General features: G+C 48.1%; 1 protein-coding gene across 1 annotated transcript; it reads left to right on the forward strand.

Moving 5' to 3' along the window:
• The first annotated feature begins 14,487 nt into the window (after positions 1 to 14,487).
• On the forward strand, positions 14,488 to 43,612 carry LOC144103252 (uncharacterized). Its single transcript, XM_077636022.1, has 9 exons — positions 14,488 to 14,665; positions 16,051 to 16,335; positions 18,330 to 18,649; positions 19,174 to 19,311; positions 22,505 to 22,730; positions 23,451 to 23,665; positions 24,439 to 24,574; positions 27,856 to 28,017; positions 43,223 to 43,612. The coding sequence occupies exons 1-9, from the start codon at positions 14,645 to 14,647 to the stop codon at positions 43,595 to 43,597; spliced, it is 1,878 nt and encodes a 625-aa protein (XP_077492148.1). The 5' UTR covers positions 14,488 to 14,644; the 3' UTR covers positions 43,598 to 43,612.
• Positions 43,613 to 72,089: the final 28,477 nt, after the last annotated feature.

The raw sequence follows: 72,089 nt of genomic DNA on the forward strand, positions 1-72,089 counted from the left end.
GCCCCCAGACCACTAGTGATTTGTGTTTCACAGCCTTTCCAAATCAAGAAGTGTGATCTGGCGTATTTGCTTGTCATTGCAGTGATTATATTGCCACGCTGCTGACTTTCTGCCGGCGCCACCTGGAGGTCGAACTGTGTTCCCGAGCGCGTGGCCGAACGTCTTCTTTGTCCAGAACGAGCGCGGCGGTGTTGGCAAACCTCGCCCGAGTGAACAGCTTTGTTCTCTGTATTTTCGCCGGTGACATTTTTGGTGGAGGTGCTGGGTATCATCCCATGTACGCTGACCGGGACGATAGCCCTGACGCTTCTCCCCGACGAGCAGACGCCACACCTGTCCACAAAGCGAGCCGTCGCCTGCGAGGCCTGCAACCCGAATTTGAGCCACTCACGATTCCTGCTCGGGCCATGACTTCCGCCACTGGCAGCCAGACAGGTCAGTCATTCGGCAGTGCCCCGCCGTTCGTCTTTCTTGCACCTCGGCGCCACCATCCTTCCACGGCGACCGGTTCGAGGATGTAGAAGATTGGTTGGCCGGTTTTGACCGTGTGGCCGCGTTCAACCAATGGGACGACGAGCGAAAGCTGCTGAACGTGTACTTCGCACTACAAGACTCGGCGAAAACGTGGTTCGAGAACCACGAGGCGTCCTTCTCTAACTGGGCAGCTTTTCGCCGCGAGGTGCTCGCCACGTTCAGTTCGAGCGAGCGAAAGGAGAATGCCGAACTTGCCCTTCGCTCCAGGTCACAGCAGTCCAACGAGAGCGTGGCCATGTTTATTGAGGACATGACCCGCCTCTTCAATCGGGCCGACCCAGCCATGCCCGAAGTTACAAAGGTGAGGCACCTTATGCGTGGGGTAAAGGAGCAGCTGTTCGCTGGCCTCATGCGCGACCCTCCGAGAACTGTCGCCGCCTTTGCCAAGGAAGCGACGACCATAGAACGTTCCTTGCAGGAACGGAGTGCCCAATACGGCCGTCAGGCAAATGTAGCGGCCGCTCAGTACTGCACGTCCTTGCCAGGCCCCGGGGATGAGGCGCTGCGAGCGCTTGTGCGGAGCATTGTCCGCGAAGAACTGCGACACCTCCACTTGAGTGCTCCGTCAGAAAGCGTACCTTCGACAGCCGATGTTCTCCGTGACGAAATCCGGCGAGCGGTGCAGCCACCCCCAGCACCCCTTTCGGAGCCGCACGTAATGTCCTACAGCGATGCCCTGCGCCGACCTGCCTCGGCGCCGCAAGCGTTTCGCCCCGTTGCCGAACACCCACCACCCCATCGTTACGTGCGTCCCATCGAGCAGCAGCAGGACCCGTGCCGCCCTCCATTCCGCAAAGCGTACGTGTGGCGAACGTCCAACGATCGTCCGCTCTGCTACCACTGCGGGGAGCCCGGCCATGTTCTGCGGAATTGCCCGTACCGGCGGATGGGTCTGAGAGGATTCCCACCGGACGCGCCTCGACCGCGCTATGGTGAAAGACCGCGGGACATAGAGGAGTACCTGAACTCTCAAGTGCCGCCCCCGACCTCACAGCGGCGACAGTCGCGATCGCCATCCCCGAGGCGCTTTGCTACGCCCAGTCGGCCCTCAACCTCCGGTCAGTTCGGAGGCACGTCCCCTCGGCGGGAAAACTGAAGACGGCGTCCTCCGGGTGTAGGGCCGCCGCCGCTGCACGAAGTCAACAGCCTCCACCCGACGATTGGACGCGACGGCCCGAGCGTCAGCGACCCGATCCGACGACCTCACCGACGTGCTGCGAACGATTAGTTTCCGCTGAAATTTTAGTAACCGTCGACAGTTATGAACTGACCGCACTCGTCGATACCGGCGCTGATTTTTCTGTGATGAGCAGGGAGCTAGCCATGACACTCCGTAAGGTTCTGACGCCTTGGTGTGGACCCGTGATCCGCACTGCCGGTGGCCATGTCGTGACACCAATCGGCGTCTGCACTTGCCGCATCCAAATCCGTGGTCTTACTTTCACTGGCTCCTTTGCCGTGTTAGCTGACTGTTCAAAGGACATCATACTGGGCATGGATTTCCTTCACGAGTATGGTGCGATCATAAACCTTCAGGAACTCATCGTATCTTTTTCCGCCCAGCGAGCCGTTAACACAACCACCGAGCCCTGTAAAGTAATGTTGCGCATATGTGACGACCACATAACAATCCCTCCGCGAGCCAGCAAGTTCGTCACAGTCGAGTGTACTGACAGCACCGGCGCTCTTGGCATTGCTGAAGCGAACATGTCCCTGCTACTCGCTCGGCAAGTTTGTGTCGCCCGAGGCCTAGTAGACCTTGCCAATGGTCGTACCGAAATCTTAGTCACGAACTTTACTCGTGAACCGCAACATTTGACGAAGTCAGAAGTCGTCGCTTATTTTGACGAGCTTGGAGAGTGTACGAGGCAGTGCTCTTTATCCACCACGTCAGACCTCGCCGACGCGACGGCTACAGCCATTCCGACTGACGTGAACCCGCACCTCTCGGCCAGTCAGAAAAACTGCGTGCAAAGCCTAATTTATTCCTTCCGCGACTGTTTTGCGGAAACTTCCAAGGTCCGACAGACGCCGCTTACCAAGCATCGAATTGTCGTTGCTGACGACCAAAGACCAATTTGCCAGCGCCCTTATCGCGTGTCTTCCAAAGAACGCGATGCCATCCGCCGCCAAGTTACACAGATGCTCCAGGACGACGTCATCCAACCTTCCACGAGCCCCTGGGCATCGCCTGTTGTTCTCGTCACGAAGAAAGATGGCACCCTCAGGTTCTGCGTCGATTACAGGCGCCTGAATACCGTCACGAAAAAAGATGTGTACCCTCTGCCCCGCATTGATGATTCCCTAGACCGCCTGCGCCATGCCACCTTCTTTTCATCCCTTGACCTCCGCAGTGGGTATTGGCAAATAGAGGTCGACGAACGCGACCGAGAGAAGACCGCCTTTATTACGCCTGACGGTTTATACGAGTTTAAGGTACTCCCTTTTGGCTTGTGCTCGGCCCCTGCCACGTTCCAACGAATGATGGACACCGTGCTGTCCGGTCTGAAGTGGCAGACATGCCTCGTATATCTTGACGATGTCGTGATCTTCTCTGACACGTTTGATGAGCACCTGAAACGCTTGCGTGCTGTTTTCGAGGCCATACGTTCCGCTGGTCTCTCTCTCAAGCAAGAGAAATGTCACTTTGCATTTCAAGAGCTGAAGTTTCTTGGTCACATCGTCAGCGCACGAGGTGTTAGTCCAGATCCCGAAAAGACGGCCGCCGTAGCTGCCTTCCCTAAGCCAACAGACAAACGGAGCCTGCGTCGTTTCTTGGGCCTCTGCGCGTACTATCGCCGGTTTGTTCCCAATTTCTCCCGGCTAGCAGAGCCTTTGACCCGCCTGACGAAGGATTCTGAACCCTTCATCTGGGGCCAAGACCAGGACAGCGCCTTCACAGAACTCAAGTCCCGTCTGCAGTGTACGCCTGTGCTTGGCCACTTCGACGAAGAGGCCGACACTGAACTACACACTGATGCTAGTAACGTTGGCCTCGGCGCGGTCCTTGTTCAGCGGCAGGATGGTCTAGAACGCGTGATTGCTTACGCCAGTCGCACTTTGTCCCGTTCAGAAGTCAATTATTCCACAACGGAAAAGGAATGTCTAGCTGTGCTGTGGGCCGTTACGAAATTTCGTCCGTACTTGTATGGCCGCCCGTTTCGGGTCGTGAGCGACCACCATTCACTCTGTTGGTTGGCGAACCTGAAGGATCCCTCGGGGCGGCTTGCTCGATGGAGTCTTCGGTTACAAGAATTTGATGTCACCATCGTGCACAAGTCTGGCCAGAAACACAGCGATGCTGACTGTCTATCCCGCGCCCCAATCCTGTGCCCCACTGACGAGTCCGACGACTATTCCGCTTTTCTTGGTGCTCTCACCACGTCCACCCTTGCCCAACAACAAAGGGCCGATTCTGACCTGCTGCCCCTCATAGAATACCTTGAAGGAATCGCCCCATCTCCACCTCGGCTCTTCAAGCGCGGACTGTCATCGTTTTGCTTGCGCGATGGGGTACTCTACAAAAAGAACTACGGCCCAACGGACACTGTCTATCTGCTTGCAGTGCCAGCTGCGCTTCGTGACGAAGTTCTGCGCGCGTGCCACGACGACCTTTCTTCGGGCCATCTCGGGTGTTCCCGCACGTTGGCGCGCATACGCACCAAGTACTACTGGCCCAAGCTTGCTGCGGTTGTCCGCCGTTACGTCCGAACCTGCCGAGAATGTCAGCGCCGGAAGACGCCACCGACTAAACCAGCCGGCCTCCTGCAGCCTATCGATCCCCCGCGCCTCCCATTTCAACAGGTCGGCATGGACTTACTCGGTCCGTTTCCGGCGTCTTCCATGGGTAACCGGTACATTGCTGTTGCCACTGACTATCTCAGCCGCTACTGTGAGACCAAGGCTCTTCCCCGTGGTACCGCCGCCGAAGTCGCAAGTTTTTTCATTCATAACATTGTGCTTCGTCACGGAGCTCCAACGGTAGTATTAACTGACAGGGGAACCCCGTTTACGTCGGCACTTACGAACAAGGTACTTCGACTCAGTGGCACCAGCCATCGAAAGACAACAGCTTACCATCCGCAAACCAACGGACTGACTGAGCGGCTTAACAAGACAATTGCCGATATGCTTTCTATGTATGTCGACGATGACCACGCGAACTGGGACCGGATACTTCCTTACATAACGTTCGCGTACAACACTGCGCTTCACGAAACGACGCGCTTTACTCCTTTCCATTTGGTGCACGGTCGCGAAGCCTTGACCATGCTGGACGCCATGCTTCTTCCGGATTCTACTCCCTCTTCTGTCGTGGATGCCGACCAATTTGTCCGTGACGCCGAAGTTGCTCGCCAAGTTGCTCGACAGCGAATCCGGTGCCAACAACAACGCGACGCCGAGCGTTACAACCTCCGCCGCAGGGAGGTGATTTACACACCCGGTGACCAAGTCTGGGTGTGGAGCCCAATCCGTTTGCGAGGGCGCTCCGAGAAGCTTCTTCGCCGTTACTTTTGTCCGTACCAGGTGTTACGCCGCCTCAGCGCGGTGACCTACGAGGTGCTCCCTCAAGGAACTGTCCGGTCCTCTCGACACCCGACGTCCGAGGTCGTCCACGTGGCGCGAATGAAGCCGTTTTATTCCCGTTAGCCCCGGACCCAACCCCGCCATTACCTTTCGCCTTATTTTTTTTTTCTTCCCCTCGCGTGCGGCGTCGAGTCGATGCCTCTTAGATGGGAGGAGCAATGCCACGCTGCTGACTTTCTGCCGGCGCCACCTGGAGGTCGAACTGTGTTCCCGAGCGCGTGGCCGAACGTCTTCTTTGTCCAGAACGAGCGCGGCGGTGTTGGCAAACCTTGCCCGAGTGAACAGCTTTGTTCTCTGTATTTTCGCCGGTGACAATATTCTGTTTTTTTTTTTGTCTTTTTATCCTACCCCCTAGAAAAACGGCTATGGCAATCGACTCTCGTTTGTATAGAAGAATTAATAATGATGCAATTGACGCATTTTACAATCTTGCAGTTGAGGCTGGCTGGTCAGCTCTGTATAGCGAGAACGACCAGAACGACTCTTACAGTACCTCTATCAAAAAAGTGGAAAAGGTATACAACAATGTGCTTCCCCTTCATTATATTAAGTTTAAAAAGGCGAATAAACCTTGGATAAACAAACAACAGTATAAAAGAACACTACACAAGAGCAATCTTTTTGTCTGGATTTTAGAAAGTAAGGACATAAAGTTTGTCCATGCTCTTAAAAATACATGAAACAATCTTACCTCAGAGCTACTACCCACGAGCCCTTCTTTACACAGACAGCCCTGCGCGGATATGGAAAATATTAAAAAATTTAGTGACCAGAAAAACTTCAACCGTACTCCAAGAGATCCTAGTTGGCAGCTACTGCTACAAAGGTGCTTCACTTTCCAACAAATTCAATCAGCAGTTTCTGTGAGTAGGCAAGAGAGCAAATTCCGAAGACAACACTGCCGACCCGTTAAGTTTTCTCACCTGTTATCAAGCGCGTGCAGTATATTTAACCGCCGCAACTGCAGGCGAAATCACAAAGTACATATTGCATCTAAACTAAAAGATAAGTCTGCTGAGTGGACCACATTAAATCCCGAACTGTAAAAGCAGTGTCGAATTATAGCTCTCGCTTTTTTCCATATCTGTAATTAAATACTGAAAGCCGGTATTTTCCCAGAAGATCTCAAAATAGCAAGAATATCAGCTTTCACAAAGGAGGTTGTACGAGCAATTTTAATGACAATCCTCCAATATCTGTCCTGTCGGTACTTGCGAAAATTGGGGAACTTAACACCCGCTTGGTAAACTTCCTAAAAAAAGCCGCGGCCATTGTCAAAGCAAAGCATGGCTTTCAAAAACAAAAATTGACAGAATCTGATTTATTAAAAATAGAAGAAAAGCTAGTCAATATTACTGAAAATAAATGAGTAATACTTGGCTTATTCTTCAACTGTAAAAAAATATTTTGACTCCATTCATCCCACCATATTGTTAAACAAATTTCATTATCACGGAGTACGCGGCATTACAGTCCAATTGAAACTAGTTTTCTAGGATCAAGAAGGCAGTATGTCTTTCTTAATGACAGTCCTCCGCAGTACGGTATAATGCGTACTGGCGTGCCACCGAGCTCCATTCTAGGGGCCCTTCTCTTCCTGTTAGACATTAATGATATTGCCAATATTCCCAAATCTCCTGAAATAGTACTCTACGCGGACAATACTGAGTTTTATAGCGGCGAATATATTGAAACAATAGTTAATAACTGCAGTCTGATGCTAAACGAGCTGTTTGTTCGGTTAAAAATGTCAATAAATTGAAATTAAACGTCAATAAGACAAATGCATCATCATCATCAGCCGCCTACGTCCACTGCAGGGCCAAACACTCTTCATTACTCTGCAATTAACTCTTTCCTTTGCGAGCTGCGGCCACCGTATCTCCGCCGGTTTCTTAATCTCATCCGCCCACCTAACTTTCTGCTGCCCCCTGCTACGCTTACCTTCTTATGGAATCCCGTCCGTTACCATTAAGGATCAGCGGTTATCTCGCCTTCGCATTACATGCCCTGCCCAAGCCCATCTCTTCCTCTTGATTTCGGCTAGGATGTCATTAACTCGCGTTTGTTCCCTCACCCATTCTGCCCGCTTCCGGTCTTTTAACGTTACGGCTATCATTTTTCTTTCCATAGCTAGCTATGGTGTCCTTAACTTAAGCTGAAGCCTTTTCGTTAACTTCCACCTTATTGCCCCGTAGGTGGGTACCGGTAATATACAGCTGTTGTACACTTTTCTCTTGAGGTATACTGTTAAACTGCCATTCATCATCTGAGAGGACCTGTCGTATGCGCTAAACCTCATTCTTATTCTTTTACTTACTTCCCTCTCATCGTCCGGATGAACGGTAACTACCCGCCTTAAGTAGACATATTCCCTTAACACTTGCAGCACCTAGCTACCAAATAAAAAATACTGTTCACTTCCCAGTGTGTTGAACATTACTTTGTTTTTCTGCACATTAATTTTGGACCCACAATAAAAAATGCCTGCATAACTGATCGTATTTGGAGGTTCATCTGCTGAGTGACTTAGCAACGCAAAGTCTTCAGCGAATCGAAGATTACTGGGATATTCTCCCATCAAAGCGATGTGTAGTTTTTTTGTAGTTCTGTTCTGCTCACCATAATGTGTTTGAGTTTTGTTTTTTCATTCTAATTTATAACGTTGTTTAATTTTTTATTATGTTCATATTGCGTTTTGTTGTTTTGCCACATATTGATACTTGCTGACTATCAGTTATTGCATTTTTCTTGTTTTGTTCTGTTCCTGATGTTAGATGTTTCTTCTTGTATCTTCATGTTCGAATTTTTACCCCCCCCCCCCTATGTAATACCCTCGTGAGGAGGGCCTTTAGGCGTATCTAGAAATAAATAAATAAATAACTGTTTTTCAAAACTGTTCTCAATCCAGGACCCTGAGTACTTTCTGCAAAAAGGCGTCGAATAACATTGTCGACATCGTGGCTGCCTGCTTGACATCCTTCTTTGTTCAAATTTTTTGCTGACTTTATGGAAGACTATGGTATCTGTGCAGCCGCTGTAGATATCTTCCGGAATTTTTACATAAGGCTCTTCTACACCTTGGTTTCGCGGTGCCTGTATGAATGGTGAAATTTGGACTGAGTTTCTGGCTTTAACTGAGGTCAACAACCATAGGCTGCGAGCAGTGCACGATAATCTCACTGCTATCATTACCGATTGCGTTGTAGAAGTAGGTGGTAGGTATGATCGACAGGTTACCGGCAAGGTGTCGGAGGCGACGACAGTTTTGATTAAGAATTGCCAAAGAATGAAGGCGTCAAACCCCACAGAGAAAATATCACTGGCAGAACTATAAAAGTTCATCAATAAACGCAAGGTAGTCGACATAAGGAAGTTTAATATGAAAAGAATCGTGCATGCTCTAAAGACCGAATGTAGCCTTAAATCGGTCAAGAGGAAACTAGGCATAGGCGGAGATATATACGCTAAAAGACAAAGATGGTAGTGTCAGTAGTAATATGGATAAGACAATTAAAGTAGGCAAAGAGTTCTAAACCAATCTATATTGTAGCCAGTACAATCAGGACGTTAATGATAGAGGCAACAGCGCACAGCATTGAGACATCCCGCTAGTAACGAAAGAGAAAGTAAAGAAACATTTAGGAGAAATGAAAAGGGGAAGGCAGCTGATGAAAATCAGGTAATTTCTTGAAGGACGGAGCGAAAGTTGCGCTAGAAAAAAATTGGTTGTGCTTTAGCTCTGGCATGGAGTGACGCAATAGCTACAGCTGGCCGAGTGCAACTCACTCAGTTCAATTGCAAATTCAGTCTTTCCTGGGCGTTTCTTCTTCATCTTCGTCCCACTCGACACGGCACATGCGCATAGCTGTTGCAGCTCGGTTTCACAGGCGCGCCGCGCCGCCGGCAGCAGCAGTTTCTCTGCACCACGTGGCGTTGCCGCCACGGTCAAGTGCCACCGCCACGCTGAAGGATCGAAATGCTACCGTAATGTAGCTATCGCTACAAAACTAGCCACCCTGTATATGCAATGCCTTATGTCCTCGAGCGCTACAAGAGAAGCTCGGAGTAACGCTAACATCATCTTAATTCATCAGGAAGGATACGTAAAGAACTTGAAAAATAACAGACCAATCAGCTTACTGTCAGTTGCCTATAAGGTATTTACTAAGTCAATCGCTAATAGAGTCACGACAACCTTCGGCTCCAATCAACCAAATGGTCAGGCAGGCTTGCGTAAGGGTACTCGGCAATAGGATTCTTTCTATCACCCTCATTTGAAGCTCATTCGTGGTCGAGAAATTGCGCCCTCTCACCCAAGGGGTAGAGGCTCAGAGCCGTGTTGGCGGTTTTAGTTTTTTTACGCCACTGCTTTTCTTTCTTCAGAGCCCGATGTAATTTCGGTGAAATGTCGTCACGACCTTGCAGGCCAATGAAGAAGTGTGTAGTGACGTCATCACTGTTGTACTTAGTCATCCTTCCGGAGTGCTTGAATTGCCGGCTCTTGATCATGTGGTGCCGACACATACTCATTGACCAATGCGAATTTTGTTCTGACACCATCAGGAATGCTGCTGATCGTGCGCCGCTTCAACGCTGTAATGTTAAAATGTCTGAGACGGCAGTGGTGACTCTCTTAATTGGTCTCGCTACGTCTCTGACATTGCGAAACATGCCAACCACGTGCTTGGTTTGTTCAGCCGTATCGTGCAACTAGCCCCTCCCTAAGGAAAACTTCTGGCCTACTTAATATTTGTTCGCCCCAAAGTGGAACACGCATGCGCCGTTTCGGACTCTCAATATCCAAATCTTTCTGTCTCCCTCGAATATATGCAGAATCGCGCAGCAAGGTTCATTAATTCCGAATATTCCGTTTATTCAAGTGTCACTAATCTGAAATTAAAATCTAATGTTCCATGTCTCGATTCACATCGTAAAGTGACCGACTGTCCTTTATAAAGTTTGTCACTCACCACTTGAAAACTATGTTATCATGCCTGCTCAAAGCATTTCACTTCGTTTTACTCAAAATAAAACAGTCTATTCGCCATCCGCATATACTACCGCGCATCTAAACGCTTACTTCGTGCAGACAGCAAAGGAGTGGAATCGCCTTCCTGTCGACGCAATTCATCACACTCATCGAGCACACAAGGTTTTCATTCGAGCTCTCATGGAATAACAGTAATATCCCACCCTATATATAATACCCCAACAGGGGCATTAGAGGCAATAATTAAGAAAAAATTTTGTTAGTGAAGCGGGCAGTGCCCATTAACGTCCAGAGAATGTTTGTCAAGTCGAAAATGTAGGGTCGCCCGCAGTTATCATGGGAACTGAGGCCACGAAAACGGCAAATTATAAAATTGATTTCCTCCGCTATTAAATGTTGCATAGTAGCTAAAGTTGGCGGAAATATTCAGAAACAAAAGGAAAACCTACCGTACAAGTTTAGTTACAATATGAAAAACTTTAAAACCCCCTAAGCTGCCCTTTAAATACATAGGGAAAGCTTCTATTTGTATCAGTCTTGGGAGTGGGAATAGAACATCGACTGTGCGCGTTGATACCGCTCCGGTGTTGCAGCGTTAAATATCATATAGCGGGAGAGGAAGTAAAGGAAAGAGCAGAAAGACTTGAGAGCATATTGAACCCAATCCTTGAACCTGCCGCCGTCCGAAGCGCCCAAATCTTGTAATTTGCTGGCTTGACTTTCTTCGTGGCGCTAACATCTATAGCTCTAAACAGATGCGAATTTTTATTGTATAGGTAGAAGGAATATGAGAGGAAACATGAGAGCGCGTGGCATCCCTGCTTTGCAGAGCGCTGCCGCCGGCAGCTTAGGAGAATGGGGGGGGGGGGGGCATCAGGGACATGCGCGTAAAGAGAAGCCGGCCGTGCTTAGAGGGCTGGCGCCTTTGCTCGTGAATGTCGCCGCCTTTCGTCGACAGCGGTCCTGCCAAGTGCGACGGCCACACACTTCCGTGTTTCTTGTCATATTCATTCTACCTGTGCTTCGAGCAACTTACCGCAAAACTATTCTCTTGTTATGGATCAGAGAGCGCTTGCACGGTACGATGAGGAAAGACGGAGAAGCCGAAGAAAAACAAGTTCCGCAGCACTCTTCGCTACTCTCTATCAGTCAAGTGAGTGAGTGAGAAAAACAGCTAATGCATAGAACAAATCAAGGTTAGCTGGGCAGGCCTTCATTCCAGGAGCCCATTGGCACACTAATCTGGCATTCAGGATGTGAGCTGGACAGCGCCGCCTCCCAGTCCTCAGTTGTTGGGTTCTTGACTCTCAGAATACTGTCGAGCCCAGTTATAACAAACCTCACGGTAACGCGGATTATGTTCATTGTATCTGAAGCTCATAATAAATTATCATCATCATCATCACCATCATCATCATTATCATCATAAAGAGCCTGACTACACCGACGGCAGGGAAAAGGCCTCTCCCATGCCTCTCCAATTAATCCTTTCCTTTGCCAGCTGCGGCCACCATATCTCCGCAGACTTCTTAATGTACTCAGCCCACCTAACTTTCGGCCGCCCCTTACTACGCTTGCGTTCTCTTGGAGTTCGCCTCGTGGTAGAGCACCCGCCTCGGCTTCGAAAGGTGGTGTGTTCGACTCCCACTGCCGCCGGTTAACCACCGGTGGTCCTGCTGTAATGGGTTCAAGCTATTCCTTGGCCTGGTGCTCGGCTTTCTAGGGGGCATGGCATGGGAAAGGAGCCCGCGTCTTGAAATCCCAACACTGCGGGAGCCTCCGTTACCCTTAAGGACCAGAGGTTATCTCGCCTTCACATTACATGCCGTGCCCAAGCCCATTTCTTTCTCTTTATACCGCCTAGGATGTAATTAGTCCGCGTTTGTTCCCTCACTCACTCTGCCAAAGCCGATATAATGCAGTGAAAAATGGTGTTCATTTCTTTTAAAATTCCCATTGTGCACGTCTGCTTCTTAGCAGCAGGCCTTATCAAGCTTCTTTCTAAGTTCTCTTGTGCTTCTGGCTAAGACCCTCGCTGCGGACGAGCTTCTTCTGTGACGCGATAATACCAATAGCGATTAGGCGCTCACGGCACTTGGTGTTATAAGGTTGGCATCCTCGTCTACGATCCTCCACAAAACTGTAAAGACGCAGTGTGAAACTTGCGGAGCCCACGTGTGCGCATAAAATAAGTACAGTATACGTTGCCCTGGTGCAAATTGTGCTTGAGCAAGGCATGGGCTTCAGATAAAACACCTCGCCGAAGCTACTATAGGCGCTCGACGCAATCTTCGCCAGACGCACCGCCGCATAGACCTACAAATCAGGTGGGAACCAGCAATTTACTCGAAGCCTATCGGCTCCAATATGATTTCAGTTTTCATTGATTTGTGCGAACTGCCTCACGGCTATACCCTAGTGCGACGCAGACTATCTGCCATCTGCGCTCTGTCTGCATGCGGCACCGGCGCCGAAGGCGGAGTTTCGTGTGGGCAAGAGGTGCACTCCACGTGACCGATTGGGCGAGTAAGAAATGCCTCTTGACTGGTATTCAAATTTCTCAAATCGCTGCCATCAGTTGATCACCGGCCGTCGTGAGAAGTTCGCTTTCGTAGTTGCCGCTCTCATGCTTATCATATGCTTCTGCTTCCATTTAAGGCGGTTCGCTCAGCCAGAACCCATGGTAGAAGCGATTAACCTTGTAACCTGTCAGGGGCGCGTTGCCGGCGGTTAACTGCAGTTTCAATTCCGCCATTTTACTTTGTTTATTTTCTTTCTTTTTTTTTGGGGGGGGGGGGGGGGGTGTCGGCATCTTCTTCGACACGGGAACTGGGAGATGTGCTTTCATCACTATATACCCTGGAGGGAAAAGCGGCTTTGTCGAATGTGGGGGTGGGTTTATGGCTCCTTCTCGTTCGTTATAACCGAGTGGTACGGCCATGGTTGTTCGTTTTATGTGATACGCAGTCCGATAGCTTTGATATATGTTTTAATGGTAGCTCTCCTCTCGTTCCTAATAAGCAAGCGTTCGTTATAACTGAGGCTTTTATTAGTGGGCTGGACTCTATTTGTATTGTTCTCGCATGCCCATACCATGGGATATCAAACACTGAGCGCTGCTCAAGATTGCAGTGCTGGCATGGATTATGAAGACATAGACGATGGCAAAAAAAGTTATGATTTATCTTGCAAAGCCAATGCCGACTGCTATCATCATCATCATCATCATCATCATCTGCCTTACTACACCCACTGCAGGGCAAAGGCCTCTCCCATGTCTCTCCAATTAACCCTATCCTTTACCAGCTGCATCCACCCTTTGCCTGCAAACTTCTTAATCTCATCCGTCCACCTAACCTTCTGCCGCCCCCTGCTACGCTTACTTTCTCTTGGAATCCACTCCGTTACCCTTAAGGACCAGCGGTTATCTTGCCTTCGCATTACATGCCCTCCCCAAGCCCATTTCTTTCTCTTGATTTCGACTAGGATGTCATTAACCCGTGTTTGTTCCCTCACCCACTCTGCCCGCTTCCGATCTCTTAACGTTACACCTATCATTTTCCTTTCCATGGCTCGCTGCGTTGTCCTTAACTTAAGCTGAACCCTTTTCGTTAGCCTCCACGTTTCTGCCCCGTAGGTGAGTGCCGGCAAGATTATGCTGTTGTACACTTTCCTCTTGAGGGAAATTGGTAAACTGCCACTCATGATCTGCGAGAATTTGCCATATGCGCTCCACCCCATTCTTATCCTTCTAGTTATCTCCCTCTCATGATCCGGATCAGCTGTCACTACCTGCCCTAAGTAGACGTATTCCGTCACAATTTCTAGGCTCTCGCTGCCAATTGTGAACTGTTGTTCCCTTGCTAGGCCGACTGCTATAGAGCATTTCTATCTTTAAAAAGTGGCAGTGTGACAAAGGTTATCGCACGTAAGCATGTTTTAAACCTGGCACAAGGTATGTTAGTTATCAGATTCTGAGGTGATAATCCGATTTGAAGATTGGCTAATGTGCAGTGACAGCAACGCAATTTATGAACATCGACAAGAAAATAAAGAACACTTTTGAAACGTGGCACTATAGCCACAGGTAGCAAGTCGGCGGCAAAATACAGACGCCATAAACAGGGTAAACGCGAAGACAAAACAATATAGCTCGAGCGATGAAAAAGAAAGAGAAGCGGCCGATTTCACGCGCATATCATCGTCTTCGGTTTCCTTCCCCGCGCAAATGCTTCATTGGCATTCTACCCTATACCTTGGCCAATCCCCCCCACGTGGGTATGTGCCATATTACTTGAGGAGAAGAAGAAGAAGAAGAAGAAGAATGCTAACCGGCACTGGCTGAAAGCCTCGCGCTCGTGGATACCGTTCTAGAAGAAGCTCTCGGGTTTCTGGAAGCCCTGCTTTCGAACTGCACTGCTCCAGCAATATTCCTGACTGGCGGAAAGCTTGAGACTTTAGAGTATACATTTGTAAGCTTCGCCGTTTCCTACCTCGGAGTTTCAACACCTCAGTAAGAAAAGCTCGACGATGTGGCTCCTGTTCAGGCGGGTGAGTCGCATTCATGGCTACATGTGATCCTGTTTCGCTTTCATTCCTACGAACATTTTTGATACTGAAAACTGTCATTTTGCTATTATGGGCCGGCAGTGTGTTTACAAACTATACCTGTCCTTTAGAAGGATTAGTACGCAACGTTTTAGCATTGCTTTAGTTAGCGGCGATTAGCTATCATAAGTTGATCGAAAATAAACCTTCCCGTCGCCATCCTCAAAACCGCAAACATTTCTGACTCCTGCGTTCAACAATTTCCGCCGCAATAGTTAAGTACAGATATTTTTTTTAGTTCATGCTCTTGAGGGCAGTGACCGTTTCAGACTACCCACGTTTCCAGCAATTTTGCCCCAACAAAATAGTTTCATGCCAGCTTAATAATAATTGGTTTTTTGGGGGAAAGGAAATGGCGCAGTATCTGTCTCATATATCGTTGGACACCTGAACCGCGCCGTATGGGAAGGGATAAGGGAGGGAGTGAAAGAAGAAAGGAAGAAATAGGTGCCGTAGTGGAGGGCTCCGGATTAATTTCGACCACCTGGGGATCTTTAACGTGCACTGACATCGCACAGCACACGGGCGCCATAGCGTTTCTCCTCCATAAAAACGCAGCCGCCGCGGTCGGGTTCGAACCCGGGAACTCCGGCTCAGTAGTCGAGCGCCCTAACCACTGAGCCACCGCGGCGGGATGCCAGCTTTAGTGCAGGTTTCAACGCTGCACTTTTGATCGCTGCAATTGTTTCAAACGACCCGCTTTTCGAAAGACTGCAGCAAGCACATTATTCGCACTGCGCGTCGTTCCCTCTGCGTCCGCTCCACTAAGCAATTACATCCACCTTACCTTACTTTAAGGGCTAAAAGAATCAACTCTTTTTTTCTGTACCATTTCCAATCTTCAATATGTTTATTTGCTTTTTGTAGAACTAATTTTAGTACGACTTACGACACTTATTGCTTTGGCTCCAGTTTATAATTTCTCAACTGATGTTTCCGAAATTCACATTTACTAAAATTCGTTGTATTTTGTGCATTGTCTTCATTCACTGCTTAGCCATCGGACCCTAAATACTGCTGTTCTTCCGAACAGAGATGACCTAACTTCATCAGCTTGATGGCCTAGCGGAGCACTGAATACACCTGTTCGGTCTGCAGAGTAGCTGTGCTGAGAAATACTCCTCCGACTGTTTCACTTCTTTGAGAGCCTATAAAAGCTGACCGGTGTACGGAAAACGTAGCAAGTTTGCGGCGTTATCTGTACCATTGTGTGTCTTTAAAAAGCTTTCCTGCGTGTCGTCTGCTCATTCTAAGGTGAGGCCTCTTGCCTTTTGCTTGAGGCATCAAATGGTCCAGTGTATGACGTGTATCTCTTTTCGCCGCGCAAGTCCACGCAGGCGGCTTCCTCACCACCAAAGGCACCAGGTGGCAGCCCACCTCGCGTGTCTTACCGTAGACGGATATCGCATGTCCTGAACAGGACTGCACGCATTCCGATGGTTATGCGTACCCTCCAATTCACCGTGGTTTTCCTGGTGCTGGCCAACCTCTACTTCTTCAACGGCTGGTGGGAGAGGCGTCACCCCAAGCCACCTCTGGGCATTCTGACGGGGGAGCTGTTGAAGGGATTCGAGCGCTACTCACCCAATGACAACCACAGCGAAGAGGTTCTGGTGACTACTCAGACACGATTGATTTCTAACATAACGAGCCATATTTCTAAACATCATTTTTCAGAGCCCAAGTAGTTTTGTGGTATATTCACTCAATTGTTGCTGAATGATCGATGGACTAAAGGCTTATCGCTACAGAAGTAGGAATTTATTGTTTCATTGTGCCTTCAGGCAGAAATGCAGGCTGATTAGGATGCGATCCCCTACCACCTTGCCCTAACCCTGACCCCTTTCTTTCGTTTAAAACCCTTACTCGTTTAAAATAACACCTTCCAACTTTACCACAGATGACGTACTGAGAAGATAGGCAACACTTAGAGTGACTTCAGTAACACTTGTCGTTGGGCTAGCTGGTCTTTTTCTTCTACTTGTCCGTTGGCTTTTTGCGCTGGTTCATCAAAGATCTTTTTGAGTTATGTGTCTATTGTACTCTGGAAGGAGGAGGAGAAGGAAAACCGCTGACCTGAACGTTGAGTAGCATGTTGGGAGAGACTCCTCATTCGAGGAGTCCACTCGCCGTGGCCACCACGCAGGACCGTTTAATCGGCTGGAGCTGGTCTTCTAGTCGCGCTTGATAGCGCTTGCTCCCACTGCTCCAGGGGGGAATTTGTGAAGTTAGGAACCACCAGGTTGTATCGGCAGCTCCAGGTAAAAAGATAAAGGAGAGGGAGGGGGCGGGGTTGCTGCACCGTGGGCAAGTGGAGGGATATAGAGTGGCACGTAGTTTGGGGTGCGGGGCCCACCTAGGCGACATTTTAATCAGCCATTGATGAAAACTTTCGAAAGCGCTGCGACAGGGTCACAAAGAGAAAGACTCGAAGGACAAGCGCTACTATCAACTGAAGTTTATTGGAAAAAAAACACAAGGTTAAATAGCTCACACAAGGCAGCCAGCAGCGCATGCGGCTACCCCCAAAATGACAAAACGATCACTGTGTTGAACCAAGATAATGAATTTCACAATCATAGATTACAACAGATGGGGTGCTGACGCACATGTCGGGGTTTTTTGTGAGTATGATATGCCTCATATAGTTCCCATGTTAGCTGATTGGAATGCCTATACAGAACGTTTGTTCTGTTGAACAGAGGTACACATGCATTTTTGTCCAACGGGCTAGAATTGTTAAGTTCGCAGTCTCTTTAATGCAGGGCCAAATTAGAGGTAGGAGCCCCTTTTAAAGACGAATTATTTTGGCGTAGCCGTGTGTTCACACATTTGCCACTCTTGCCGCATGTGCACGATGCATCATATACCACTCCCTCGGCTCAAGGTGCAAACAGCAGCTCATGTTTTATACTGCACTGTTTTTTACTTTCTCTTGACTTTTGCTTTTCTAATCTGGCTCTTCCATCGACCATTGCACAGATTTTTTCATGTTTTCGGGGAGCTGAAAACAGCACCCTGACCCCATATCTGGTGCCTACTCGTTTTAATCGGTGGGATAATCTGTGAACATACAGAATAATTACTGCACACTTTATTTTCTCGTTACTTGGAGGCTCTGGTGGATCGGGTTTTCCGGATGAATTGTTTAATTAGCCAGGGGTGCTGATTTTGGATATTTTTGTTTTACAGTATGCCATACTCGAACGCCTTCATAGTGCTACCAAAGAAACTGCGTCATGGAGCTTTATTGCAAGAGCTCTCAAGCTTATCGTGTCCCATTGACGAGAATGTAGTTATCACACAGTAAAATATAGATATAAAAACTTATATTGGGCTGATGAAGGAAACCCTTAGAGCTTTAGTTCATAGACAGCGTAATCTCAAAAGCGCCGGGTGCGTTCCACATTATGCATCACAATCTTTATGGTTCAAGCCAGCCTTTTCTATGGCGGCCGGAGATATGGGTGTCTCCGCCTCCAACACACTGGGACGCCGAAGGAAGCTTTGGTTACGCTAGAGGAAGTGCCTCGTATTACTACTGTCGTAAATGTCAACTTGCTCTGTAGGCTAAATCAGTGGCTCTTTGTCGCGAACTGCGCTGCAGGCAGAAGTATTTGGGCCCGAAGTCAAACCGCACATAGAGTGCATCACACCCAGCTGCAAGTGGCTCAAAAAGCAGATGCACGGAGCTGCTGTTGGGCGCAAAGCCGCTGCCTGCGACGACTTCTACAGCCACGTGTGCAGTGGGCGCACAGACAGACCAGTGTATCAGCGCGCCGCCGAGGACCTGATGGTGGCCGTGGTGGACCATCTGCTGACGGCGGCCGTACCTCTAAATAGCGACCATGGCGCGGCTGAGCACCTACGCATGCTCCAGAAGTGCGTCGACGGTGAAGAAGAAGTCATGGATTTTGCATCAGCCTGGTCAGTAGTGCAGATTTTGCTACGTTGTTTTATGTCCAGCTTTACAACTTATTGCCCTCAGGGTCACGCTTAAAATCAGCTGCAGTTTGGTACCTAATCTGAAATCATATTTCATATCTCTAGCTCTGTACAAGGCCGTACGAATTGCAAAGCTTTCTTTTTTCGTACTTAAATTTCTTTTTACCGAGCGCTTCTCTGCCCACGTAACGTCCCTCCTCGCTGTTCGTGTTTTTGTGATTGTCTTCCCGAGCCATAGGTTCTTTGTGCCGCCAATTTTATCTTAGAAGGTATCGTGACATGAATATTACCACTAAATTTTACATTGTCTGCTGTGCAAGACATGCTCTGAGAAGACTGAATTACGTCGTGACGAATGACGTGCGAATGCGAGCTACAGTGCTGGTCAGCAAATGACCAGCACTGCAGCTGTTATAGCCTGGGGAGCTTTTAGACGCAGATACTGTTTAGGCGGGGAGTTTTGGAAGAAAGCCTGTTAAACCTGCTCCTTATTTTTTGTTTTGCAGTGGTCACAGCACATGGAGCAACGACCCAGATCTCATCTGCCCAGATCACTACCCGGTCCTTCCGCGTACAGTGGCTGAGAAAATCTTCAAAGCAGACAATACTACCAGGGCTGAGGAATTCGTATCTCGGATCGAAAGGCAGGCACTACCCTTTTCTCCTCTTTTAGAAGCGGCAGCTCTCATTATTAACAGCCTGCTACTTAATTAGGGGGTATGGTGAGCTACGAGGACAGATGTCTCGAGGGTCAGTGTCAAACTAAATCCATAGCACTTCCTTTTACAGGAATTAAAACATCAACAGAGCACTCTGCAGCAGTAGGCTTTAACTGGCTAGAAGGCTAGCAAGTAGGCGGTAGCGCAGCGGTAGCAAACTGGTAATTTTTACCCAATTTTTCTGTGCTAAGCATAACTAAAGAAAGTCAATTCTCTCGCCCCCACCTCGGCTTTACGCTGTACGCTGCTCATTTGTAAGGTATTGTACAGATGTGCAGGCAGCGGTCATACGCGACTGGACACGCCCTGAAGCGAACGGTATGCTGCCTTGCGGGGAGCAACGCATGCTATGTTATACAGGGTGTTTCCACTAAGACTTCGAACATTTTTAAAAATAAGCGTTCTTGGGTTAGAACACTGCTTTTTTGGCATAGCATTATTAGCGGTGTAGTACATCAGAGTACCACCAAAACATGTTAACTAGGATACTGGTTAACTAATATTGAATAAACGTTTTAACTATTACTGTTATGCTTCTTAACCCTTGAGAGGCGTGTAACCTACCGTAAGTGATATCCATAACAGTTTTTAGAATTTATAAAACGCCGCTACCCTCGGTGCTGTGGACCAACAAATTATATCTACAACGCCCCAAAATACATGCGCTTTCGAGAAACTTGCAGCAACGACAGCCTCTCCAGTGCACATAACTTGTCCAAATGGCCTAAATTCTTAAGGCCACAGCACTGAAATACTGATATTGGTACCTCAATATTAAAGATCCTAGCAGTAATAGTTTAAAAGTTAACAATTCAGTATTAGTTAACCAGCCTGCTAGCTAGCACGTCTTGGCTTAGTTCTGATTCACTACACCGCTTACAGAAAAAGCGCTCTTCTAATTCAAAAGGCATATTTTTAAAAACTGAGTTCAGTCTTAAAGACACCCTGTATAGATTCGCTACATGTATACAAGACAAGAGAAACACGTGCGCTTGCTTTGAGGTTCGCTCTCCTTCGAGTCAAATTAAGGCAGTACCATGCAAAGAAAACTCGTTCATAGAACGCTGTACGTAAACGGACTAGGCTGATTTGTCGAGACAGCCAGCGCCATTTAACGCTGTCCCCCTCTGATGCTGCTTCCGACTGAAATATAGGTATCAGAGCCGCTCTACCTTCTAAGCGGTCAAATCAAAATTTTCGTTCTGACTACTTAAACGCATATGCATGGGCGATATGCCGCAGTCTGAATGATTACATGAAATTATTGACATCATTCTGGACCAAGGGGAAGCAATAGAAAGTGTGTGGACTTGGCCAAGTTTCGCGAAGACTTGTCTGTCCTGGCATCTGGTACATAGGGCAAAACGGTTGCCTAGAACGCGAGAACTGCGTGCTCCGGGCCACTCTGGACTACGCGCGAAACATCTACTGATAACGCCAAGTTTGAGAGGATATGTGTGGGAACATGCGCGGCCAAAATGATAGCATTGCCCATCTATTCACGGCTTGCTGGCCGCCGTGGCTTCGCCACCTCTTTTCGCCGTCAGAAGCGCTGTCTGATTTGACGACTGCGAAACAAAAACTATGCGGCTATGAGCATGATGCTTGGATTCTGTTTATTTTTATTTTTTCGCATGCGGAAGCTCTGGCGTGTAACATTTCATCACGTCATGGTTGCGCCCCTGAATTACATGGTTATCATGAGCACGTGCCTCAATTTTGCGTGCAGAACTTTACGGCCTCCAGCAGGTACTGAAATATGCACGTCATTTTTAAAGGCAGCATGAGGACTCAGAGATGCTCAGACAGCACTTCTGACGACGCTAGCAGGTGGCAAACCGCCGCAGCCAGCCATCCCCGAAAAGACGGGCAACGCTACCAATTTCGGTGCCCATGCTCACACCCGACCTGTCTCGAACCAGACGTTATCGCTAGCTGTCTTGCCTGTAGTGCAGAGCAGCTCAGAGCACGCAGTCCGGGACTTCTAGGCGAGCATTTTGGCCACTGTAGTTGTTGCAGTCCTTTTCTCCTAACATTGTTCACAAGGGTCAAGCCTACCTCCTGCCCCTTATCCATGTTTGTGCGCTATAGATGCACGAGCAACTGAGAAGTACCGTTCTCGCAGCATTTCTTGATGTGACGCACGCTTTACAGAAGAGAGTCGCAGGCGTCTCACGGCAGAAATGACGCTGTTTGCCATTTAGCTGTAGTCTGAAAAAAGAGCAGCCGATGTTTTCTTCAACATCTTTAGTGGCAGTGCTGATCAACGGACGCAGTACGTATGTCACCGTGTAGCTAATGCGCCCACCAACTTGTGCAGCTGGCTCACTGAACTGGGAAGTTTTTGGCACAGGTGTTTACTCGAATGCTTTAAATGCGGAAGTATTATATGTTCCATGAGCGAAAAGCCCGGCGTCCGCCCGCCGGCGTCTATAGCACCCTATTCCTTTGGTGCAGTATGCCTGTGTACGAGGTCACAACAACATATAACAGCGAACATGTATGTCATGAAAGATGAAACGTAAAGTACTATGACCTATGGAAGTCATGACTCATAGTCGTTCTGCAACGTATCATGGCTCAGCACTTAACAAGAAGCATAATGTAAGGTGTATAGAGTTTGTAAAAAGTACGCGTAGTCGTGACGCGTAGTCAGTCATTGCGCGTGACTCAGCACTTTACTTGTGCAGTTTAGCAGGATTCAGCACTTTAAAAGTAATGTAAGGTGTATATAGTTGTACAAACAATAAACATTATGCATCGCCATCTTCCGTAGTCATAATTATGAATCAGTCATTTTGAAACGTAGCATGACTCGGCACTTCAATTATAGCGCATTCTCAAATGTAAGCAGTCTTAAATGTCTCAGACTAATTTACTGTTGAAGCGTCTTGCACAAGCCTGAGAGGCATAAAACTCATTTCCTTAAAATCCCTTCCGAAACAAGTTGAGCTATTCCCTCGTTCATAGCTACAGTCACTGCTCGAGGCTGATTAATCTGCTCATGCGCCATCCGAACGTCTTCGTACAGCTTTATGTATGCTAATTCTTTCGAGAAAATGCACAACGGCTCTGCAGTATCAGATTTGCGTGCTAAAATGTTTTGCACGGCTTGCAGGTATCTGCATGAGCTGAACGCTTCCGTGAACTTTGAGTGGGAAGGTCGCAAGAGGCCACGCGTCATGATGGCAAATAGGGTGCAGTCCTTCTGCCGCTGGCTGGCTGATTCCGCAAGCTGTCACTTGCGCCAACTGTTCAAGAACGTCTCCGGCGTCGACAACGTTAACAGGCGTTACCAGAGGTTCTGGAACGAAGTGTTTTTTGCACCACTCTACTTATCGCAGGTAACGAAGGTATCATCTCGGTATGGTCTCTTGAAATTATACGCGGTACTGATGATGTTTATTGTGACACTGAATTGGTACTGGTACTGAATCATTCTGGAGCTTATTGGAAATTTCTTTCGTTTAGGAAGGTACTCACTTTATTACTTTATGCTTAGTACTAACAGATAGCTGAGTGCATTCCGTGTAATGCATGGAAATCGAAATCGCGTTTATCTCAAGCTGTTCTTGCACTGCTTCGTTGCTTCATGGCAGATGTCACTTGTGGCGGAGGGTTATATGCCACAACTTTCACTTAGGACGGCCGCCGGAGGAAAGTTGTTGAGAGGTGCGTAGGTCAGTACGTCCTGAGACCCCCAAAGGAAGGTGGCGATGGAGGTGCAGAGCCGATCGGGTGGCGTGACGCGTACCGTATGGCAAAGAGCTGCGGAAAGCGCGTGGTCTCCAGGAATTCGGTAATTACCGCGCTGGTTAGCCAAGAAACAAAATACTTAGCCCCATCACGATGATGATGATCATGGGCGGATATCTTTAGCCAGAAGGAGCACAAAAATATCAGTGCATGTCCATTCGTGACGTCATCGTTTGTGTCGGCGCGAAAATTTTAAACCTTCGGCGTAATGACGCCCGTATTGGACTTCGCTTCCACTGACAACGCTAAGTTTAAAATTGCTGCACATGTGTGTGCGCCTTTAAAGCATGATAAACCTTCTTCTACAGGAACACACCGCTTTGTGGAAAGCCGTAGGAGGCTTTGAGGCAGCTCGGAAGCTTACCTGCGCCAAAATCAACGAGGCACTGTTCAGAATGGAGAGTGCCAAGGCAGCCACCACGGTCCTGAACAGGCAGTGGGGCGGCGTTCGGGAGACCATAACGGAGCTCATGGAGGATGCGCAGTACATACTGAGTCAGCGGGTGCCTTACTGGCTCTCCCGGTGAGCAATCTCTTATGGAGCTCAAGATACATGACTGCGTTACTTTCTCTTGCGTAAAAACCGAAGGAATCAAGAACCCAATTTCGCTATTCCTCTTCTTCGTGTCAGTGCTGTCAGACCTCTTTGGTCACTTCCGTACTTTGCAATCTCTTGTTTTACTACTGCCAGGGAATCGCGAAATTTTGACCTTACTGTCTTGTGCTCAAAACATCGGGATTTTACACAAAGTCAACTAGGAATCAATGTCGAAAGGCGCTTTCTTCAGTCTTGCCTCGCTCATACTCATTGCTCCGCCCCTTTCTGCTACGCAGCAGATGCTTTTTTTATATATTGGTAATATGTGACGCATTCCGCATTTCTTCATCCAATCTATCCATCATCTACCGCCTCCGTGTTTCATTCCACTACTCAATGTGGTGGCCATATTAATCAGACGATCACAAGACAACTTATTCCCGTGGGCATACTCGCATTACGCACATATCCCGCGTGGCTTAGACCCCTAAGGAACACCGCTTCTGGCATCTAAAAAGCTCAAAACGTTTGGTTGACGAGAAACTAAGGCTACAACAGCACATTTTAAAAAGCCAGAGGTTCCTGTGCAGCCAATATCGCAGCTGCAGTGTCTAGCATAGAGCGATTAGTATATCCAGAAGAGCTATGCAACAGCTTCACCACGGACAGGGGAAATAACCGGGGCAATGGTCGTAATACCAGTGCGACCATGTTGACTGCTTACCTTGTGTAACTGGCCTGCCCTTGTCTGCATCAAGGCACGAGGAAGGAGAGAGTCCCCGCCTACAAGAAAAGCGGAGGCCGACGTACTTTGCGGAGCTGAACGCCGTCCAAGTGGAGCTTGCTGGACTGACTGAGCCGTCGGACAATAGGACTTCCATATACTCCTCGAAGGCACGTCGCCAATCTTTTACCGGATGCGCGCACACGTGCCCTATCGAGCCAAAACAATGACAGCATTTACCGCAGCCGGGGCCGAGATATTACTTCATATAATGTGCAGCGACACGAATATGCAGAAATGGCGAACGCTGTCTTCTGTCTGTCCGTGTTCTTGAGCGCTGTAAGAAACGTAAGCATCCAAAACCAACTTGTCTAGCAAAGTATGACTTTTGTCACTGCAAAATAGACTGCCCAATGTTGGAGATACTGAGGACGAGGCAGCTTAGAAACTATTAGGCATGTTTAAGGTTCGACCGAGGTGATTAGAAGTCTATTAGCACTGTTTCGTTACCCGGCCAATGTCCATTTTAGAAACTTAACGTTTGCGTTCATCTTGTTTTATAATCTGCTAACGTTTTGATTTTTGAGTTCAAGATGATCATTTCTAGTCCTACTGAAGATTGCTGCCCAAGTGCGTAGTGGCTATTCCAGTCGCTTACTTTTGCTAGTCTGCTTCACGCAGCTAGGCGGAATAAAAATTTCGTGCCTTATCACTATTAGACACATTTTACCATTTCGGCCATATGTACGTACGTATACTCCGTTTCATACATCAGGCGCACCGCTCCCAAAGCAAGCGCTTTTTCGCGCTCTGCCTACATCCGCGATCAAAAAGAAGTGCCTTGCTTGCAGTGATCGAAAAACTAGTGAATGCCTTGCCTGCAGGCTTATTGCAAGATGCATTTGCCAGGAGCTTGACTAAATGCACTCTCGCTGCTGACGACACGCTGCCGCTTTCTCGTGCCTTAGGCCACCCGGCCACAAAACAAGCGCGGAATACCACGTCTCCTTTTGTTTTTTTCAAGAGGGCTACTTCCGTACCTTTCACCGCATTGTACCTGATGTATGAGATGTAGCATAGTGCGTACGTCCCTGAAGCCTGCGTTGTGACTGACCCACCTGCGCACCGAATTTTGGGCTACGCATGTATACCGGCAGGCCTCCACCACGTCTTCGCAGAGAGTAGGCTTTTAGGGGGAAAGCCTTCACGGTAAATGCCTTCCGGGTAAAGTACTCTGCGTACAAAGCCTATAGGCCAAAGTCCTATATGGTAAATGCATTTAAGTCAAATGCTTTTAGCACGTAAGCACCATAAGTGCTCACTGTTACTAGAGCTACCAAACAATATCCCGCGTTTAGCCATGCTGAACCGTCTGCTGTTTTTTGTGTGCAACTGCTACAAAATTCTGAAAATTGTAAACAAGCTCAAGCTGGACATACGAAATTTAGTTGTGCGCCAGCAACCGTTGTTATCAACTGACGCAGCTACCAGCGCCGGTAAATGAGTGCTCTATCTACGAAAACTTACGAACTGAACGGAAGAAAAAAATATTTTCTCCGAATCCGCATTTCGTATTTCTTTATCCATGGCTGAACCATTCAATCGAGTCTTTAACCGAGTAATTTAGCTAATCAGTGAGTTGCTTGTGGTATACAGCATTTATTATAGCAATGCCAAGTGCAGCCTTAACTTTACGTAAAAAGTGCTTTCCCAGAGCATAACGACTACCATTCATCTAATACTGATTGTAAACGCCAAGATAAGGCAGCCTATTAGACAAGTTGGTACATGTTTTGTCTTACAACAGCGCACGGTGGCCAAAAGCACCAATACCGCCGACGACAGAAAAGCACTATTTTTACACCTTTAACATACCGGTGGAAAAAGTTGGCTTGCCGCCCGCAAGAAATGACACCATGACAAAGCACAGTCACTTCGCCTTTTAAAACACAAAGTTCTCTCATCGGAGGCAGTAATTTTTAATAAGTAACCGTTTACTACTGAAATGTAATGGTGACCCAGTGCACGTTCATGTTTGCTGTCGCCGCCTTACACAGTACTCATGCCCACCGGCGGAAAGTGAATATTTCTTTGAAAACTTAAGAAAGCACTGCGACAGGGGCACCAAGAGAAAGACACGAAGGACAAGCGCTTATTGATTATTTCTTCTACTATCTGTCTTCCATATGAAAAATTATCGCCCTAGAAAGTTTGCTCTCTACTGAACACCACTCTTAAAAATAACCGTCTCCCATGTTTTCCATCGCTTCAATGACCGTTGGCTTCTTACGTAAACTGTGACGACCCCCTCGCTTCCGTACCCCTGCTGCTACAACGTCCAGGTACATTTTTCGCATAGCATGTCTCACCACCTCGCTCAAACCTTTAATATCTCAATCCACAAGGCTACTGTCTAGGTGAGTGCGGGCTCTCTCGAGCTTCGGCTGCTGTCCTAATCTCCCTTAGCGATCATTTTGATTACGCGAGTGACAATTCTTTTTTGTTTGACTGGTGTTCAGTGTTAAAGTAGTCCGCAGTTAACTTCTGTAATAATGGTCTTTGTTTTCTGAACCGCATCGTTTACTCCTATTTCCTAACCCCCCCCCCCCCTTTGCGCAATGACCGTGGTCTCCACAGCGAATCATGACGCCCACTGTTCACCTCTGTGCACAACGCAGGCGACCCGGCTGATTGTGGCTAGCTCGACTGTGTGATCTTTCAGCTGTCCTCACCTATAGGTCCTGCATAAAATAAACCCTTTCCTTTGCTTGTGTACAGGCTTCATTTAAGCAGATAATTTCACCGCAATGCTCCCGTAACCCAAAGCACTGTCGAAATCTGCTTTGCATAATATATTATAATTGTGTAATGCGCGTTTTTAAGATCCTGACACATATTACTTATATCAGACTTTGGTGCTGGTTTCGCAATTTTAGATATTAAGGCTCACTCGCTGCAGAGCCAAAGTTATCTCCTGTTTTGTATCATCCTTCAGAAGTGAAGCGAGGAGAGGTATGCTAAAAAAGACCATGTAGTCCTGGCTTTCTGGCCTTTATTTTTACATGACGGTTACTGAGCGTCTAGCACAGGTACGCAGTTGTTCAGAGTGAGGGGAAGATGCGTCGTTAGCAGTTCGCATTGCTGTATGTCCTGTTGCGTAGAGTCCTTACGCTTCAACCGTGTTCAAAAACAGTCGTGTAAGTCGGCCTACTCTTGTTATTCGTTACTCTTTTGTCAGCCCGCTGTTTTTATTTTCTTTCGATCAACATTTCAACTTCCAGGTGGCTACAGCACAGCCCGTTCACAACGTATCGGCGTAAATGTGTAAAAGCCTCTGACAGCGTAACTGTGTACCAGAGCCGAAAGTAGCATGCACTCTTTACACTGCATGGCATATAATATTGCAACGGTGTATGCCTCAATAACGGCGCTTTCCGCGACACCCTAACAGGTCAGCTACGACCGCACCCGGAATGTCCTGATAGTGCCGCATGGTCTGATGGCGCTGTTGAGCGGAGAGATGCGGGTGGTGGAGTCCGTCATGACCGTCCTCCTGTCTACGCCACTCGTACATGCTCTTCTGCCGCGACCTAACGGGCCGTACTCCTGGAAGGTATCTACTCGAGAAAAATTGTTCCTACATGATCTCGACAACTTCACTGCCAAATTCAACGTCCTCCGTAGTCTCGCAGTAATAGGTTTCAATCGGAACACTGGCGCCCTGTGAGATTTACTCTACAGTTTCACTCACAAGATACTGCACTACTGCACTAGTATCGTTCTCAAACGCGCTGGAATTTCCTTTGACTGCACTGCAAAAGCCAGTGGTATCCCTGAAAAATATTGTAAGCAGCGTTGTGTCCTCCGGGGTTGCACAGGGTTCAGTATCACGCTGCCAAACACCGGCAGTTCAAAAACGGGAAGCCGAGGCTTCTGGCAAGCTAATGCTTTTTGTAGAAAGACGCACTATTTTCTTGGTTATTATTGCGAGCGCATATTATATCCAGTTTTGACGTGAACGAGAATTTGTTACTTAGCCTGCGTGATCGACTCAACAGTGACTCTCATATCAGTGTTTGGGCAATAAGTTCTTTACGAACTCTGGAGGCTATATGCTATGTTTTCGTGAGCAAAGCGATAATTCTGATTGAAGATATTAAGACACAGCGGGGGCTGTCAAAATATGTACGACACGTTTCACGAAACCCTACGCAATAGACGAAGCACCAAGCGTAAGCTTTCAGTACTTCCTCAGTAAAAAGAGCACTCCAAAATGAAAGAAACGCATGAAGGAAGTGACTAACAAGCAAGGAACGTCTCAGCAAAATAAAAATTGAGACAGCGTTTGTATTTCCAAAGATAAGTTAATGACACAACATTCGAGGATAGCGTGCGTCATGCCTCGCTACTGCGGCGTACTGCGCCCAAGCTCTTTGTTCCTGTTTCACAGAAAAAGGCGGGCTAGTTGGTGTTTCGAACTATACTGCATAAGCATCATCATTATCATCAACCTGAAGCCTGGGCGTTGGCTTAGTCGTTATGGTGCACGGCACATGACCCGATAGACTGGGGCTAGATCTGCGCCACGGTGGTCGTATTTCAATGGAAGCGAAATGCTAGAGGCCTGTGTAGTGCGCCCAAAAGAGCCCCTGGTGGTAGAAATTGTCCTAAGCCCTCTACTACGGCGTCCCTCGTAGCCTGAGTCGCTTTGGGACATTAAACCATATAAAGCCAAACCATCATCTTAACTACGCCCACTGCAGGACAAATGCTTCTCCAATGCCTCTCTAATTAACCTTGTCCTTTGCCAGCTGTGGCCACCTGATCGCCGCCAACTTATTAATCTCAAACGCCCACATAACTTTCCATCGCCGCATGCTACGCTTGCCTGCTCTTGAAATTCACTCTGTTACAGCACAAACGGTGATAATTATGGATTTTTATGCAGCAAGGGCATCTATGGCCAAAGAGCGCCATGACACAAGGTATTTTCGACTTCGCAAGGTGGGGTCAAAGACTCATTTCCCAAGCATTTTACCCTAAATAAGCCGAGCACCAGACAAGGGGAGAGCTTGTACCCATTGTTTCACCGTTGGGTACCCAGCGGCACTGGGCATCGAACCCCGCACCTCCCGCATGCGAGGCGGATGCTGAGCCACTTGGCCAGCGCTTCGGTTTTTACCGCACAAACAGAAAAAAAGAATGAACAAAGAGGAACAATAGTTAAGAGCGCGCTTTTCACTTGTTTTTGTCCCTCTTAGGTGCCTCATTGCGTTTGCATGGTTCCACTATGCCTACTCGTAGTTCCTGCAGCCGCCGCATGCCGGCTCCACTGTACAGCTCGTCTTGGAGCATAGGGTAATGTGGGGGTACAACAAACATGTAGTGCTTTTATGCCTAAGGACAGAAGTTCACTCAAGACTAAAAATAACTAAGGTGATTAGAACTAGGTGCCCGCGGAAATACCACAAACGAGTCAGTATAGGGGAGTACGGACTGAGCATCGTTCGAAGCATGGGAAGATTAGAGTGAAATGTTATATGAAGAACGGCTGATGAAATTGCGCGATAGCAGGTGGGTAGCTATGGTATTTAAATATTTCTAAAGAAAGAGCGTTGGTTCACAATGGCGGAAAAGAACTAGGGAACTAACCAGGAAGTATGCAGGACACAAGGCGGAGAAATAAAGAGCTTTAAACGACAGGTAAAAAAGGCAAAAAGTATAAAACTGGATAAGTTCAATAGAATAGCAGCAGAGTGTAGAACTATATTAATATTGGAAAAGCCAGATGAGGAAGCAGTTGTTCTATTATAACTCAAGAGGCAGTGCCCTTTTTTTTTGAAGTTAGATCAGGTTGTACTTAGAACACGCAGCTAAAAGCAGAAATATAACCAAGAAGATGACACATGTGCTGTGTGTCGTAAATACGTAGAAACATTTGAACATATCTTGCCCGAATGTGATGGTATCCATCCGGATGTCGATTCAGGCACAGTCAACCTCCGTGATGCCGTATGGTTTGGAGATGACAGTGGTCATGTGAATGATGGAAGTTAGCAAAAACGATTGGAAGATTACCGGTAGTCACCTGGGGCGGAAACGTGGAGGATAACGAAAAGGACTCAACTTAAGGAAAACGCATCCAGCTGTAAAAAGAAAAATTATATGTGAAATGATAAAGAGACCGGAAGCGGGCAGGGTGGGTCAGGGGACATGTGGGGGTTAATGACATCCCAGTCGACTTCAAGAGGAAGAAATGGGCTTGGGCAGGGCATGTAATGCGAAGGCAAGATGACCAATGGTCCTTAATAGCAACAGAGTGGATTACAGGAGAAGGCAAGCACTGCAGGGCGCGGCAGTAATTTAGGTGGGCGGATGCGACTAAGAACTTTGCGGGGAAAGGAAGGCCTTAGCTTGCAATGACAGTCTTAATTGGAGAGACATGTGAGAGGCTTTTGCCCTGCAGTGGGCGTAGTCAGGCTGATGATGATGATGAGATCTATTCATGATAAACGAGCTAATTTTAGTTTTAAATAAACCATTTGGATCAGAACTAACAATTTCGTCAGCAGATGGTTCCACTTTTTAGTGGCCGAAGGAAAAAAATGATAATTAAATGTGTCACACCGCGAAGCAAAAGGTGTGATGCACTTAAGACGATTTGTTCTGTCCGAATTTTGGAAGGGTGGCAGGATATAATTTGGAATATATCTGTGTTTCTGTGGCCGTGATAAATAAACTTCATGGCCGCGACACGTTGTCTTGATATCGAGTTCGGAATGTTTGTTTGCTCAGAGCAGTGCACTCTCTTGCGGTGATTATCTGAAATAAATAAAATAGAGTGTCATGTTCTATCTAATTTATCTACTTTAGAGTGTCATTCTATCTACTTTATCAATTAGATGAGCCTGGTGCGTGCCCCATACGATGCTTGAATACTCAAGTATCGGCTGAATGATGGTTATATCATCACCATCATCATCAGCCTTACTACACCCATTGCAGGGCAAAAACCTCTTCCATGTCTCTCCAATAAACCCTGTCCTTTGCCAGCTGCACCCACCGATGCTGCTGCAGACAGTTTCCGACGCAAGAAATTGAAAATTGAGCTGCCTAAATGCCTATGCACATGTCTTGTCAGCGTGAGCGTGAGCGTTTTATTTTAGCGTGCGGGAGAATGTCACACCGAAATATTTTGGAGTGTTGGAACGTGTTACACCTGTGTCTCTTTGTATCTGGATATGCCCGGTATCTTCTTATGAGTAAAGCTAATGCATGTGCTTTTGCTGATATTTAACCTCATTCCCCATTTTGCGCACCAATTTACAGTATTGCTTAGTGGCAGGTTTAGTAAGATTTGATCGTCCAGTGACCGAACAGTACTATCGACAACACAATCATGTCGACAACACAGTCATGTCGTTGTAACTTCACTGCCTTATCGATCAGTTGGGTAATTTAGTTGTGCTTTCTTGGTCTTCGGCGAAAGTCCGCTACCACGTTAAAATGAGAACAAAGTGCCTCTTTTCTACAAATTCTTCTGTGCTGTTTCGCTTTTGGACGGTCTCTTAGGCTATATACCAACTAACGATTGTCCAGCCTTACCTAGCGTGTTTAAATGTATAAAACGTTCAGCTCAAAGCAAAAGTATGTGCGTCAGTGCCCGGTGGCAGTTCATGAAGGTGTCACACCAATATTTTCCGGAATTTCACCACGCAGCTGCGAGGGAAGTAAAATTTATTAGTGCTAGGAACGCACAACCAGGCAGCCGGAACTTTCAATATTATGAAATTTAAATACATTTTGTTCCCTATTACACTGCGCAAATATATTTATAACGTCAGTGACATTTCTAGAGAGCCCACAAGTGCCTTCCGTACGCCTTCAGGCATAATCTTCAAGCTGCGCAGATAATTTTACAGTTGACAGAAAGAAGCCAACCGCAAAAAAATTGCGGGAGATTAGCAATGTAATAATGGCCGATTTTTGAAGTGGCATTTCAAAGGTTCTATTTTTTAAGTATCAGCAACAAGCAAGGGTTGTGCTATTTACCCGCACGGGTATTCGAAGCTATAAAACACCAATGATCTGACCAGTGACGCAGTTCCGTCGGAAAATTGGGGGATTTATTATTTACCAGCATTTCTCTCATACAGTTTTTATCCTATTGCTCAGGATGGCAGAAGAAGCAGGTTAGACATTCCACGCTGAGCAATTAACAGACGCGTCTTAAACTGATTACCGATTTTTGTTCGGTCAGCTGTTTAGGACCTCGCGGGTAGGAAAAAATATATATTTTAAAAAATAAACAGCTCGAACAACGCGGAAACTCGGAGGAAGATCCCACGGAAGAAGCGCCAGATTTTGTATACGTGCACAATGAATGGGTCACCACCTTCTTCCGTGGGCCTGTCTTGTCCACACTGCTTTTTTTTTTAAAATAGGAATCTTTGCAGAAGCGGCCAACTAGCAGCCCTCCCTGAAACCAATTAGTTTACTTTTTCACTAGCCGCAGTAACTTTCCAAATGACTTGGAAAACGCAAATGGTTCCGTTATTTCGTTTCTCTCTGAACGAGGAAACACTGCCAGAATGTTTGTGGAGTTCCATATACAGATTCCTTTGCGCACTACAAGAACATTCACTACCCTAAAATAAGACATGCGTAAATGTGAGGCTCTCTTTGGTTACAACTGCTGAGCAGGCGTTTTATATTTGGAGGCCTTAAAAGCCGGCCTTGCTTAAGCAGTTGTTAGTTTAACCTCCATTCCGACTTTGTGTCGACACCTCTTCTTGTTTGTACTTCTGTAAACACTGTCGCCTGTGTGAACGCTTGTATTTCAGGGAACAGTACCGCCTAAGTCGCTCCTGCTTAACAAACTAAGCTTCCTTTCCTGTTTTCGCAGAAAATTGCAAGCATGCTCTAAGCGAGAATTACCCGAACAAAAAGAGCACCCTCTGAGCACAAATGAGCGAAAGCCCTGCTGTGTACCCTGCCCTTCTTTCCTAGAGTAGCGAGAGGTATAAGCCCTAAACGAGCGAAGCGTCCCTCAGAAACATGACCGCTCAATGAACACAGTCTGATTGATGGCTGTCCATGCCGTCCTGAATTTCATTGCTATCGGTCCGCAGGAGAGGGCTGCGTTGTGCGCACATTCCCGCTCTCCGATTCCCTGTATAAAAGAAATTCCAAGTGGCATGTTACGAAAAGGACTTTCTCGTGGATAAACTGTACCGACGCCGTCGTCCTACGCCGTAAGCGTGAATTATCTCAATCTCCTTTTTAGGAAATAACAGTGCTCACACAGTAATCAAGGAGTTCACACTCTCAAAATGTGCACTGTGGAATTATATGATCTGCGTACGCACAGGTCATCTCTAACGTGGAATAAGCATCCTCAAGTTTCTGGGTTAGGATAGATAAGTTTATATTAGGATCAGTGTTTTTTGCATCTCTATAGACCGTGACCCCTGTGGTTCACTTTAAGGTCACATAGGTCGATGACCCGACAGAGACAACGTGCCGTGTGTTGTGATGTCATCGAAGAGAGTTTGGCTGCAGGCATTCTTTCCTTGAAACGGTACGTTGTGCAACTTTCGGCCTTGCTAATTCGCCGACGCGTGGAAGTCCAGAATTCAAGTAATTCTTAATTCTGCTCTGTACCTTCACCGCGCGCCCTTCTAATGACTGGCCTGATGGCACCTCTTGTAAGCTGCTGCAAAGGTTGTCGGGTTATTATTAGACTTCACAAGATGTACAGCCGTATGCAAAAGTGGAGATAACACGGCTCCTGGCGAGATAGCGGTTACGGGGTTCCACCTCGGCGCTGCTATCTCGCGCCGCATAAAGTCACTTTAGCGCCGCACGCTCGCTATGAGAGTGCCCCCAGTGACGACAAACTTCCCCCTCGCTCTCATGCGGGTAACGCTTGATAAATTTCTAGTGCGGCGTTCGGCTACTCTGCAGCTGACGGCCGCGACGAAGGGGAGCGCGCATCGCAAAGCTCCTGAGTTCCGTTTTCGGCGCGCCGTGACGGTTACGCGTCGATGCCGTGCCTGTATCGGCATGTTGTTGGAAGGCACGCGCGGCTTCCACTCGACTCCCGAATCACTAGGTAGAGATGAATACACTGAGGCGTAAAATGCAAGGCACTGTGGATCCTCGCTTCGAACACCCCCTTCAAATAAGCATTAAAAATGTTCAGAGGCTCTTTATTGCAGTAAGAAATAAAGGATTCGTACGTAACATTCATCTAATACTTGGGGAAGTTGCCATTAACGGCAATTACACCAGAAGCTAGGCGCGGCATCGAATCATATAGTAATGCCACAACGTCGGGGGAGCCCGAAAAGTCTGCATTTTTGTTTCACGGCACTCCACAGTTGATCAGCTGTAGCCGTGCCGAGATCCCGGGCCCTAAGCTGCCTTTTGATTAGCCCCACACGTTTTCTATGAGGTTAAAATCTGCACCTGCAGGTGCCCACTCCAGTGTGCGGATGTCCAGCTCTTCCAGCAGTGTGCCCACGAGGCGAGCTGTGTGAACAGGGCTACGATCATGCTGAGAAAAGGAGCAGCCATCGCAGAAGGGCCCACTAAGCACGTAGGGAACCAACTCCTCTTGAATGATGGCACTGTACGCCGAGGCGTTGAAGCGGCCTTTGATGCACACAAGGGGGCCCAGGTCATCCTTGCTTATGGCACCCCAGACATTGACAGCGCACCTGCCACTTGACAGGGCGCCTGTCGTGTTCTACAGTAAAACTGGAGGGCGGAGAAAGACGTGAAGAGAAAAAGCAAACCGGGTAATACACGATCTCCCTAGGCAAAGGAAACCGTTAAGATAGATTGCAACTGTCTTCGATAAAAAAAAATCTCATATTTCGCAACTTCAACATCAAGCGTACTATAATTTTTTTACAAGCCATTGTGCACTGGGTAAAGGATATTATTTGAAAAAGAACGTGAAATGCAACGCTACCTTACTCACGGACTGTCAACATGGCAAGCACTGATTTGAAGCGCCGCAAGGAAACATATGATACTGATAATTTCAAGTTGTTTTTGAAGCAAATTTATTTATGGCCGATGAGCGTGAAAATAAGGTCAGTGGTGAACTCTGTGACACGTGCTAACGTTTAAGCCTTTCTGATGGTAACGAAAGGAAACTGCTCACAGTTCAGGATGAAGAAGCAATATTACACACGCAATTGTGTGAGTATGCGTAACGCATTGTGCCGTGCGGACGTTGTGTAACTGGTCTCTCTACGAGAAGTCACCCTTCTGTATACTCGGTATTGGAGGGACGGCTTCCACATACCTACAGTTAAACGGGCACCAGACCTTCCACTGCTGGTCCCCCCCCCCCCCCCCCCTCAACTGGAGAAAGTACTCTCGTCACAGAACACGACCTCCCTCCAGTCGGTTGCGGTCCAGTGCTGCACCGCATGCGCAAAGTTGAGGCGCTGAATGCGCTGCCTGGTGGTTAAATATGGCTTCTGAGCCGCGACGCAGTTCCTGCGACCTGCTTCGTTAAGACGTCGTCGCACGGTCGGTGGCGATACCTCAAGGCCCAAAAGGTCGCGTATTTCCCGCGCACTAAGGAACGGGTCCGCCCCAACTGCGGCGACGATGAGCCTATCAGTTTCGTCATCCGTGAGTCTTGGTCGACCGCAACGCTCCGCGTCGGCAATTCGTCCACCTTGATCTCGGTATGCATGAATAATTCGATTAACGTCATTACGGGAACGCCCAGTAATCGCACAAATGGCACGTTGAAAAATTCACTGAAGACTCAGTTCAACTACTCTTCTTTCGTCGATTGGCCCCGGCGGCGACATTTTCGCAAAAGACGAAGCTCGGCCTAGGACAAAGGCTAATACAGCCTTCAAATCGCGGCATGATAACTTGGCAAAGACCAGCGGGGAGAGGAAGCCGCGCGATGATTCAGACAGTGCAGAAATTGAACTCAAAGCTTCGCCATGACAGCTGCTCACGATAAAGATCGATTGATAAAACAACTACGCCTTGTTTCACCGAAGCCCTGTCTCGCTATCAAAATGCTCACATCTGTAGCTACCTTGTACCGTTAAAGTGACTTTGGGCCGTGTTTAAAACTCGACGAGAGCATAACGCATCTTCACCAAGGTTATGAAAGGCTCAGAAATCAGAATTCTCATTGTCCAAATCTAGCGCAGATTCACACGCATTTGCGAGGCATTAGCGGTGAAATGGTGAAAACGACAACTGGCCCCTGACGAAGGTGACATTTCCTTCTACTACTACTACTTATTTACTACTAGTGAAAGCTCGTTAATTCAAACCTCGATAATTCGAATTTTCGGATAACTCGAACTACACTACTTGTTCCGGCCAAGCTCCATAGAGATCTGTGTATAAAAAAGACCATTAATTCGAAAGCGAGTCGATTCCGCTGCGGATAATTCGAACTACGTGCTGCCGCGTCTGGGCAGCTTGGCACACAGCACGTGGCCAAAAAAAAAAAAAGCACCTCCGCATAGTTAGATGTTGCGCACGTCCTATACGGGGACAGAATAATGAACCTGATAAAACCGTGGAATAGTGGGTAAAGCCTAAATCACCGGCGGGGCGGCCCGCGGCGCCGGAGGGTATGGGGTTGGCGGCCGCGCTGGCGGCTGCCTACCCTCATTTCCGCGCAGCCGCCGAAACTCGCAAACGAATGGAAGGCGGCGCAATCAAGGACGCTAACGAGAAAGAGGCACCACAGTGTCCTTGTTTGCGCCGCCGTTCATTTCATCATGCACCAACTCACCCCTCAGGCCGTTACTCGCAACTGAATACTCGTTAATTCGAGCCCTGTTAATTCCGAAAGACCTATAAGTACTGTCGGCGCGGTCCCAGTCAACGCCCATGAAAGGCGATGACTTCGGACGGGCGCTATAAATTACGTGCGAAAAACTTTTTTTCTTTGCGAATGTCGTCCATCCTTCCACCCATCAGTCGCCAACGGAAGCACGCGGTCAGCCGCGATCATGACGCCGGCTTTTAGCATCGCCTGGCTATGGCCCGGCGGTCAACCGCTGGCCGGAAGCGGCCAACGTGGGCTATCAGCGCGGACCAATCAGGGCGCGACTGCGTCTGACTTCCGCCCGCTTCAACAACATGGCCGCGCCTGCCGAAGCGGCCTCTTGCTTCACCACGAACTCGTCGTTGCCGCTTCACTGTGCCTCGTGTTCACGGCAAACAAAAGTCGCACGAAGCTTTCGCTTTGCCTGAAGGTGCCCGCAGCACAAAATTTTAGCAGTGAAACGCGCCAAATTTTCATATCGCTTCTGGATTTTCAAATCTGCTAGGCCTTATCTAAAAGCGTTGGCTAGGCTTAGCCACTACCCGTCGGTTGACGTCAGGAAGAGCGGGAGGTTCAAACAGATCAACTATTGTGGTTCAGAAAGGGGTCACGAAGAATAATTTGTCCTCTGTGTCGTCAATGAATAAATAACAGCTTAGTTGTAAATGCGCAGCTCTTCTTTTCAGCATTTTGCTAAGCATATAAATCCTGGCAGCAGCGGTCTGAAAACGAGGCTTCTAAATTCGGACAAGCGCTGGCACTCTGTAATGTTCGCTTCTCCCCCTTGTGAGAGCTAAGTCGAAAGGTAAACACGCCGTGATGTCATTGCTACAGAGCATCTTGGCGCACTGCCAAGAAATTCCTTGCGTACCGTGACGGTGTGAAACGCAGGGAAGCATTAACGACTGACGTTTTTTTTTTCTTCTAATTCTTAAACAAAAATCGGCGGTGTGCGGATTGATTATGCGAGTGGGTTCGTTACGGTACATATACCGTAATATACCGTACATATACCGTTCGTTACGGTACATATTCAGTAAATACGGTACATATACCGTAATGCAAATGGTTCTTGTCAGTTTTTTCGGGGCCATTCAATAATTCGAACATCGAATAATTCAAAACTTTACCGCTCTCGTGAAGTTCGAATTAACGAGCTTTTGCTTACTATTATAAAGCTTATTAATGCGAAAGCATTACTAGGCTATGTGGGCAGCTGACGTGCTCGCAAAAAGTGAGCGCAAAATGTGGGAGCAAAATGTGGAAGCAAATTGTGTCACCTGATGTGAGCTCATCAGCTGATGGCATTAGCAGTCATGACCGAATGTGTGTGACACTTGGTATAAGAATGGTGTATCAGTATTAATCGGCCATTAACAGTAGTCATTCATTAATGACCCTAATTAACGATATTAATCAGTGACTTTAATTAAATAGGGTAATGGACTTAATTTTTGCCGCTAAGTGAAACTACATGGCTTAATAAGAGTGTGATCTCATCCATACGCCTGATGACGTCACGCCTACAACCAATCAGAGTACAGCAACAAAAAAGTACATACCGTCGAGTGGTAGCATCGGATATCGAACAGTAGGGGACGCATCTTAACGGAGTGGGTAAGTAGGTATAAAAAGGCGTCAACTTGGAGCCACCAACGTCGCGGCAAACACTAATGCTTTCGCATTTCTCCAATGCAGGCTCTGCAGTGATCACTAAATTTTTTTCTAGCGTATCCATATTAGCTGCTTTCGAGTTGCTGCAGCTTCAGCTCCATTTGAAATAGCAACACACCTCATTTAAAGGTGAATCGTTTTGAGTCATGCTATAATCTTCAATGGTGATTTTTCAGTCCCACTGCTGTAATCATAAAAGCGGCAACACCGCATTTCTTGTCCATCGTACCGCATCGTCGCGCAATTGCAGTCAGCGGGGCGACTTTGGAAGTTTCCATTCAGTGGAAGTTTAGCGCTCGTGTTGTGTCCCCTCAATTTTGTGCGCTATGGATCCTCATGTTGACTACCCACTAGCCCGAACACTCACCCTTCTAAGGGGCGACCGAGTTTTCTTCATGCTGTGCATTTGTGACAGAACTCCATGTTCTACAGATGCTCTGCCTCCTTTTCCTACGAGCTGCTGGTGTAATTGCCCTTATTGGCAACTTCACTAAGTATTAGATGAATGTTACTTACAAATTCTTTATTTCTTGCGGCAATAAAGAATATATCAGTGCCAAATATTCTTAATACTTATTTGAAGGGGTTATGGAAGCGACGATCCACAGTGCCCTGTATTTTAGGCCTCGATGTATTCGTCTATGCATAGTGATTCGGGAGTCCAGTGGAAGCCGTGCGCGCCTTCCAACAACATGCCGATACAGGCACGGCATCTACGCGTAACCGTCACGGCGCGCCGAAAACGGAGGAGGATGGGAGTAGTTCGCCCTACTTTCCCATTAGAGAATTTAGGCGCTTTGCGACGCGTGCTCCCCTTCGTCGCGACCTTAAGCTGCAGAGTAGCCGAACGCCGCACTAGAAATTTATCAAGCGTGATGAGCACCCGCGCGAGAACGAGGCTGAAGTTTTTCGTCACTCGGGGCACTCTCGCAGCGAAAGTGCGGCCCTAGGGTACATTTGTGACAGAACTCCGTGTTCTACAGATGCACTGCCTCTGTTTCCTACGAGCTGCTGGTGTAATTGCCGTTAATGGCAACGTAACAAACTCTTTATTTGTCACGGCAATAAAGAGCCTTTCAGTGCCAAAAATTCTTAATACTTATATGAAGGGGCTATCAAAGCGACGATCCACAGTGCCCTGCATTTTATGCTTCGATATACTCGTCTCCACCCAGCGCCGGGGTTGAGACAACTTCAGCGGCGCGGCCATATTGAATCACACGGGATCAGTGGCGCTAGCGTTTGTAACGGCGCCGTTCAAGCTCTCTGCGCGCTTCAATGTGCTTTAACTTGAACGGCCTTTTGCAGCGAGAGCTACACTGGGCTACCAGTCGAGCATTTCGCGGTACATGGGAGAGGAAAATTGTGATTCAATATGGCGGCGTCGCTTAAGTTGTCTCCACCCCTGAACGGCGGCGCTGGCATTGTCACCCTATGCTGGATGGATGGATGGATGGATCATTCCCTTTGAAACGGGGCAGTTGTTGTTGCCACTGTGCTCAGTTTTTTTCCTTTACTTTTGTTTACTCTGCTGTAAGTTCTTAATACAATTCGTCATTTCCTTTAAAAAAACATCTTCCTACACTTTAAAACTTACGTCACCTCTCTGCTTTTGTACCACCAATCCTCCAATCGCTTTTTGCTAATTTCCACCGCAGATTTATTTACATGACTATTGTTATCTCTAAACCCTAAGGCCTCAGGAAGAGTGACTCTGCCTGCATCGACATCAGGATGAATACCATCACATTTTAGGATGAGGTGTTCTATTGTTTCTACAGATTTACCACACACAGCACATGTGTCATCTTCTTCGTTAAGTTTTTTTTTCTGTAGCTGCGCGTTCTAAGGCACCCTGACCTAGCTTCAAAGAGCAGGGCAATGCCTCTTGAGTTATCATAAAACGTTTCCTTCCTGATCTGCCTTTTCCAGCATCGATATAGTTCTACACTATGCTTCTTTTCCATTCAATCTATCCAATTTTTACCTTTGACGTTTTTAACCTGTCGTTTAATGCTCTCTCTTTCTCCTTCCTCGTCTCTGGGAAACTTCCTGGCCAGCTTTCTAGTTCCTTTCCGCCACTGTGTGTCAACGCTCTTTCTGTACAGGTATTTAAATACCTTAGCTGCCCACCGATTATCATCCAATTTCCTCAGGCGTTCTTCGTATAGTACTTTACTCTGAGCTTCTCGTGCTTCGAACGTTGCCCAGCCCATATCCCCCTGTACTGCCTCGTTTGTGGTTTTCCCGTGGGCACCTAGTGCTAATCTTCCGACAGTTCTCTGATTTACTTCTAATCGCGACTGAACTTCAGCCATTAAGCCTAGAACCGCATTCCCGAAAGTAAGCCCCGGCACCATTATTCCTTTCCAAATACCTCTGAGGACTTCATACCTGTTGTACCCCCACAATGCCCTATGTTTCATTATCCCGGCATCTCTTCGTCCTTATGCTATGAGAGACTGTTCGTGCTTTTCCATGTACATATGCCCGTTGTTTACCCATACCCCAAGTTATTTGTACTCGGCCACTCGGGGTATTTCATGGCCTTGTATTGTAAGCTCCTGATAATTGGTACTGTTGAAAACCATCACTCCTGACTAAGTTGCGCTAAAACTTACACCTAGACTGTCTCTTTCGTCTCCACAGCAATTCACCAAAGTTTGCAAATCTTCCTGGCTATCTGCTAACAGTAAAATATCATCCGCCTACATTAAACCCGGTAGTCGTTGCTCAACAACCTTTCCGCCTAATGTGTATGACAGATCATAACCTAGATTGCTTCCTTGTAGCCTTCTTTCCATACTTATCATATAAAACATGAACAGCAGCGGTGATAGAGGACAACCTTGCCTTAATCCTTTGTGTATCTCGACAGTTGTTGTACTCTTAATTTCTTCCCATGTTATTTCAACTTCATTTTCTCGATATATTTCCTGTAGAAAATTAATTACCTCATGACTGACACCTTCACCTTTTAATATGTTCCACAGGAGTTACCTGTTCACGTTGTCGTATGCGCCGCTTATGTCCAAGAAGGCTAAATACAGAGGTCTGTTTTCCGCCTTAGCTATTTCTATGCACTGGGTAAGCACGAACAGGCAATCATCTAAGCGCCTACCACTTCTGAACCCGTTCTGAAGTTCTCCGAGTATTCTATTACTTTCTACCCATGACTGCATTTTATTTTCACCGCCTGCATCGCCAGTCTGTATGTAACTGATGTTATCGTAATCGGTCGGAAGAATTTTGCCTTTTCCTTTATAAGTCAAATTCATTTTGCTCTGTTTCCAGCAGTGCGGAATTTGCTGATTCGTTATGACTGCCTCCAATACTTTTATCAGCGTTTCCTTGCCTCTTGGGCCAAGTTCATTAATTAGCTTGATTGGAATTTTGTCGATCCCTGCTGACGTACATCTTGGAATATTTTCTTCCGCCTTTTTCCAGTTAAGATTCGCCAGTTCCACGCTATTTTGCGTTCCTGTGTTGCTCCCTCATATGGGGTGATTACTCTATTGTCTTTCTTAAATGACTCGGCTATAACTGATGAAAGGTTGTTCACAGCGTCATCTCCCTCTAAACATTTTCCTGCGGCACCGCCGTGAATCTGTTCCTGCTTTCTGTGATTCGCTTTGCCCAGCCAGCTTATATGGTTCCAGAATTTTCTTGGCCACCCTTTAGTTGCATCGCGAACTTCAGCCAGCCAGCGATCCGAGGACTGCTTTATTTTAGCCTGGACGAGGACCTGCACTTGCTGTTTCTTTTGTCGATTTGATTCCCATTTTCGGCCTATTTCCTCTTCAGATAACTGCGCCCTCTTTGCTTCTCTGTGTTCCCGTGATGCCAACCGTCGTTGTTCGATGGCCTCCCTAATTTCCTTATTCCATCAACTTCGTGGCTTTCTCTTTCCTCTCCAGCGGTTTACTACTTTTACTTGTTTTATTTTTGTACTAATGAGGATTTCTAACTTATTATAATCCCACTTTTCCATAGGGTGTGTCTCTATTGCTTCCTCTATGCACGCCGCTATTCGCGCTATTTGTTCGTCATTTAATTTTCCGCACACTGTTTGACTCCCCTTCATTTCTCTGCGACCCGAGATACCAGCGCCGCGGTGCGGCCCCGCAGCCGCTCCCGCGCCCGAAGCAGTGGTCTCTCCCATAGAGCTACTACTGCTCCACTTATGCTCACGGCAGTATATACGTAACTTCCGTCAGCTTCTGATCTGGTGAGTCATCCAGAGGGTGTATGTACCGCACGCTACGCGTTTTTCAGGGAAAGCTAAAATATTGCGCTTTTTGTGCTGTTAATCTGACAGGATGAACACGACCAGCACCTTTCCTATGTCACGGAGTGTTTCCGGTCCGTGCACAATGCGACCCTGGACGTGGACAGCAACGCCGCGCTGCTGAATGAGCTGGTTTACAAGTCGGCGCTCCTCGGCCCGCTCTTCGATCTGTACCGCAAGGCGTTCATGGAAGACTTCGACTTCAACGTCTACCTCAGCAAGAGATACGACAACTGGCAACTCTTCTACGTCATTTGGGCCATGAGCCACTGCGGCGACCCGCGGGGCGGACACGTTGTGAATGCAGCTTTAAGAAACTCGGTGCGCTTTACGCGCAGTTTTGACTGCGGAATGAAGGACGCTATGTTCTCAAAAAGAAAGTGCAATTTCTGGGTGTACTGGTGAAGAAATAAGAGAGGCGAGTTGACTGGTGAAGTTGCAGTTTTCTTCATCGTCTTTGTCTTTTCTTTTCATTTATACTAGCTTTTGCTCGACCTCTCCTTTCTATTGTTTTATCGTGTTAACGAACACCATAGTTTCACCACGAGCGTCCGTTTACTTGGCATATAATTACGTTTGGACTCCATGCATGCTTGGCAGCATAAATGAGAGACCACCAGAGCCTTTACACTGGAGACGAGAATCGAGAATCCGGGCTTTGGTTTCAGCTGGCCTATTGTTGGTGGGTATGGCGTCCAGGTCATATTGGCAATTTGCCATCGGGATGAATAAATTATTCATTTATTATATTGTCACTTAGTAGTGACGGCAGTCGAAGCAGGGAGGAAGGCAGCCAAAAGTTATTCTAAAAGGAAACTGTTTATTGGGCTGACCTGCGCTTAAAATGGACTGAATCGCTCGGCGGCGGCGAAAGCAACAAGCGTGCTCGGCGGTTGTCGAACAGAATGCCCGCCGCTCTCGGGCATGCTCAATTTAAAGCTGATAGCGAACTTTCAAGATCAAGTGCGCAGAGTCACTAGAACATTCCACAACAACCTAGAATCAGCTCCGTCTGGTTGCGATCAATCGAGATAAAAAGCGGCGGGCTATCGCGGGTTGATATTTCGGCATGTGGGCTCGTATTGCCTATCGGTGATTAGTGATAGCCTTCAGTGTCTAAGAAGTGAGTGCGTCTGCAACCTGCGGAGCAGGATGGTCTGTGCTCGGTCGAGGCCGGAGTCGGCGTCTCGTCTGTTTATGAAAATTGGTGATGCCGGCAAAAGTTGGGGGGGGGGGGGGGCTTGAGTGAGGGCGCCTAAATCCGTGAGGCTAGCTGCCCGGATTGTTAATCTTTGGGCAAGTCACTCGGCCCCTTCGTTTCCAGAGTTGCCCGCGTGGGCGTTACATCATCATCATCATCATCAGCCCTACTACAGCCCTACTGGGTTAATTTAACGGCAGCGAGTGCAGCCGTGCGGACGCGTGCTGCGGGAATCCTGATGCAGCCTGCCGAGGAATTTGGAATTGCTCGTATTGAGTCACTGAGGACTGTGCGCGTACGGCGGTCAGCGATGGCCAGCGCTGTCACTGTATCGTCCGCTGCGGTGGGGGGAGAGAGCTCGCACCGCGGTGGCGGAGATAAGGATAGATTGCGGCGTGGTTGCACGGACCACGTAGGTTTTTGCATCTTGCCCTGCCGCGTCCACGTGTGTTGCGTGTTCCTTGGTAAGATAGAAATCACCCAGTGATCGGACTTTGTGTTCACTGAGCGCGTCGTGTCGGCCAGGAAGTGCGAACGTTCTTGGGTAGCGGTTTGATATCGAGGCGGCTATGTAGTACACCTGGCCAGAAGTGGATATGGAAGCGAATCGAGCAGCTTCGCAACAAGTAAACATTACCGGAGACGCTGTCGCAGTCGAAAGGCCTTTTGAGTGCTACAGGGCAATACGACTGCAGATGGCGCCGGAAGAAAAATAAATAGCGAACAGCATGCATTGAGTGGAAAATTGAAGGAAGGGGGCGGAGCGTCAAAGGCAGCAGGCACCAGTACCAGACCACTCACCACATGACTTAGTCGCGCCATCAGCGCTCATGCGATAGGAGTCATAAGTGTATCTGCGAAGGGTTTCGCGGCTGGGCGTGCGTCATTGTATCTTCAGACTCACGTGTGTATGATGTGTGTGTGCGATGCAGTGTGATGGAACAGCGACGACGTCAGTGTCTGCGATCTGCGAGGCGACCGCGTCTACGTCAAAAGGAAGAGTAAGGTGTCCAGGAAATTAGTCTACCGGCTTCAGGGCACGGGAGCCGACACACGATGCTATACAGGATTTAGTTCTGATCCCTGGGTGCCGCCTAGTTTGTTTTTCCCGAGCACCGCCTACCGCCGACGCCATCACGGGCTGATAATTTGCAGCCCGTGGGCTGCAGGCGAACCAGCGTGTGATCTCCGGAAGTGTCAAGCGCTCGTTTTGTTCTTGACAAGCCTGGAAATTGCGCGTGGGGGTTCGCCTTGTGTTCATCGTCGTGTGTGCTTAGCCATTGGCGCTTGCAACAAACAACCGGGAGCAGGCGACGGTGCTTCGACGGAGGGAACGATCACAGTCGCTGAGTTTTAAGCTCGCAGTTTACGCGTGTAGTTTTCGTCGCCTATAGCAAAAAAGTGGCACGCGTGTTTTGCATGATGGAAAAATGAAAGCAAAATGTGTTGAGACTCAATATTGGGGAAAGCAATCGAATATCTAGTTTCTCGTAAATCAGTTTCCCATGAATGCTTTCGCTGCCTGCTTGCACATGGCGAGTGTGACAGTATAGATACAGAGCTTACGACACAGTGCCCCGTTCACAAACTGAACATTCAGGAGACAACGGCGAATGTGACCGAAGCGAATCCACGTTTTGCGGCGATACGCGCGATAAAATAGACATTTGGTCCCTCCTGGTGCTCGCGCAGGTTCGTTTATACTACGAGCAGCACTAGCCATGTCACTGAAAGCAATGCGCATTCTCACCTGCTCCGCTCTCGCCAGTACGTACCAGATCGCATATACCAGAAAATGTGTAATGACGCTGATAGGCTGGTGCGCTAATGGCACGCTTTTACCTCTTACTGGCAGGCCGAACTGCCGCACCTGTGTTCAGAATTCTAATCTAACTCGGCGAATTGGACACTGCTTAAGTCGTAGCGTTTGTTGTGTCTCTGGCGCGATTATACTTCGTCTAAATAATTGGACTTTTTTACAGTGCATTCGATGTGATTTGAGTCGAAAGATTTATTACAGTGGCAGAGTTTACCGTCCCGTGCATACCGTGTGTTGTTTATTCTTACGTTTCCGTGGCTCCATTTTTGATCACTTTGCAGTTTGGAATAATTTAGTGTCGCCGCTTCCATCCATGCCACGCTGTGCAGAATAGATGGGTATTGTTGTACTAACGACAGGTTTTTTTTTTGTTTCACGTGGCGATGCCCACACTCTCCCGATAATCGTAAACATGTGGGGTGGCGAAACAAAGTTATAGCGAACTTTGTTAAGTCCTTACATCGTGTGCCGCTGAATTAAATGTGCTTTGTCAAAACCATCCAAAAGCTTTATCTCTTAAAAGGATGTGCAGAGTATAGCTTGGCAAACCAGCCGCTGTGCTTCTTTCCGACCCCGAGATTGAGCACTGGCAATGGGTTTGTTTATCTCTGCATTTCATTCAGAAATGCACTGATGCGTAAGCTTGTTGTTGGTGAAAGTATTTTGCTGTTCAACTAGTCCCTTGCCAATGCAATTTGGGGACGACCGGAAATAGGTGAAGAACTAGGCATCGCCAATACACTACGAGCTTCGCAAAACATGGTGCGCGCAGATACTTGCGGCGTTTTTTTCCTCTACTTTCGTCGACTGTGGCCGCGAACGGCAATAAAATATTGATGTCTGGAGGAAGTTGGCGTTCCGTACAACATTGCAGCTTTTGTTGTGCAGAGGAAATCATGCGCTTGACCGGTGACTAAGCAGCCGCACATTGCTCCGCGCGCCGGATACACAGCCCATGGGAGGATGCCAACAGTGGCGTGTCGTGCAGCGAACGTGCTTGAGATTACTTCTCCCTCCCCTTCGGGCTCCTCGTAAAATGGGGTATACGACGGCAGCAGAGGCGGGCTGCAACATCGAGGATCACCGCTACGGTAAAAGCGAGGAAATCTAGTCTCAACCGGTTGAAGGGGCGTGTAGACGTTCAAACCCGTAAGCCAGAAGCGGACATGAAGCGACAGAAGCGTGCGGCCAACGTCGAGTTTCGGAAATGAGAAGTGGAGGCAACTCGGCAACGTCGTGAGAACGGTCCGCAGTGACGGCAACGTGAACCGGAAGCGATGGTGCAGAGGCGCGAACAAGAAGCTCAGCGTTCTAAAACATTTCGACCGCGGCAATATAATGCTTTCGATTTTATTCCCGTAAACAGTTTTAAGAGTATCTGACAATTTTTTTTTGCCCTCCATTCTTTTCGTTGATAAGCATGGGATCGATCATTCATGAATAGGGCGCAATCCTGCGAAGGTTGTGAATGTTTGTTCGTTCTTGCAGAAAGCCGTTGGTACGCGGCTTCAACATTTTTTGACAGGAAAGGCGGCCAGTTTTACCTAGAATGACCGCAGCCACGTTCAAAGACTTACACACTGCTTAAAATTGCCTAGTTATCTTTAAAGAATCAGAGTTTCTTTCCAAACTAAATTCTTCGCGGCCGAAAGAAGGGGGATCCTGTCTTCGTTGGACCACCGAAAACATGTCTCTGCTATCTTCGCCGCCTGGTTGTTCAGGTATTTGAGGGCGAAAGTCAGCCCAATAAAGAGCCCGTTTGAGAACCACGTCAGCAAACGTCAACTAGACTGACAAATCCTGAACACTTTGTCGTCTCCGCGCTGTCGGCAAAATAGGGGAACTCGACGTCTCTGCAGCGGCTCGAGTGAGAGTCGAACACAAAAGCTATTGGACACCTTTAGCACACCGTGTTAATGTTCAGGAGCCCGCCCATCGCCAGTGTGGCCGCGCTGATTGGGCCCGGTGCGGCGGCAGGCTCGCGCGTAGGATGGATGGATGGATGGATGGATGGATGGATGGATGGATGGATGGATGGATGGATGGATGGATGGATGGATGGATGGATGGATGGATGGATGGATGGATGGATGGATGGATGGATGGATGGATGGATGGATGGATGGATGGATGGATGGACGGACGGACGGACGGACGGACGGACGGACGGACGGACGGACGGACGGACGGACGGACGGACGGACGGACGGACGGACGGACGGACGGACGGACGGACGGACGGATGAATGGATACTGCTGAACCCTTTAAATCGGGCGGTGGCTCAAGCCACCTAGCCATGACATATGAAATTTTACTCTTCTCTTTATTTTAGGCAACGAACAGATAACCTTCGCTTTGTCACTTCTACACGCTTAAAATCTACTTTCCCTGCACTGTCCTTAAACTCCAATGCCTTGGATAAATCAATCCCGCTGCTTTCCACTGTAGGGTGAAGCCCTTTACAGAAAAGTATCAAGTGTTCAACCGTTTGCTTCTCCTCTCCGCACTAAACGCACAACGTGTCTATCTCGTGGTGCCTGACTCTATGTCTTACTTAGTCCGCAAAACTCCCGTCTTGGCCTCAAACAACAAAGAGCTTCCCCTACAATTATCATAGATATTTTCTTTGGCAATTTCCTGCTTAATGGTCCGGTATGTTCCCAGTGCAGATTTCGTCAGCATTCTTGTTTTCCACAGAGCACCCTCTGTTTCTTTAACCTTTTTCTTAGCCGATAATTGCTGATTTGGCCCCCTACTTCTGTCCAGATATTTGCTTGTCAATTTTATAGTTCGCTTTCTCCATTATGTATCAACATTCCTTATATACAGGTATCAGAAAACTTTCCTAGCCCACTGCTTTTCCCGTATTTTGCTCAATCGCTCCTCAAATGCTATCTTACTGCTAGCTGCTCTGCTCTCGAACGACGCCCATCCCATATCACCCTGTACCCCCTGATTTAGTGCATTGCCATGTGCTCCCAAAGCTAGCCTCCCTACGCCACGTTGTTTAATTTCTAACCTTGCTTGAATATCTGGCCTCGTGGACAGGACCGCATTACCGAATGTCAGGCCAGGAACCATCACCCCTTTCCAGATCCCTCTTACCACTTCATACCTATTGTAATTCCACAGTGCCCTATTTTTCATGACAGCTGCATTCCTACTAGCTTTATTCATTACATATTATGTCAGATACTCAGCACCGTTATTTATCCACAGCCCAAGATACTTGTACTCATCCACTACTTTTACCGTGAGCTCCTGTATTCTATACTCCCCGACCTCATCATTATATAACATGACTGCATATTTTTCTTTACTAAACTTGACTAATCCTTCTTGACTAAACTTTTCCTAATCTATCTCCCTCTGTACCACATATGTCTATCAAGTTCTGTAAATCTTCCTTGTTGTCAGCCATTAGCACTATATCATCGGCGTATATTAGTCCCGGTAATGACTGTTTAAACCATTCTCCTTGCCCGCTCCTCTCTAGCTTGGTCTCCAACCCTTCCAGGTACAACATGAACAACAAAGGAGACAGAAGACATCCTTGCCTAAGCTGCCGCTGTATCTCTACAGGCTCTGATACATTTTTTTCCATTTTATAACCACTCTTGTACCTTTATATATATCTTTTAAAAGATTACTTACTTCATCTTTCACATCCAATGTGCCCAGTATGTCCCACAGATACTCTTGAATAACGTTGTCGTAGGCTCCCTTAATATCCAGAAATGCTAACCATAGGGGCCTGTGTTCGTTTTCAGCAATGTCTATACACTGCGTCAATGAAAACAGATTGTCCTCCAAATCCTTTGTTTCCGGAACCCATTTTGTAGCTCCCCTAGCACCCCCTCGTTCTCCACCCAAGCCTGCTATCTGTTTCTTTATAATCTGCATCACCACCCTGTAAACCACAGATGTCACTGGTATGGGACGGTAGTTACGTCAGCTTTGAGCCCTTTTCCATTATATAAAAATAATAATAATAATAACTTCTTTATTTCCATCAGTGATGGAGGAGACTGCGAGTAAAAGTCGCTTTAGAGGCAAGCGACTTTACTAGAGCCCGCAGCCTCCTTTAGAAGGCAAACAGCGATTGAGCAGGAGATATACATAGCAATTGACCACATGTGAAATTTGCACACAAAAATAAACGCAAGAACACAAATTACCTGAAAAACGCTCTTCATTTATTTAAGAAAGATTGAGCGACAAAGTGTTGACGTAAAGCTCGTACATCAGTTATATAAATATCGAGACTTGATTTCAGAAACAAATTTAAAAGTGTTGGTAGTGTGTATGATATCTTTTGTGTAGAATAATTGGCACGCGGAGTGACTACCTTCCACTGTTCCGTACACGTTGTGATGTAAGAATGTGTGTTCCTGGTGAGATTAGATAACTCATGAAGGAACTGTAAATTCTCTTTTACCTCCTGTTTGAAAGCTTGACTTAACTTGTAATGATAAAGGTTAAACACGGGTATTATATTTCCTTTCGGAAATAATTCTGATGTGTGGGCATTGTAAGGCATGTTAAATAGTACTCGCAAAAACTTTTTCTGAAGTATATGTATCTTTTCTAGATTCGTACGTGATGTGGTACCCCACACGAGCAGACAGTAATAAAGTGTAGAGAAAAATAGGGTGTTATAAACAAGAACCTTGGTTCTGTAAGGTAATAGTCATCTCAGCCGCACCATCATGCCAACTACACGAGATAGTTTGCCCAATATCGATTCTATGTGCATGTCCCAAAGCATATTCTGTGTGAAAATAACTCCAAGTATTTTAAGACTATCTACAATTTCTATGTTTACGTCGTCATAGACAAGGTTGACGGAACTGATTATCTGCTTAGATTTGGGCCTAAAGATTATTGCTTTTGTTTTGTTTATATTGATTTGTACACAGTTTTGTTTTGACCATAAATGAAGAATTTTCAGAGCAGTGTTAGCTTTATTCTCAAGGCCACTAATGTCAGGTGATGAAAAAAATATACTCGCATCGTCTGCGTACATTACGTATTTCGGATCTTTATAGATATTTACTAAGTCATTTATATATACAATAAACAGGAACGGGCCAAGAATACTACCCTGAGGAACGCCGCTGGTGATATGTTTCAAATTTGAGCAGCTATTGTTTATTTCAACGTTTATTGTTTATTTCAACGAACATATATCATGTTCATTCTACTTAATCGCCATTCATCGGGGACTTTCTCATCCACTATCGTTTTATTCTCTACCTGTATTACTGTTTGCTTGGATTTTGGTTCTAGCTTCTTTATTAACATAATCAGAATACCATCTGGTCCTGTTGATGGGCAACTAGGAACCTTGTTCTCTGCCCTTTCGCACTCTCTCTGCTCAAGTGAAGCTATTGCAGCAACCGGTCTATCCTCCCTCGATAAATTATGTGCAACGTTTCTTTCCTGTGTTTTTCTGTCATCCTTGTTCCTGTGTGTTTCATCGCTTGAACCCCTTCTAGTCGGGTACCCTGATCTGCAACAATAAACCTTTGTTCTATCCTAGTCTTATTACTCTTTGCATTTAGATGTTTCCAGAACTTCTACACTATTTGAAGGTATCCCATTTTCTGTTTACCTCAACTTCTGGTTCCCCCCTCTTAGAATATCTGTGTTCCCTGGGCGCTTCCTGACGTTTCTCTATCGCCCTCTTGACCTCCTCATCCCACCAACTCTTGGGTTTGCGTCTTTTCCTTTTTTGCTTTACTCGCACCTTAGCTTGCTCTAGCTCCAGTAATGTAGCTAATTTGGTATAAGTCCACTCTGTTTCACAATCCTAAAAAATTGTTTTCTCACTTTCTTTGGCTGCTGCTTGCAATTGCTTTTCTTAGTAAAAATTCCCTTGTGATTGTTCATCTCGCTTCAGTCCTACATTCTTTTCTCTTCTGAAACTCAACTTGATACGCTTGTGGTCACTACCTAGACTTCTGGAACCATGTTCATCTATGCTCATTTCACCTAATCTATTATACATCCTCTGAGACATTAGTACATAATCTATCGTCGAGTGCAGGCTTCCTGCCTCCCATGTTATGAGCCCATCACACTTCTCCTTACTGTTGCATACAACTAAATCATGCCTGTCACACATGTCCTGCAGCATGCCTCCTTTCGAATCTGTGTACCCATCGAGGTCTTCTATATATGCGTTCATGTCGCCTAATATAATTATCTCGCCCTGTCCTCCTAGCTCAACTATGTCGCTTGCAATACATTCTAACATTTTCCTATTTTCCTCTTTGGCATTACCTCCGGTCCACAGGTATATAAAGCCAAGGAGTGTTTGCTCCCCTGACACTTTTCCTTTTAGCCATAAATGTTCCTTGCATCCCAGTTTAACCCTTTCAAAATTCTTACTTTTATGAATGAATGCCCCAATTCCACCCCTCTTTCCCCTGCCCTCTGTTCTACTGCAATATTCCCATGCGTGGCATGTGTTACAGGGTGGTTGCTCCAAGTCTCTAAGATGCGTTTCCACTAAACGATATACCATTAATTCCTCCTGCCTTAACTAATCTTCTATTGCCTCCCACTTCAGTCTATTCCTGCCACCTTGCATGTTCATGAGACATATATTTGAATTAACTTGGCCCTGGCGCTTGTGTCTATTTCTTCCCCTGTGGTTCCATCGTCCCTTTGATGTTGGTTGGTCCTTCTCTACACTGGTTCCCTAAGAGCTCTTGGTCCCCCTAAAAAGCTGTCGCTTGGCGACCTATCCTACTACCCACCCTCTTGCCATTGGCACCACCGTAGTTTTTTTATTTATTTTATTTTTATTTATTTATTTACAAATACTGCAGGCCCTATTCGGGCCCAAGCAGGAGTGGGTACATACAACAACGTAAATTACCATTGCCAATTAGCAATTAAGAACACAACAAAACACGTACATACATCATTGTAACACTATACGTAACAGAAATAAACATGAACGTACAACAGTGCAATACGTAAACAAAATAACAATGAAAAAACGTAACGCAAAAGAAACTGCTCTCATTGCGGCAATTTTAGAGGTCAAAGAAGAGGTTATTTGAAAGCTGAACGAACGATTCAATTGTATTAGCGTTAACTACTGCTTCGGGTAATTTATTCCATAGTGAAATTGAATGGGGAAAAAGAGAATATTGATGGATGTTAAGGTTACTAAATGGTTGCTTAATTGTTTTGTTGTGGTTTGTACGAGCAGAGCGCATGGGGGGCTGGGGTAAATAACATTCACGCGCTATTTTGTAGTGACCATGGTACAGCTGATATAAAAATTTGATGCGAGATACAATTCTGCGATGAACTAATTTTTTCAATTGCGCCCTGTCGCGAAGAACGGACACGCTTGAAAAACGCGAGTATGTGTAGTATATAAACCGCAAAGCTAAATTTTGCACTCTTTCTATTTTCTTGATTAAATATTTTTGATGAGGGCTCCAGATTAAATCCGCATATTCTAATTTTGGTCTGACAAGAGCTTTGTATGCTGTTAACTTAACGGTCGATGAAGTACGGCGCAATTTCCGTTTCAAAAATGCCAGCTTTTTTAGCGCGTTGCTGCAAACGTTTTCTATATGGGGTTCCCAACTTAAATTGCTTGTGAGTGTAACAACTAAATACTTCACTGCTGGGTTTTATGAATATAAGAATTATTAATAATATAAGCAAAATCTAAGGATTCTTGTTGGCAAATGTAATAGCTGCCGTCTTCAAAGTGTTTAGCTTCAGTCCCCATGTTTCACACCATACGCTAATTGAGTGCAACGCGTCATTAAGTCTTACTTGGTCGGAGTGATGATTTACACTAGTATAAATAACACAATCGTCCGCAAACAACCGGATCTTCACAGGCGATTGAACAGATAAATAGATGTCATTGATATAAACTAAGAACAACAAGGGACCGAGAACTGACCCCTGTGGCACCCCTGAGTGCACTTTCAGTGTACTAGAAACGCAGTCTTTAACAGCAACGTATTGTTTTCTTGAGGACAAATAAGATTCTATCCAACGGATGATATTGCGTTCAATGCCCATTGAGAGCAGTTTAGTTACTAAATCGGCATGTGGAACTACATCGAACGCTTTGGAAAAGTCCAAAAACACTGCATCGATTTGACCCCTCATATTCAGCTCATTCATAAAATCATCCGTTATCTCGGCTAACTGTGTTATTGTGGATAAACCAGCCCTAAATCCATGTTGATTTGCATGAAGTAAATGGTTATTCTCTAAATGTGTTATAATCGCTTTAAATAAAATATGTTCTAGCAGTTTACAAGTTGTGGATGTTAAGGAAACTGGTCTGTAATTATTTAGTTCTAGAGGGGATCCAGATTTGTGAATCGGAACTATCCTTGCAAGGCGCCAGTCATCTGGTATCACACAGGATTCTAAAGATGTTTTATATATTACATATAAGTACTCTGCTACCCAGATTGCGTATCTGTTAAGGAAAACATTAGATATTTTGTCCGGACCTGATGACTTTTTTATGTGTAGATTACGTAAAAGACTAAGGATGCCGTTTTTGCCTAAATCTACTTCGGGCATCGGATTACGAAGCGTGTAAGGTTCCAAGTGCGCGTGCGATGCGTTTCTAGTAAACACCGATTGAAAAAAGGCGTGAATCGCATCTTGTGCAAAAGGATGGGGCCTGATCTCGTACACTTCCCTGTTAACTTCTCCTACCCCGTACGTTATTCGTGGACTCATTAACCTAATTACACGGTTAGCCTCAACGATCCTCCTTTCCGTTTCGCTAGGCTGCCTCTGGACCTCTGGGATTGTGCATATGGTCACATGCACACTCTTAGAGACCTCTCTAAGCCTACGCATCCCCACTTGTAGCTGCTTCTTGAGATTCTGGCTCCCCCCTTCAGCACATCGTTGAGACCAGCATGGATAACGACAAGGTGTTCGCCATTCATGCTGCCCCCCCACCTCCTGGGCTTTGGTCATTGCAACTACTATACACTTCCCTGACTGGGCCTCCACCTGCACAAGCTTGTCCGCCTATACTGTCGTCAAAACGCCACCCTCAACCCTCGCTACGTTCGAGTCACCGACTACCAGAACCGTCCTCCGCTCTAACCGTTCGCTTCCTGACTGCGACTGTTGCCCTCCAGATCGCACTACCTGTCTCTCCCGCCGCCGTACGCTACTGTCGCGAGTTTTTGCCTCTCTTTATTCTCCCTCAAAGCCTGCTGCGCTACAGCACTGTAGGATCGACGAGCCTCGTCCCCCACCTGACACTGCTCCGAACCAGGGTGCCCTGCTGGCCTCGACCTGAGCGCTTCTACCTGCTCTTCTAGCTGGGCTCGCTTTTCCCGCTCCTCCTTCGGCTCGCCCACTATTCGCTCCAACTGGTCCGCATTAGCCTCCTCCCTCTTAAGCTACTCGGCGACCCAAGTTTCTAGCTTAATCCGTTCCCCTCCTTCCACCTTAAGGTCCCCTTTGAGTTCCTTAATCATAGCTGCCAATTGCCCTTTCAACGTCTGAAAGGCCTCCTCAAAACGCTTACATATCTTGCACGCGGAACTATCCCCATCTGCCTCGGCTAAGCTCCTGAACTTGATCTCGTCTAAATAGCAGCAACGGTCGCACTCCTGGCCCTGCACTAACTCCCCGTCCCCGTCCACCTTGACTTTGCTAGCTTGCCTACCCATCGTCCGGCCGCCGACTACGAAACGCAAAAGCCCGCCAAAATTCCTACACAAAAATCTTCGGCACTGCGCAACATAAAATCCCACCAAAACGCATATACAAAAACCTTCGGCACTACGCAACGTAAAAGCCCGCCAAAATTCCTATTGAAAAAACCTTCGGCCCTATGCAACGCAAGAGCCCGCCAAAATCACTACACAAAAAACCTTCGGCACTACGCAACGCCGCAGCCGGGTACCTGGCGCCATCTGGCGCGCTCCAGGCGACCTGCGCATGTGCACTGACGACGCGCGGACTCACGGGACTCCGGTAATTGTAGCACGGTACGCGGTATGGTAAAGGTGTCTAATACCTGCGCGGATGGTTATCATGTCTCAGATGGCTAAATAACAAAAACAGCATGTTTTGATCGTAAGATGCGAAAGAAAGCACGCCATTTCTCTCTTGTATGCTTCCCCAAACAAATGAAGCAATGGTTATTTTCCCATGAGATGCGGAGCGAGGACGCCGTCGGTATATGGTTCAGGCGTCCGCGACTCCCCACAAGAAAGAATAGGACTGCTGAAGAGCGGAAATGGGAAATTCTTTCCCTGTCCTCATCCTGCTTATGTTTTCATTTTCTGCTATTTCTGTAATCTTTTTGTTTTCCTGTTTCTATTTTTATTTATTGCCTAGTTTTATTTTACTGTTTATTTTCATGTTATTTAGTTAAAATTTTTTATTTTCAATTTATGGTTTTATTTTATTACACATACGTTGCTTAAGAACTGCTGCTGAATCAATTTTTTACATTTTTGTTTCATTTACCACACAACTTATGGTTGACAGTTCGTGCGGACAACTTCCGTCTACAACTTCCGTCTACATCTTCCGTGTACAACTTCCGTGCACAACTTCCGTCCACGCCACCCATGAGCCAAGAAAGGCTTTCGCCTTAAAATGTTCTCTCGGACCTTATGCCACGCGATTATCCACGCCTCCCCGCACCTGCGAGCATTGAGCAGATGGCATCACTCGCCTGGCAACTGTCGAATCATGTGACGCTGCGTTGCTTAGCCGACGGCACACTCGCAACTGCTGGAGATCGCGTGATGCGCCATCCGCTACATAAAAACGTGAGGCGTGTGCTTACCTTCGCGTGATTACCTTAACAGAGCTTTCGCTCGCCTTACTGGGTTCCGCCAGGATGAACCAGAACTAACTTTTTAAAGCGAAAAGCTCCACTTCTCTATCACGAAACTGAAGAAGGTCAAATTACGCATGGGTTTGATCTCTGGCTGGCTGCACGTGTGGCTGAGACATCATAACACGTGATTTGTCGCACTGCCCTAGACCCTAGGCCCGTAAGGCCATAACCTTCATTTATAATCTTCTTCCAGTCGCAAAAACAACAGACACCGCAGAAGGCGGTCGCTGGCTCCATTGACCAACAGGACTGGGATCTAGGTGCTCTCACAAATTCGGCGAGAGCTCCTTGTCGTGTATCTGTTGCTAAACAGTCGTCATTTTGGATGACGCGGTTGTTGCGATGCGCTTCTTGTCTAAATATTTCCCCTCCTATCTCTCTCAACTTCTACTGTCTGCAAGTGGCAGCGATGTGGCTGAGCTTGAGCCAGTGGGCAGTCCCCGTGCACTTCCCATTCTTCGCTCAGTCGCAGTACAACAGCTAGGCGCCGCGAGATTCCCCAGCTCCCATCCCTTTACGGCCAGGAAGCTACCGCATGTGGCAAGGGCTCCTTGTCAACGGACGTATCTGTTGCTATACCGTCGTCGTCGCTTCAGATGACGCGGTTGTTGCGACGCGCGTCGTTTCTTTGAATCTTTCTTCTCAGATCTCAGCAAAACTTACTGTTCGGCTAGTTGGTAAGCCATGATATCTGAAGAACCAGCGCACACCAGTCGTCCTCCTTCCTTGTCCGTTATTCTTTTTTGCGCTGGTTCTTCTGAGCTCTCACATCTCTTTTAATTCCTCTACTGCCTGCATGTGGCAACGATAATAGCTCAGCTTGAGCCACTGGAAAGGCCCGTGGTGGTGGCGGTGGTAGTGGGTTTGTATTAAAATAATAGTAAAAAGCAAGGAAAAGACTTGCTAGCCCCGGCATGAGTCATTGATACTGAAGCACCTGAGCAGAGGCAGCGGCAATAAAGGATAGCGGGCAGAATGGAGAAATGAAATTAAAGAGGTGAGGGGACAGAAGGAGAGGATAGGGGAGAAGTAATACACAAACTATTTACACAATACAAAATGTGCCCAGGTTGTGCGCGTGATAAGTTCATCTTGGAGGAATTAAAACACACGCGCATAGAACTGTGTTGGCTACAACTGAAGTGGGGAGTACGGTTATTGATCGTTCAAGGTAGAACTCGCGGAGCGTTCCGTCACTGCGTGTAATTACCTGACGTAGAACAGACGGGACGTCAAGCTCGTGTGGGGTACTGCGGCCGTTAGAATGCAGGCGGCTGAGTTCGGCGCGGGAGTCGCAAAGCAGAGCACACCTGGGCGGCGGAGGCCCGAAGGTCCAGCCCGAGCCGGATCCCCATCAATTCCGCCATGGCGGAGGAGCCCAGGAAGCTTGCGTGTTGCTGGCTGTGCAGTCGCATGACGGGGATCGCAGCCGCGGCTGCAAGAAGCAGCTGTCGCGGACTACTGAGCCGTCGGTGTAGACGAGGAGATGGTCCTGGAGATCCTCGTGTATGACGGCTCCGGCCAGCTGCTGCTCAGCACAGAGAGTGTGCTCCGCTTTCCCACGATGCCGACGATCTCTCGCTGTACATCCAAGGCAGAAGGCGAGGGCGCTCGCAGGACGGCGGCTCGCTTCAGCTGCGAGCCGCCGCTGCAGCGAGCCGCCGTCCGAGTTCAAGTGGCCACGCTCCTGTCTCGGCAAACGTTGCGGCGCACTGCGAGCTTTTAGGCAGGCCTGGGCACACGCGCAGGGACTTGCGGTGTTAGAGCTCGAGGTTCTTCAAGCAAGGTTTGCGCACCGCGACGAGTAGCAACGCATAGAGCATCGCCCCCAAAGCTCGGGCATTGTATAGCCGCAGCGTGGATTGCTGGAAGATGCGCTGGCCACGAGCGGTGAGCTTGTGCACGGCGGTGGTGATCCTCTTCATCTGCAGACAGGCCTTGGTTGCCGCGGGGTGGAAGGAAAGGCGCCAGTCGATGTCCAGGCCAAGGTACTGCACCGATTTACGCCAAGGAATCCGAGTCACGTCCAGTGACAGTGGGACAAGGTACGCGCGCGAGCGAGAATCGCATTCCATGGCCACCGATTTGTCCGCGCTCAACGACAGATCAAGGCCGCGCAAGCTGGCATCGATTGCGGTCTGAGATCCCTGTAGGCGCCCCCGCACGCGGAGCGCACGCCCGATGGCACCCGGCACCACAGAGCCATGTCGTCTGCATATATGGACATGTACACATGTTGTCGGCCGCTCGTAGGGAGGGAGGCCGGCACCCCCGACATTGCCACATTAAACAAAAATGGGGATAAGACAGAGCCCTGCTGCACGCCCATGTACACCGGGCGAGGCTTGGAGAGCTTACCCCCTACTCGTACGCGCATGCTGCGCCCACTCAGAAAGCCGTGAATGTATCGCAAAAGGCGCTGTTACGTCTCGCCTACGACGCGCGGTATAGCCGGCGCGGATGCAACGGACGCCGCGGCTTTGTTCAAAGCGGCGGTCATTTGGACCCGTTCATCGCTGCCGCAACGCCTCCCGCCAAGCGCGTCCAGGCAGGTTTCAGTGCCACGTGTCGTCGTGCGTGCGTGTGTGTGTGTGCATGTTGGTGCTCACGCTTGTCAAAGCGCGGCAGCCGGGGAGAGGAGCTCCCCAACTGGGAGGCGAGGAGGTCTGACCGGCGCCGGCCTGGCGGACGCGCCCGTCACGTCTGGACATGTTCAAGCGTCGCCGTATCGGACGCCTCTCCCCAAGCCGTTCCCTCTTGCCCTCGACTCCGAGGGTATAAAAACGCCGCTGCCCCGGACGCCGAGGGAGAGACTTCGATTTCGCCCCTCGAGTAACGTGGTCGCCCTGACCGGCTGCTCTTTTGAGATACCAGAATAAACAAGTTGTTCTGTTGCCAGTCGACTCATCCTTTGCCGGCACCTTCGGATGTTTCCAGCTTTGCCCCAGGCCGCCAGGCCAACGCTACCCTTGGGGCTTGCAACCCTTTTGCAACAACTGGTTGCCAGCGGTGAGATCCCGACAACGGAGGCCAGCAGCGAAGATATGCGGTCAACTGTATGCTGAGCAGCACAACGACCATCCGGGAGCAGTGCAACGAGCCCTCTGTGATGACTGGTTGCCTGCAGCGGAACGACTGCGCTGAATTCGTGGCTGCGAGGTTTGGTGAGTGCGGGACTTTCTTCTTCTGAGTTTTGCCAGGCTTTTGTTAGAGTCAGAAACAGAGCTGGTAATTGTGTTGTCGTTGCTGCCGGGTTAGTTTGCGGCAAGACAATAGTAGGCAGTAGAGAAAGCAGCATTCGGAGCAGCCATGGATTTGAAGTCGTTGCGCAAACCGAAATTGCTGGAGCTTGCAAGATAGTTGGGTCTGGATGTCTCAGACAAACTCAGAAAACCAGAACTGCTAAGGGCTATTCTTGAGTTGGAGGCTGAGGATGACGAGCTGTCGGAATGCCTTGAGACCATTGAGGAGAGGGAGCAAAAAGAAAAAGAGGAGCGAGAACGTAAAGAACAAAAAGAGAAAGACGAGCGCGAACGTAAAGAGCAAAAAGAGAAAGAAGAGCGCGACCGTCAACACGCTTTGGAAATGAAGCGTCTCGAGGTAGAGATGGAACGCGCTCGTAATGGAAGTCAGGCACACGGTGCAGGAGAACGGGTATCGTTCAAAATGACTGACCTGATGCGGCCGTTTAAGCTTGGAGAGGACATTGGTTTGTTCCTGGTTAACTTTGAGCGAACGTGCGAGAAGCAGGGGTTCTCTCGGGAAACGTGGCCACAGCGCTTGCTCACTTTGTTACCCGGCGAGGCGGCCGACGTAGTCGCTCGCTTGAAGAGAGAGGAGGCAGAGGATTTCGACCAAGTGAAATCGAGTCTGCTAAAAAAGTACAGGCTGTCAGCGGAGGCGTTCCGTCGGAAGTTTCGGGAAAATGAAAAAGGCAGAAGCGAGTCATATACAGAGTTTGCCTACAGGCTTATGTCAAACATGCAGGAGTGGCTCAAAGAAGAGAAAGCGTTTGGTGACCACGAGAAAATTCTGCAGTGTTTCGGGCTGGAACAGTTTTATAGTCGGTTACCTGAGAACGTGCGGTACTGGGTCTTGGATAGGCCAGACGTTAGTACAGTGGCTAAAGCCGCCGAGCTAGCCGAGGAGTTTGTGACGCGTCGGGCTCGCGGAGCTAAGGACGGTCAAAAGGGTGAATTTGGCTCCAAGTCTGAGAGGCCGAAGTTCACACCCATGAGAGCAAGGGGGGACACGCGTAGTGCGGATGCGAGTGAAAGCAGTCCGACCGAACGTAAGGAGACGGCGGCAGCCGAAGCCGAACGCAGAAAGCGGTTCGAGGCGAGGCAAGCGCGCGTGTGTTATACGTGCCAGAAGCCGGGTCACTTTTCGGCGCAGTGTCCAGAAACAAAAACAAAAGTCGTGTTTTTGTCATTATGCAGCACTGACGAGAACATGAAGCTTCTCGAGCCTTACATGCGAGACTTCCTCGTGAACGGGAAAGAGTGCCGAGTGCTTCGTGATTCCGCAGCTACAATGGATGTAGTTCACCCCTCTTACGTAGAACCCGATATGTTCACGGGCGAGTGCGCATGGATCAAGCAAGCCGTGGAAGCTCACAGCGTGTGTCTGCCCGTAGCAAAAGTGCTTATTGAAGGACCTTTCGGAGCAATTGAGACGGAGGCCGCAGTGTCATCTATGCTGCCCCCCCCCCAGTACCCGTACCTATTTTCGAACAGGTCCGATCACCTCCTGCGCGAGAAGGGGCTTTTGTTTGGTGAGGCTAGCGTTCAGGCCTTAACCAGATCGAGAGTTCGGGAGCTCGCTGCAAAGGCGGTAGTTGCGGGGCCGACGTTGTCGAACAATGAGAAAGGGTCGGAGGCGCAGCAAGCTGATACTCAGAACACGTCCGAACTGAATAAAATTGAGCCTGTAGCGCTGAAGGCACCAGGTACTGGAGAGGAAATGCCCGACACGGGAAAATTAGAAGAGCTATCTACAGATTTGCTCATCGCGCCTACGTCCGATGGACTTAATAGGTTGCTAAAAGTCAGCCGGTCGGCTTTGAAAGCCGAGCAAAAAAAGGATGGCAGCCTAGAAAACATGCGCTGCAATGTCAAGGAAGGTATCGCCAAGAAAAATGTTCGTTTTGTGGAAAGAGGTGGGGTCTTGTACCGGAAGTATCTAGACCGCAGGGGAGTCGAATTCGATCAGCTGATCGCGCCTCAGTGCTACCGTCAGGATCTGTTGCGCTTGTCGCATGGCGGTTCGTGGTCCGGACACCTAGGAGTTAAGAAGACTAAGGACCGTCTCTTGCAAGAGTACTATTGGCCAGGGTGTTTTCGTGACGCAGAACGCTTTGTGAGGACATGTGACACCTGTCAGCGGGTTGGCAAACCAGGGGACAAATCGAGGGCGCCGTTGAAGTTAGTACCTATCATTACGGAGCCTTTTAGACGGCTCGTTATTGATACAGTGGGACCTCTGCCGGTAACAGCCACGGGGTACAGACACATTTTGACTGTGATCTGCCCAGCGACAAAGTTCCCTGAAGCAGTGTCGCTTAAAGAACTCAGCTCAGTTGAGATAGTCAATGCACTACTGTCCATATTTGCGCGAGTTGGTTTTCCTGCGGAAATCCAGTCAGATCAGGGCACAGTGTTTACTAGCGCTTTGACGACAGCCTTTCTCGAAAGGTGTGGGGTAAAGCTGTTACACAGCTCAGTGTACCACCCACAGTCGAATTCCGTTGAGAAGCTCCACTCCGTCATGAAGCGCGTGTTGAGAGCATTGTGTTTTGAGCAACAAAGTGATTGGGAGCTGTGTCTGCCTGGGGTGATGTTTGCATTAAGGACCGCGCCGCATGCGGCTACGGGGTTTTCGCCAGCTGAGCTGGTGTACGGTCGCTCGCTGCGGTCTCCGCTTCGCATGCTTCGAGACTCGTGGGAAGGCAGGGGCGACGACCGAGTCGTGGTCGAGTACGTGCTTAGTCTCCTCGAACGCTTAAGAAGGGCACAGGAGTTGTCAGGTGAAGCAATGGCAAAGGCCCAGCAGAGGGCCAAGGTTTATTATGATCGGACAGCCAGGGCCCGTCGTGTTCAGGTGGGCGATGAGGTAATGGTATTGCGCACATCGCTAAAAAACAAACTCGACGTGCAGTGGGAGGGCCCAGCACGGATTGCTCAAAAACTGTCGGATGTTAACTACGTGGTGAGTCTGCCAGGAAAGCGGAAAGCACAGCAAGTTTACCACTGTAATCTGCTCAAACCCTATAGACAACGGGAAGCAGTGGTGTGTATGATGGTAAACGTTCCCGAAGAGCTTCCGGTCGAGCTTCCGGGACTAGGCTCAGTGACGAACAGGGAAGACACTGATCAGGTCATTAGTGACTTAATCATTATTGCACCGCTGTCGGCTGAGCAGAAAACCGAACTACACCAACTCTTACAAGAGTTTCAAGGTCAGTTCTCTGAGAGGCCTGGTAGGACTTCTGTCCTTACTCATGCCATAGAACTTACCTCCCCAGAGCCAGTACGATCCAAGGCGTACCGGGTGTCACCCCGCCAGCGCGATATTATGGAGGCGGAGGTAAAGAAAATGCTACAGCTCGGTGTTATTGAGGCGGGTGAGAGTGATTATACCTCCCCTTTGATTTTAGTTGAGGTACCGGGCAAGGAACCTCGTCCTTGCGTCGACTACCGCAGGCTTAATTCTATCACTAAGGATCAAATTTATCCGATCCCTAACATCGAGGAGCGCCTTGAGAAAGTTAGTAGCGCTCAGTTTATTTCCACCCTAGATCTTGTCAGGGGTTATTGGCAGGTTCCACTTACAGAAGAGGCTAGTAGGTATGCGGCGTTCATTTCACCAATGGGAACATTCCGTCCTAAAGTTTTGAGTTTTGGTTTGAAGAACGCGCCATACTGCTTTTCAAGCCTCATGGACAAAGTGTTGCGGGGACAGGAAGAATTCGCTTTACCGTATTTAGACGACGTAGCGATATTTTCCGCATCCTGGTCTGAGCATATGGCACACTTGCGGGCAGTGCTAACCCGCCTGCGCGAAGCGAGCTTGACAGTCAAGGCTCCCAAGTGCCAATTAGCACAGGCCGAGGTTGTCTACCTCGGTCATGTGATTGGACAGGGTCGTCGCCGCCCCTCTGAAATAAAGGTGGCCGCTGTGCGAGACTTCCCGCAACCGCGCACGAAGACCGATATTCGGTCGTTCTTAGGTGTCGCCGGCTACTATCAGAGGTACATCCCCAGGTACTCCAATATCGCGGCTCCCCTGACGGATGCTCTAAGAAAAACAGAGCCCCAAACAGTCGTCTGGAGCGAGACAAAGGAAAGAGCTTTTAGCGCCTTAAAGAGCGCCCTAACAAGCCAGCCAGTGCTACGATCGCCAGACTACACAAAAGGGTTCGTTGTTCAGTGCGATGCTAGTGAGCGAGGCATGGGCGTTGTACTGTGCCAAAGGGACAATGGAGAAGTGGAACACCCCGTCCTGTATGCTAGTCGTAAGCTAACCTGTCGTGAGCAGGCGTACAGCGCCACCGAGAAAGAGTGTGCGTGTCTCGTGTGGGCCGTTCAGAAATTGTCATGCTACCTAGCCGGCTCGAGGTTTATCATTGAGACGGATCACTGCCCTCTCCAATGGCTGCAGACCATCTCTCCCAAAAATGGCCGCCTCCTGCGCTGGAGCCTCGCTTTGCAACAATATTCCTTTGAGGTGCGTTACAAAATGGGGAGTCTCAACGGTAACGCCGATGGCTTAAGTCGAAGCCCCTAACGTGGGAATCCGCCTCAAAGTTGTTTGTTACTGATGTTTTCTTCCTGAGGCAGGATTTTTAACATATTGCTTTTGTTTAGTGTTTCAAAGTGATTATGTGCTTTCTAGTGAAATTTTCCAATTTGTGGACGCGTTCTGAGTGCTGCTTGACTACTGTAAGGAACTAGGCAGTAGTATAAAAGGGGAAAGAGCCTGGCAGAGCTTAGTGAGGGTTGTCTCGTGCTTGCTGACTGAGCGGTTGCGTTTCGGCGTAGTTCTAACGCTTGCTGGGAACGAGCACAAAAATGGCAACTCTCCCGAAGTCACTTTGCAGTGTCCTGGGTGATCCTGAACTTGAGAACGAGGCCTTCTCTGTGCGCTACGCTCAAGCAACGTCGAGGGACGACCGGTTTCGTTTACGAGCATCATCAAGCGACATCCCTCTGGACAGCGGATGCAGTCCCCTGACCATCGGGATCTCCTTCTCCCGGCGGGGCGGTCTGTTACGTCTCGCCTACGACGCGCGGTATAGCCGGCGCGGATGCAACGGACGCCGCGGCTTTGTTCAAAGCGGCGGTCATTTGGACCCGTTCATCGCTGCCGCAACGCCTCCCGCCAAGCGCGTCCAGGCAGGTTTCAGTGCCACGTGTCGTCGTGCGTGCGTGTGTGTGTGTGCATGTTGGTGCTCACGCTTGTCAAAGCGCGGCAGCTCCCCAACTGGGAGGCGAGGAGGTCTGACCGGCGCCGGCCTGGCGGACGCGCCCGTCACGTCTGGACATGTTCAAGCGTCGCCGTATCGGACGCCTCTCCCCAAGCCGTTCCCTCTTGCCCTCGACTCCTAGGGTATAAAAACGCCGCTGCCCCGGACGCCGAGGGAGAGACTTCGATTTCGCCCCTCGAGTAACGTGGTCGCCCTGACCGGCTGCTCTTTTGAGATGCCAGAATAAACAAGTTGTTCTGTTGCCAGTCGACTCATCCTTTGCCGGCACCTTCGGATGTTTCCAGCTTTGCCCCAGGCCGCCAGGCCAACGCTACCCTTGGGGCTTGCAACCCTTTTGCAACAGCGCCCGTTCACACCGGCCCCTTCAAGTACAGCGAGAATTGGTGCGCGGTGAACGTCAAAAGCGCCCGAGACGTCCACTAGCAGCACCAGCGGAACCTGACCTTCCGCCCTGGCATGCTCAAGCGCTGTAACAACGTCCGATATAGATTAAGCCGTGCACTGCATCCCACGGAAACCTGTCTGCCGCTCGTCAAACAAAACCGCCTCCGCAGCGTGCTATTTCAGACGCTCCAACGCCATATGCTCCATGAGCTTACATGCCGCCGATATTAATGCCACTGGCAGGTATCCGCTCAGCTCCGTAGGTGGGCGCCCTGACTTTCGGATTGAATAAACGACCGCGGTTCGCCTTTCCTCCGGTAGCTCCCCGCGTTCCCACACCAGGTTGATCTGCTGTAGGTGGATCTGTCGTTGCAGCGCATCCTGGTTCCGCAGCATCTGGTGTGTCATCCAGTCAGGTCCGGGCGCCTAGCGGCGCGACATATCACATGCTGCGAAACCTTGATGCGCAGCAACGACGGCATGCCCTGCACATTACTTTTCATTATTCGAGCAGAGGCTACAACCTAGACACCGCTGCGGGGATGAGGGGTGGTGGTGGCTCCAGCTTTCGCCACAAAATGAAAGGGGTTATTTGGTGCTGGGGCGAGTCCTGGGACCACCCCAGTCGGAGGCGACCTTTTGAGCTCGTGTGATGAGGGCCAACTGCGTTGTTTTTGTTGAACTAGCGAAGACCTTGTCCCTTTCCCATTCCTCTGCCGAGGGAGCTGGTGAAAGGTTTGTCGGAGGGGATATGCTAGCGCATTCTCATAATACATTGTCTTGGGGGCGTGCGTGCCGTCAAAATAGTGCGGGCATGCAGGGTCGTATTCACTTTTTGTGAATAAAAATAATCGGTAGGTGCTAAGAATTGCCTTTATTAGTATGTGCCTGAGGGTCGCGGCTTCCACCCTGTCCAGGCCGGGGCGAGGGGCGGGACACCTGCATCTTAGCTGGCAACAAAATTTGTAATCTCTGTGTACGAGCGAGGTGCCTCGGCGGGGGCGTCCGTTCCCTAGAGGTCTCCTGTCCACTGGTTGGTTAAAAATCTGGCTAAATCGTCGACCACCTCGTCTCCAGTGTTACCCGCGTGAGCCGGAACCCATACGAGATTAATGCTATGATCGAGAGTTCGGCTGCGCAGAATTCACAGTGCGAGCGCGTTTATTGAGTTTTTGGCGAAATTTTGAATGGCGCTCTTACAGTCGCTTAGAATAGTTTTGATGCGGGGATCTGCGATGACCAGAGCGATAACTACTTCCTCTGCCTCGGATATACATCTAGCGTGAAAACTTGTGGCGTTGCCGAGGGCTGGCTTTGGAGTGGCCATATATGCCACGTATGTTCCGCCTTTGATGTGTCGAAGTGCATCCACGTACACTGCCCGTGGTTCGCTGTCGTACTGTTTTTAAAGTGCCTGCGCCCGTGCTTTACTGCGGGTGTCGTGTCTACCTGGAATCATGCTCTTGGCTACTGGTTTGGTAACTAGTCTACTAGTAATGTTGACGGATAAATGTGATGTTGCACATACTTCCGCAGCGGGTTGGATGTGCACGGAAATTGTCAAGCATTACGCCTCCCGCAAGTCTTATGGGCTTCAGTTAGCTCAGCGAGCGTGTTAAATATTTTAAACTGGAGCAGTCGATCTAATTTGGCTCTGACGATGCTATTAAGTGGCTCTTTGTCATGCCCGTGCGACGGGTGGCAATGCGCACAGAAACCCGCCTATCTGGTGCGAAGTGACGCGTAGCCGCCGGATCGCGTGCTTGTTTTGAGTATTATTCTGAATCAACAAGTCAAGATCACTGACCGCGGCTACTGGGGGCATTGGATTGCTGTCAGTGTGCAACTCATGTGTTTCGGAGGGTCGTTTGCTGCCTTTGTGGCTTGTTTATTCGTGATAACTGACAGTTCCGATTTAGGCGGTGAACACGAGAGGCCGTTCCCCTGTCCGAACGGGTGTACCGTGTAGATAGCTTGTTTTAATGGCTCTGCAAACTCGCCATTGGATCCAGAGTTGTTCCAGTTGGTAATGTATTCGGCCTATATAGAATGATGTTTATGTGAGATAGCAGCTAACAGACGCTGGGGGGCACTCATAGTAATTTTAAAGAGAAAAAATGAAAGTTCAGCGCCTTCCGGTGGTGGTGGTGGTGGTGGAAGCATTTATTGCCAAATACAGAGGGGGAAAACCCCTTACATGGCACGTAGCAACCATTAGTGGGCTGCCCTTACAGGGGAAATGACAGCCCTTGGAGGGCTATCCGCTTCAGGGCATCGGTAATTATCCGGCGCTGGTCAGAAGCACTAGCTCGCCAAGAGTCTCCCACTATGACTCCGTCGTGGTTGGGGATGGAGAGTGTGGGAAGGTAGGACATGTGATGAGGTCGTGAAGGAAGTCTCCCGGTTTCCTGCAGAGCTTACAAGAAGAAAGGAATTGATAGGGGTAGCGTTTATGAAAGAGAATAGGGTAGGGAGCAGTTCGGGTCTGGAGTCGGCTCCAGTGGGAGGTCTGGGTTAAGGTTAGGGAGGAGGCCGGCGGTGCGTAAACGCGCCTGGTATCTCGGCAGTAGTTAAGAATATCTTCGACCGTAAGTAGACGCTCCTGAAATGGTGGAGGAGGTCCAAATTCGGCGGGGTTGCTCTAGTACCTAGTGTAATTTTGTCGCTACTCTTGTCCCCCCCTTATAAAAATCAGCATCGGCTTTTCGTTGACCAACTGTTCACATCTTATGGAATCAACAAGTAGTCAACAAAAACGGAATGTTGGTTGACTACAGCCAACAGCAGTCAATGAAATTTATATTAAACTTAGCCAACAGTGTCAGTGCCGTTGACTGCAATCAACGGTTGTCAACAAATTTTATACTTACATTGTCAACAAAGTTGATGCTCTTGACTGCATTTAACGGACATCAACAAAATTTATGCTTAACCTTGTCAACACTTCGATGCTGTTGACTGCATTCGACAGGTGTCAACAAAATTTATGCTCAACTTTATCAACACTGTCAGTGCTGCCAACAAAAATCATTGAGTGTCCGGAAGATTCATATTTACCTAGTAAAAGCTGTGTTTTTAAACACGCGTTGAATTACATAAAAGCATAGTATGGCTAAACTGAGCCAAATATATATTTGACTTAGGCATTCGAGGAGCAATGCCTTAATATATAAACCTTTTATTAGCTCTCAAATAGGCTGAGACAGGCCTGTTCTTTTCCCTTGGGGAAGACTATCAATATATTGCTGATTCTTGAAAAGGATGAGGTGGGATCATGCATCATAGATAAAAAGGAACCATGGGAGTACGATATTTATTTAGGCGATTTCAAAAAAATGTGTCCTTGAGCATGTCATTCTGTTCGCTTTAAAATATAATTCAATGCTCTTTTGTTAATAGGTGCAAAGTAAATAAATGTACAGTCATATCATAAAACCCCAAGGAAGGTCCTTGCACATTTAAAAATGGAAGATGTAACTTACAGGCTATATAGATAGAAGATATATATCTTTTGTGCCCACAGCTTTGTGTTAGTGGCTGCGTTATGCAGAGCTTTCTTCGAGCCAAGTAAGAGATAATGGCAGATTAAAATTTTGGGGAAATCCACCAACACTGTTTATTTGAAATGTTGGGAATATAAGGGTTGGCACCATTCTGTTGGAGAAGATGACGATAAGAGTCACTTCTAGCCTCTGGTAAGTGCTGTTCAAATACAAAGATTTATGCATCACATGGAAGCAAATAAGTGTTGCTGCCATATGATCACAATGGTACAGAAATAGTTAAAAATAACAGATAATGTTTCACTGCTACAGGTGAAATGTAGATAGCAAAGGTAACAAAGACAACCACATTATAGCACAAATGGAGAGAAAATTAATAAGTGCCCAATTCATGAACATTTGCTTGCCCAGCTAAATACACCTGCCTATAATGCAAAAAGACATGTATAATAAGAAATCATATACCAGACTGGTTTGATGTGTGCTGGTGTACACATCCTAGTGTGTTAGTGGACTGTGATGTGCACGCCAAGGTGGGTTGGTGTGGTCTAGTGTGCAAACCAGACTAAAGAGCACATCAGAGCGCTGATGTTGTGTAACGTGCACATTAGAGAAATGGTGTGTTCTTGAGCATGTAACACTGCCCACAAAAGCAAATTTATTTGCTTTGTTTCTATCATGAGCACCTCAGCATAATTATAAAGTAGATATGTAACCAAGTACTTCACACTTCAAAATAATTGCATTATATGAAAATAATCATATGTCTAATATCACGGCGCTTTACACGGTCTCTGTAGGAAATCTGACAATTGAAAATGACGCGTCAATGCAACTTCGAGTGCCTTTGAGGAGCTGATTATGGTAACTCGAAGACACTAAGGCGCTTCGCGCCTTAGTCTAACTGCAATTTTGTAACAGTTTTCTGTAATTATTTGCCGTGACACGCGAAACGGTAATAACCACGCGCCACCGCCTAGCGTGCTTCCCAACGCCGTTCAAATCCAGCGCGCCGCGCTGTGCCGTGGTCCGTGCTGCTGTTGTGCGGGTGCTGTTTGTGTCTGATTTCAAAATCGTTGCTTCAAACTTGCGTTTGGGTTTCCTGCTTATCGTAGCTTGCACCGCGTGTCAGCAACGCACGCAGCCGTTCGCGTACTTTGTAAAAAAGGGACCACGCCGTGAAGCATGGAGCCGTTTCATCTTGACAATACGTTCGACTTCAAACCTGGAAGCCGTTGCAGCTTTTTCTTGCCGCGAAAAAAGAGACGAAAGCTGTTACTGCAAGCCGTTGAGTCTTCGTTTCCAGGTGAGACCCATAGTGTAGCGCAGGAATGCGCGCAATTTGCGACTGCGAAAATAAACGAGCGAGCACAAAAGCGAGTCCGGTAGGGTTTCGTGAGATGGGTACGCCTCGCGAAGCCCTACCGCTCTGTCCTGTTCGTTTCCCTTCGGCATTGCGCGTGGTTCACTGGTTGTTTCCGCGGCAGCAAAGCGCATTCCACATCGAATCATCAACATGTTGGTCTGTCAGCGTTCGCAATGTATGCTTTACGACGCGAACGCTGTGATGTGTGCATAGATGCGCTTTCTAAATACCAGGTACGCGTAGATGTCCGGAATTAATGTAAACGTGGCAATTGGAATTCGCCCTGCAAGGCGCGTGACTATGTTTTGGGCTTTCGTTGAGGTGGTTTCCCGACTTCCTGTTTATTATTCGATGTGCGATGTGATTGTGCGCTGCCTGCATGCGTGTTTTTTGACGCCGCTATCGGCCCGTTGCGGACAGCCGATAGCGTACGCCGCTCGCTCTGTTTAGGGTTGTGTTATTCGCTACAGGTTTGTGCGTCTTTATTGTGATTTATAGTTGCGTCTTAAGGTTATAACACACCTCTACGAGCCGATTACACCAGCTGTCAAGCTCATGGTGCGAGATGGGTGATGCGTCAAGGCATGCAAGCGGTTGAGTGAATTGAGCGACGGTTCGCATGCAGCGATACCTCAACAAAGAGCTGGGTGCTCGATCGACAGTGTAACAGTGGTAACGTTGCCTGCAGCTGTAAAGCTCTTTTAGTGTCAGGTGGCCGTGAATAAAAGCACTGCTAAATTTTGATGAAGAACTAGCACTAGAAAAGGGACGCTTTGTAGCCCTTTCAAATTATGTGGTTATGAATAACCGAAGTACTGCTGAGTTTATCATAAAAACAAATGTGAGCAAGTCGGTTATGTACTTAAAGTTTGGCTGTTTAGACATTTTTTGTGGTTGTGTGAAATGCCAGCATTACAAATAATTACCAGGAAGTGCCAGCAATTGTGGATGGAAGAATACACAGCTGGAATTACGATGGTATGCAGGTGAAATGCGTGCTGTTCAGTATGAATTAAAAGAACGTCTTCTTGGGCGAGTTGGTCACAATTCATATTTGGTACTAGGTGCGAACACACACAGAACACAAGGGAGGCACTTTGTCCCGTTCCCTTCCTTGTGTTCTGTGTGTTCGCGCCTAGTACCAAAGATGTTCAGTATGAAGATGCCTGACTGTCCAGATTTGGGGCTGTTCTTGTCTGTGCCCGCTCAGTGTACATTGCTGAGCACAAGTATGTCTTGAGTTTTCTAAAATCTGTTTTTTC

This window comes from Amblyomma americanum, chromosome 9 (genome assembly GCF_052857255.1).
Source record: "Amblyomma americanum isolate KBUSLIRL-KWMA chromosome 9, ASM5285725v1, whole genome shotgun sequence".
Taxonomy (NCBI): domain Eukaryota; kingdom Metazoa; phylum Arthropoda; class Arachnida; order Ixodida; family Ixodidae; genus Amblyomma; species Amblyomma americanum.

Excerpts from the sequence above, each read along its gene's own strand:
- LOC144103252 (XM_077636022.1), top strand. The coding sequence starts at position 14,645 with ATGTGGCTCCTGTTCAGGCGG. Across the intron at positions 22,731-23,450 it reads CACCACTCTACTTATCGCAG|GAACACACCGCTTTGTGGAA; the intron begins GTAACGAAGGTA and ends CTTCTTCTACAG. Across the intron at positions 23,666-24,438 it reads GTGCCTTACTGGCTCTCCCG|GCACGAGGAAGGAGAGAGTC; the intron begins GTGAGCAATCTC and ends GTCTGCATCAAG.